The following is a 60,948-nucleotide window of genomic DNA, read 5'->3' on the forward strand; positions in this document are numbered from 1 at the left end:
AATGAACCTGGTTTGGTAACAAGGTCCAGTTAAGAAGAGGTCATACTGGAATAGGGTGGATTCCTAATCTAACTGGTGTCCTTATAAAAACAAAAACAAAACTTTACCTGAAGAGACAGATATGCCAGGGGGTGAACATCATGTCAAGATTGGAGATATGCTACCACAAACCAAGAAACTACCAGAAGCTAGGAGAAAGGCCTGCAACAGATCCTTCCCTGGTCTTTAAAGGAAATAAGACCAAATCAACACCTTGATTTTGGAGTTCCAGCCTCCAGAACCATAAAGCATGAAATGTCCATTATTTAGAGCAACCCAGTTCGTGGTACTTTGTTACAGCAGCCCTAGCAAACCAATATACCAAATTCACTTATTTGCGAATGACATAAACTGAATGTTTGGAGGAGGAAATGTGATTTATAATAAATGTGTATTTGGTCTTTGTCCCCATTCCTGGCACAGAGCTCTTAAATCCTTGTGAATTCCTAAGTGATATGAGCAACTAAGATGATCTTTTGCTCTAGGTGGGCTCCTTGATGGTTCCTGCATAGGGCTGGTCACCAGAAAGACTAAGCCATGATTAGAAGCTTGAAATTTTCAGTCCCCCACCCCCAATCTCCAGAGAGGGGAGAGGGGCTAAAAATGGAGTTAATAGTTGATCATACCTATGTGAGGAAACCACCATCAAATCCCAGAAGTACAGGGTTTGGAGGGCTTCTGGGTTGGTGAACACTTAGAGGTGCTGGGAGAGTAATGTACCCAAAGAGGGCGTGGAAGTTCCATGCCCCTTCCCACATACCTGGCCTGTCCATCTCTTCCATCTGGATGTTCATCTGTATCCCTTATCATATTCTTTTATAATAAACTGCTAAACAGTAAGTAAACTGTTTTCCTGAGTACTATGAGCCATTCTATCAAATTAATCAAACACAAGGAAAGGGTTGTGGGAACCTCCAATTTGCAGCAGATTGGCCAGAAGCATAAGTAACAAACTGGGCTTGTGATTGGCATCTGGGGGTGCGGGGGTGGAGGGACAGACTTGTGGAACTGAGCCCTTACCTATGGGATCTGATGTTATCTCCAGGTAAATAGTATCAGAATTGAGTTAAATTGTAGGGCACACAGCTGGCGTCACAGAATTGCTTGGTGTGGGGAAATCCCACACACGTTCGGTGGCCAGATGTGTCAGAAGTAAAATGTTCTGTGTAAAAGCAAAGGGGACACATAGGAAGATTTTGGATTTTTCTAATACAAAATGGAATTTAACTTCCCATCCGTGTGTTTTTAAATGCAAGTGACTTATTAGATAATGAGTCTCTAGTCTTCTTTCAAAACACCCCAAGTATATTACTAATTCTTCTGAAAGATTTACAAAATAAACATTGGTCTCACTGAAATTAAATACATGATTGGAGGTGAATTATTCTATTCACCAAATTATAAAACCACCAAAAACTATGCAGTGTGGCAGCTAAGAACCTTTTCTCCAGAGTCTGATAACCTGGGACCACTCTCCTCTAATGCTACAGGAAATATCACATCCAGGAGCCTGGCAGCAAACCCTACAGCTAAGACTGCCACTGACCAAGAGTGAGCAAGCAGTCTTGATCACTAATCAGAGCAGAGCCGGAATAATCAAACTGAATTTAGCAAGAAAAATCCTAAATTCTGCTTAAACATAGAGGAGTAGAAACTATTTTATCTCCACTCTGTCCCAAAATTCCATTAAAATGGTAAAGAATTTAAAAAGGTAAAAATCCACAAAGACAAAGGAAAGAGAAAAGGAGATGACAGTGAAAGATGAAAAGCAGGTTAGGAGAGGGTAACTGACTCAGCAGGGCAGGGAGAATGTAACCCCCAGGCCTTCAGAGAGGGGAAGCCGGGGAGAAGCAGCCTTTTGTGCTTGAAGCCACAAAAACATCAGGATTTTGAGGAACGTGGTACTCAGAAGGTGTGTGTGTGGAGTAATTAGGCTAAAACGAAAATAATTATACCAGATAACTCTAAATACAGAAACACTAGGCACAGCTGAGAATTGGGAGATTAATTCATTGTCTACTTCGAATAGTTGAAACCTCCAGCCTTCCTCCATTTGGTTCAAAAATGCCAGCAGAGGCTAATACCACCACCCTCCCTCCACCTCTGCCCCTCCACCCACCCCACCTGCCCCACCCTGCACAATATTGGAAGATTCTCTGGAGAAACCAACCAGCCCAAGAGAAAATGACCATTGCAACTGAATTTGGGGGTTTCTGCCAATGAAATGGATGGGTCCCTGCCTGAATAAACAAAACAAAGAGATAGCCTGCAGTGAAGCTTGTCAAGACAATTGACAAGCACCAAAAATATGCAGTCAGATCGCTGTTGGGTGCTTCAGCCTTAAGTATGAACACACATACAAGGACCGCTAGACATTTGAGGAAAGCCTCTAAAATCAGACCAGACACCAAAATAAACAAACAGGAAGAAGGAACTTGGGGAAAACAGACACAATGCAGGGATAAAAGAAAACTCTACAAACAATTCTTTTTTTTTTTTTTCCCCCGGTATGCGGGCCTCACACTGTTGTGGCCTCTCCCATTGAGGAGCGCAGGCTCTGGAAGCACAGGCTCAGTGGCCATGGCTCACAGGCCCAGCCGCTCTGTGGCATGTGGGATCTTCCCGGACCGGGGCACGAACCCGTGTCTCCTGCATTGGCAGGCAGATTCTCAATCACTGCGCCACCAGGGAAGCCCTACAAACAATTCTTTTAAAAAAAGAATTAATATCTTTGGAAACATAAAGAGATACTGCAGCTATGAATCAAGAAAGTATCATATATTTTATAAGGAGGATTTTGAATACAAAAAGTTCTTGTAAAGTACTATATCTATCTATCTATATAAAGTTATGGAAAAATCTCCTTCTTTGTTTTTGACCCTCCTGCTTCCCTCTTGCATCATATAAGGACACTTGTGATTAAATTGGGACAACCAGATAATCCAGGATAATTTCTCCAGGTCAAGATCCTTAATTTAGGGCTTCCCTGGTGGCACAGTGGTTGAGAATCTGCCTGCTAATGCAGGGGACACGGGTTCGAGCCTTGGTCTGGGAGGATCCCATATGCCACGGAGCAGCTAGGCCCGTGAGCCACAACCACTGAGCCTGTGGGTCTGGAGCCTGTGCTCTGCAACAAGAGAGGCCGCGATAGTGAGAGACCCGTGAACTGCAATGAAGAGTGGCCCCCACTTGCCACAACTAGAGAAAGCCCTCACACAGAAACGAAGACCTAACACAGCAAAAATAAATTAATTAATTAATAAACTCCTACCCTCAACATCTTAAAAAAAAAAATCCTTAATTTAATCCCATTTGCAAAGTCCCTTTTGCCAGGTAAGAGTAGCATAGTCACAGATTCCAAGGATTAGGATGTGAACATCTTTGGGGGGATCATTATTTTGCCTCCTATGGGGGACTTTTTGGGTGGGATTTCAAATGGATACTGCCCATTTTTCCTTCCTGATGGGCCACCTCTAGCTCTGATCCACAGGAAACTCATTCTTTGCCTGGATAGAAGCTGAGCAACTCTCCTTGGCTTGCTCCACTCCCAAAGCAGCTAGCCAACCTGCCTTGCCTCTCCCCTGGATTCCACGGGCAGGAGTCAGCCTTTGCCCTAGCTGCAGAGGGTCCCACACTCTAGGTAGTCAAATGATGCCCGTGTCATTAGACTTGAGGCACAGGGAAGCACCACCACGGTCCTTTGTTGAACAAGGGAGCTCAGTTTCAGCACACCTCCCTGCAAATAAATCTGCTTCACCACCTCCCCAATCTCTATTCCCAACTCTCTCACATGCTCAGTATGGGGAGTCACCTTACTGGTTCTCTTGGTGGAATTTTCTGCAGATCCGCCTCTCATCTCATTCTGTCATTTATTTATTTCATATCTTGGTGATTCTGTCAAACTATCTAAGTTAATCTGCTGTAATAAGAACAATAAGGAGAAAAATGAGCAGAGGACACAAAAAGACAATTCACAAAATAAATACAAGTAATTAATACTCATTTAAAATTCATTTTCCATGTGATGAAATGTATTCAAATTAAAACAAGATGCCGTCTTCACTGATGAGATGAGGAAGGTCCTAAAGTTTGATAACACCCTACAAGGGACTGCATAGGCCTTTTATACACTGCTGACGGGAAAGAGAATATTTTGGATGGCAATTTTTCAATAAGCATCAAAGTCTTTAAAATGTATATTTGAGGAAATCTTTGGCAGATGTACAAAGATGAATGAATATGCATATTCACTGAATCAACATTTATATTAACAAAAATGATTGATTACTAACTAATAAAGGATTGGTTAAATAACTTATAGTCTCTGTATATGATGTAATGCTTTGTAACCTTCCGAAGTGATGTTATAGAAGATTAAATGACATCAGTAAATAAGCCTGGGTATATCGACAAATGAAAAAACATGACTTGAAAAACAGTATTTGCAGCATAATTTTGTGGGAAAATACATATGAGAGAGAAACATTCAGATGTTAAAATTGGATATTTGTATGTGGTAGGGTTATGGGTAAATTCTAATTTTCCTTGGCTTTTCTGTATTTTTTAATATAAAACTATGAAATTGTATCAAACTTTTATAATAAAATCCACTTTAAAAATAGTAAATAGTTTTTTCCTATCTCTTCAGCACAGTTGTCTTTGGGAATTGGTTTTGATGTAAGTGGAGCCTGTTGGGAGTAGTACTGGGAGGTGCTCTCATTGTAAAAGGGGAGCAGGAACGTGGAAAATGCCCAGCAGGGACAGGGCGAGACAAATTCCACATCAGGACTAGTAAGGGTGGGGAAGGAGGCTTGATCAGACAGGTTTCTATAGTCAGTGCTCTATTAATAGATGGTACGCTCGCCCCTCAGGAGGCCCCAATCAGCAAACATTGGTTCTGTACCCATGAAGGAGAAGAAAGAGCATATTCTGTTTGAGCTTTAAAGGGCTGGTTAAGGAGAGAAAAAAATGTATGAAACAATTACAAAGGTATGCAGTAATATATTTAAAATAATATAAACTACTTTGATATATTGGCTGGATTATACAATGGTAGTGGTGGTGCAGAGTAAATGACTAGAGTTTTGAGAATTTGTTGAGAAAGGGTAGGTGAAACACATGGATGAATGGATTGGTTCCAGCCCCAAAACTCCTTAAAGAGTACCTCATACTTAGTATGCAATTAAGTTCCCATTAAGTGTTTTGGAAGGAAGAAAGGAAAGAAGGAAAGAAGATGAGAAAGAAAGAAAGAAAAGAAAAGAAAAGAAAGAAAGAAAGAAAGAAAGAAAGAAAGAAAGAAAGAAAGAAAGAAAGAAAGGAAGGAAGGAAGGAAGGAAGGAAGGAAGAAAGAATAGAGAGAGGGAAGGGAAGAAGGAAAAGAGAAAGAGAAGGGAAGAGAAAAGAGAGAGGGAAGGGAAGGAGGGAGGAAAAAAGAAGAAACATTTCAAGTGGGAGGTATGGCTAAGCCAGTGGTTCTCAAAGTGTGGTCCCTAGACCAGCAACATCAACATCACCTGGAACTTCTAAGAAATGCAGATTCCCAGGCCCCACCCAGATGTGCTGAATCATCACCTCTGGTGGGGTGGGGCCCAGCAATCTGTTATTTAACAAGCCTTCCAGGGGATTCTGATATAGCAAAAGTTTGAGAACAACTGGGCTAAGCAAAAACATAGAAGCTGGCATGAGCAGGTTGTAGGTGCAGAGACTGGCTTTACTGAAGTGAAGAAGCTATATTAGGGATTGATGGGAGACCAAGTGGGAAATATAGAAACTAGTAAGGCTTTGTATTATTGGAGGTAAAATTAATTAATTTTTTTTCATAAACAACATGACTGGTATTTACAAATTGCTAACATGAAGGAAATGTGTTAAAGAAAAAAAATCACCCATACTTTCTCCTCACCAACACATCAATTAGCTTAATATTTTCCCTGTTCCATTACAGTGTTTGTATATATGCATAGATGATATTCATACAATTATAATGAAGCCATGCATGCAATTTTGGGGGTTTGTTTACTTGTTTTGGTATTTTGTAGTGGGCTAGCATTTTGATACATTAATCAATGAGCTTAAAATTTATTGTAGTTTTCTTATTCAACATAGTATTAGAAGTCCTAGCCAGATCAATTAGTCAAGAAAAATAAATAAAAGGCATCTAAATTGGAAAGGAAGAAGTAAAATGATCACTATTTGTGGATGACATGATTTTATATATAGAAAACCCTAAAGGCTCAGAAATTATTAGAAATAATAACAAATACAATAAATTTGCAGGGTACAAAATCAAAAAACAAAAGTCTTTTGCATTTCTATATGCTAACAATGAGCTAGCAGAAAGAGAAATTAAGAAAGCAATCCCATTTATAATTACAACAAAAGAATAAAATACCTAGGAATAAATTTAACCAAGGAAATGAAAGACCTCACACTGAATACTATAAAACATTGATGAAAGAAATTGAAGAAGACACAAATAAATGAAAAGATATCCTGTACTCATGGACTGGAAGAATTAACATTGTCAAAATGTCCATATAACCTGAAACAATCTACAGATTCAATGCAATTCCTATTAAAATCCCAAGGACATTTTTCACAGAAATAGAAAAAAAATTATAAAATTTATATGGAACCACAAAAGACCTTGAATAGCTAGAGCAATCTTGAGGGAAAACAAACAAACAAACAAACAAACAAACAAAAAACACAAAACAAAGCTAGAGGTATCAGACACCATGATTTGAAACTATATTACAAAAGCATAGTAACCAAAACAGCATGGTATTGGCAGAAAAACAGATACATGGATCAACGGAACAGAACTGAGAGCTCAAAAATAAACCCAAACATATAGGGACAATTAATTTACAACAAAAGAGCAAAGAACATACAATGGAGAAGGTATAGTCTGTTCATTAAATGGTGTTGGGAAAAATGGACAGCCACATGCAAAAAAATGAAACTAGACCCCTATCATACTACACACAAAAATCAACTTCAAATGGATTAAAGACTTGAATGTAAGCCCTGAAACCATAAAATTCCTAGCAGAAAACATAGGCAGTATGCTCTTTAACATGAGTCTTGGCAGTATCCTCAGGCAAGGGAAACAAAAGCAAAAATAAACAAATGGGATTACATCAAACTAAAAAGCTTCTGTAGCACAAGTGAAACCATCAACAAAACAAAAAGACAATGTACCAAATGCGAGAAGATGTTCATAAGTTATATATCCAGTAAGAGACTAATATCCATAATATTAAAGAACTCATACAACTCAACAGCAATAACAAAATAAACAAACAAACAAAAATACAACCAGATTAAAAAATGAGCAAAGGACTTGAATAGGCATTTTTTCAAAGAAGACACACAGCCATACAGGCACTGGAAAAGACTTCAATATCACTCATTATCAGGGAAATGCAAATCAAAACTCCATGAGATATCACCTAACCTGTTAGAATGACTACTATCAAAAAGGTAAGAAATGACAAGTATTGGCTAGGATGTGAAGAAAAGGGAACCCTTATACACTGTTGATGGGAATGTAAATTGGTGCAGCTACTATGGAAAACTGTATGGAGATTGCTCAAAAAAATTAAGACTAGAACCAGCCTTCTTGACCATATTTCCACATGTCATTCTCTCCTGAAACGTAATGAAAACGTTCTGTTTTTAAAACAGTTGTGGTATATAATACAATGGAATACTATTCAGCCATAAAAAGATGAAATTTTGCCATTTGTGCAAACATGGGTGGACCTTGAGGGTATTTTACTAAGTGAAATAAGTCAGAGAAAGACAAATACCATATGATTTGACTCAAATGTGGGATCTAAAAAACAAACAAACAAACAAACAAACAAAATAAATAAATGAACAAATCACACCAAACAGAAGCAAACAAGCAGATACATAGAACAGAGTAGTGGCTACCAGAGAGGAAGGAGGAAGGGTGGTTGAAATGCACAAAGGGGATCAACTGTATAGTGGCAGATGGAAACTAAATTTTTGGTGGTGAGCATGCTGTAGGGTATAGATAAATAGAAATATGAGGTTGTACACATGAAGCATATAATGTTATAAACTGATGTTACCTCAATAAAAAATAAATTTAAAAAATGTATTCTGCAACATTTATTTGCCACCTACAATATGCCGGACTCTGGACTAAGCATCAGGAATTTGGGGGTGAAAAGAACACAGTCTCCCATTGTCTGATGGGAGAGTCCAGTGTGTAAAATGGTCATCACAGTGTAATATGAAAGGGATTATAAAAAGTGTGTATAACTTGAGTCTTCTTTTAAATTATTTCCATAGGATAAATTCCAACTAGTGAGATTTCTAGGTTACATTGACAAATTGCTTTCTGAGAGGTATCACACAGGACAAGAATATCTCAGTGGAGAATGGGGGGGACCAGGTGATATCTGAGCAATGTCACTGTACCCAGACACCATCCTGAGAAGGGGTAGAGGGACCCCTTCAAGCTGTTAGGAGTTTGGGCTTTGAATTGACTGCTTTACCTAAAAGAGGTCTGAAAATGAAAGAGGTTGAGTTACTGTTAAATCATCAGGTTTAAGTATCTTGCCAATGCCACTTCATCTTTGCTATCAGCAGAAGTTAACATCCAGAATAAAATGCAATTATAAAAAAAATTTTACTTTTATATTTCTGAGTAATATGTAAATATTGAAACTACCACCACCAAACACACACACACACACTCACACACACACTCACTTGAGGCCTTTTCTGGGCTTTTTGTTCCTTTATTGATTTAAAATGTATCTTTTTGGGTGGGGGGGGCCACACCCTGCTGTATGCAGGATCCTAGTTGCCCAGCCAGGGATCGAACCTGTACCCCCTGCAGTGGAAGAGCAGAGTCTTAACCACTGGACCACCAGGGAAGCCCCCCTAAAATGGTACCTTTAAAGTCAGAACTAAACTTTAAATGTGCTTGGGGCACTTGTATCCACAGGCAATGTAGAAAAACATAATTCTTTCTTTTCCCCTCTATTAATAGGCGTAGTTGGCATTTCCTTATACTTTGCGTCAGAGGAACTCAAAACTCTTCCTTGTATCGTTAACATTGAATGAGATGGGTGATGGCCAGCGTGGAAGGAAGCTTCTTGCTGAGAGTAAACAGAGGAGAGTGGGACAATTTGGAAAACGCTGCCAGAATTGTCTCTAGAGAATCCCAGCACGTCCTTTTGTTCCCTCACATTCCCTGTCCCCTTTTGCACATCCTGGCCCCGCACCATGATTAAAAGCCCCCTTTCACTTTAAAAAGAGTCCTGAGTAATGAAGGACATGGTCACCCTAGCTATGAAGCCCTTTTGCCACAAGGTGGCAGCATCTGCCCCATGGTTGAAAAAGCACCGTAGCTTGCGGGTGGTTCCAGCATCTGTGGCAAGAAACTACCCCCTTTCTTAACCCAGGAGAGAGCTGGAAATACAGCACCAGACCAACGAAATGAGGGTACCTTAGAAAGCAAGGAGGTCATCTTGTCTATCCCCCAGACCTGACAACTATGAGAGAAGCTCATAGGATTCTCTTAGCGTGTGAAGTCAGACCTCGGTTCAAGCATTCCTGTGTGATACCCAGGGAAGGGTCCTCTCCACCAGCAGTTTCTGAGATCCTGACCTACAAAGACACTAGTCCTTGCACTGAAGGTGCACACTACTTAGATATGTTCAACTGGCCCATGAAGAAGGTTTTCCCAATGATCCTTTAATTGTTAGCTCTCTTCTTTTTTCTTCCTGTTTTGGGGCTGAATTCTTTCCTCCAAAAGGATAGGCAGAAGTCCTAACCCCCGGGACCTCTTGAAAATAAGGTCGTTGAAGATTTAATTTGTTGAAATGAGGCCATACAGAGTAGAGTGGACCCATAATCCAATATGACTTGTGTCCATTTAAGACGAGAAAGAGGTATGGATTGGAGTGATGCTACCTTGGGTCAGGGAATGCCTGGGGTGAAAGAGGTAATCATTTCCTAGAGGCTTCAGAGGGATCGTGGCCCTGACAGAAGTCTTTGAAACTGAACAGACATTTTTTCAGAGGAAATGTAGATGGCCAACAGGCATATGAAAAGATGTTCAACATCACTAATCATCAGGGAAACGTAAGTGAAAACCACAATGAGTTATCACCTCATACCTGTCAAAGTGGCTATCATCAAAAAGAGCACAAATAACAAATGTCTGGCAAGGATGTGGAAAAAAAGGGAACACTTGTACTCTTTGGTGGGGTTGTAAATTTGTGCAGCCACTATGGAAAACAGTATGGAGGATTCTCAAAAATCTCAAACTAGAGTACAATGTGACCCAGCAATTCCACCCCTGGGTATATATCTGAAAAAAACAAAAACACTAATTCAAAAAGATACATGCACTCCAATGTTCATAGCAGCACTATTTACTATTGCCAAGATATGGAAACAACCTGTGTCTATCAACAGATGAATGGATAAAGAAGATGTGGTACATATATATACAATGGAATACTACTCATCCATTAAAAAGAATGAAATAATGTCATTTGCAGCAACATGGATGGACCTAGAGATTAACATACTAAGTGAAGTAAGTCAGAAAAAAAAGACAAATCCCATATGATATCATTTATATGTGGGATCTGAAAAATACAACAAACGAGTGAATATAACAAAAAGGAAGCAGACTCACAGATATAGAGAACAAACTAGTGGTTACCAGTGGGGAGAGAATGGGGGAGGGGCAGGATAGGTAGGGTAGGGGAGTGGGAGGCACAAACTATTGGGTATAAGACAGGCTACAAGGATGTATTGCACAATGCGGGGAATATAACCAATATTTTATAATAACTATAAATGGAAAGTAACCTGTAAAAAGTGCGTACAATTTTTTAAAAGGATATAAAGATCAAAAATAAATAAATAAAGAAGTCTTTGAAGGTATTGTGCGTTAAGTAGAAGTTTGATTAGGTCACTTCTAAGGTCCCTCACATTTTATGATTCTATGATAATTGATGATTCTAAGAGAATCCTTTCCTAACTTCTTTAGCTTATTGAATTCTTTCACTCTTTTGAGGTCTTATTGTTTTGAATATGTAAGTTTGTATTGATACTTGAGTTTTGATGTTCCTTCCACAATTAGGTCGTAAATTTTTTGAGGACCATACCTTATATTTATGCTTTACTACCCCCTCCCTAAGGCACCCAGCATCGCTGCAGATAGTCACTGTGTTCTCAATAAAAAGTGGTCAGGGAGAGTTGGACTGGGAGTTTGGGGTTAGCAGATGCAAACTATTATATATAGAATGGATAAACAACAAGGTCCTATTTTATAGCACAGGGAACTATATTCAATATCCTGTAACGGAAAAAAAAATAAATAAAAAGAGTGGTCAGGGAGGAAGGGAGGATTCAGCCCAGTCTTGCTTTTAGAGAGCAAATCTCCCAGGCCCAAGTAGGTGCAGCTGCAGGATTCCAGCCCCTTCTCTCCTTCAAGATAAACCTCAGCTTCAAAAATTGAACAGTTAGGAAGGAACCCCAGGAACTTTGAGGATCCTAGGCATCGGCTTTTAAAATGCAGAATGAGGCTTCAGCATTTCCTTAGGCATCTTTGTAGAAGCCATAAAAAATTAAAAGATTTGGGCTTCCCTGGTGGCGCAGTGGTTGAGAGTCCGCCTGCCGATGCAGGGGACACGGGTTCATGTCCCGGTCTGGGAAGATCCCACATGCCGCAGAGCGGCTAGGCCCGTGAGCCGTGGCCGCTGAGCCTGCGCGACCGTAGCCTGTGCTCCGCAGCCTGTGCTCCGCAACGGGAGAGGCCACAGCAGTGAGAGGCCGGAGTACGGCAAAAAGAAAAAAAAAAAAAAAAAAAAAAAAGGGTGATAATGTGAACAAATAGGCTTTATGTAGAACTTACAACTCAATGAAATGCCCTATCATTGTGGACACTGTCCCATTGTAGCAAATCTGGAGACTAAATGCATCCATCTGCTTGTTTCAATATTTGGTTGGGAAATGGCCCTTGGGAGCCTCCTGTTATCAGCTTCTGCGGGATTTTGGGCAAGTTGGGCAAATAACACAACATTCTTTCTGTAAAGGAAAGCCGAACCTGCCCTTTCTGTTTCCTACACGTATACAAGGTTAAGTCCAAAGAGCATGGAGACATTTGTGGGGGAGATGGGACCCGGGAGCTTGAGATGGGACATGTGGTGGATGTCCCCTTCAAAATTTTAAGTCTCAGCTTCTTCTAAACTCTCAGAGGCTGCAGAATTGACCCACCTCTCCCTATTAAGAATTAGCTCCGGGCTTCCCTGGTGGCGCAGTGGTTGAGAGTCTGCCTGCCGAGGCAGGGGACATGGGTTCGTGCCCCGGTCTGGGAAGATCCCACATGCCACGGAGTGGCTGGGCCAGTGAGCCATGGCCTCTGAGCCTGTGCGTCCGGAGCCTGTGCCCCGCAACGGGAGAGGCCACAACAGTGAGAGGCCCGCGTACCGCAAAAAAAAAAAAAAAAAAAAAAAAAAGAATTAGCACCACTCTCTCTACCCCCCAAACCCCACCACCCCCTCCTTGCTTGAAGACACTATAGAGACCTCTCCCCACCATCTATTTTTCTAGTAACTAGGCTTATAATGAGAGGTAAGTCCCAGCATCACCCAGCTGGGATATTACTGAGCCTGATCATGGAAGAAAGGGAATAGACCTCAAATGAGCTGCAGGTCCCAGCCAGCATGAACCAGCAAAAGTCAGAGGATTTCACATGGGACTGGATTCAGAAGCTGCTGAACCAAGGAGGCTGAAACATAAGAAAAGGTATAGCAGAGTTTCTTGTTTGGGGAGCGCTCTCCAAGGATACAAGATTTAACACCCTGGCAAGGACTTAAGGAAGTGCTCACTGTTCCAACGGCTCCTAGAAGCATGGAAAAATTGATGGCCCAAGCCAGATGCAGCTGAAATGCCAGAGCTGCCCCAGCAGGCAGTGGAGGAAGAGATGAAAAGGTTCAGGAAGGGATCATGCTAGAGTGGATGTTCTATAAGGCTGGAAGACTTACCAGATGATTCTGTTTCATGAGAAGGTCCGGCAAATACACCATTCACAAAAGCTAAAAGAAATGAGCTAGTGAGAAAGACACCAGCATCACCAAAAAGATCGATAGGGGCTCTCCTCTGTAAGCCAGGCTGCTGGTAGGAGAGGTAGGTGAAGAAATTGGCTAAGTGATACCAATGGTGTTGAGAGGCCCAGACCAAAGAGGCCAGGTGGATGCAGTTATTATGATGAGCAGCAAGGTTAGAGTGGCAGCCAAGGGGCCTGACCCCAGAGAGTTATGGAGATGATTAAAAGAATATGGTGTCTTTAGAGGCAAAATAAACACTCAACCAACAAGGGTGTTTCTTAGCTTGTATCATTAGAAGAAGTCAAGTATGGATGACAAGGAGTCTAAGGGCAGCAACCCCAATACAATGTCAGACTCAGATTCAGCCAGGTCCCAAAGAGAAAAAAAAAGAGAAAAGCCTACAACACCAAGCATACAGAGTCATGATTCCGTAAGTCCCTCCCAAAGGGACCCACAGTTGTTTGATTGGGTAACTGGGGGAAGGGGACCCCCAAATGTTCTAAGGACTATTGGACACAGACTCTGAGCTGACATGATACCCAGAGAACCAAAGCATCATCACAGCACCCTGTTCTAACTAGTGGGGTATATGGGTAATGACTAAAGTCCCTGCCAAGGTCTGGTATACAGTGTGCCCACTGGGTCTGCAGATATACCCAGTGATAATTTCTCCAGTCCCTGAATGTGTAACTGGGGTTGACATGCTTTTTAGCTGAATCATTGGATCTTAGGCTTGTGGGTAAGAGCTATCATAGTAGGGAAAGCCACATGGAAGCTTGTGAAACTGACACATCCCCAGCCAAGATAATAAATACAAAATATTATTGCATGGTAAGGAGGAACTGTTGATATTTGTACCACCCTTAAGGATCTAAAGGATGCAGAGTGGCAGTTCCCATAATGTCACTATTCAATTCAATAGTTGGCCCCTTCAGAAACCTAGTGGAGCCTGGAGGATGACAATAAACTACTACAAACTCAACCAAATATTAGCCCCAATTCCAGCTACGGTATCTATTTATCTACCACAGCAGATCTGACCTGGCCTCTGGCACATAGTATGAAGCCTTGGTCTGGTGAATGCATTCTTTGCTATTCCCTTCAGAGGAAAGGATTAGAGACCATTTGCATTTATACGGGTGGATAACAACATAGATTTACAATTTTGTCCCCAATTCTATGTTAACCCCCCTGCCTTATGTCATAATATAGTCCAAAGGGATCTGGACCATCTGGACATCCTGAAGAATGTCACATCGATCCATTATTTATTGTTGGTATTATGCTAATCAGGCCAGGTGAGCAAGATGCACCTAGTATGTTGGAGGCCCCAGTAAGACACACATGCCTCAGAGGATGGGAGGAAAACCTCATGGAAATTCCAGGGGATAGCCACATCAGCGATGTTTTTAGGGGTCCAATGATCAGGGGCCAGCCAGGAACTCCCATCCCAGTACCTTCCACCAAAATGAAGGAAGCAGCGTATTTGACAAGCTTCTTTGGTTCTAGAGGCAGCCTACTCTCCACATAAAAATACTGCTCTAGCCCATACCCCAGGCAGCATGAAATGCTTCTACATTTGAGTGGGGCCCAGATCAGGGTCCACATCCAGGACCTCGGCAGCAGGTCCAGGCTGAGATGGAAGCAGTCCTGCCACTTAATATTAGAGGTAGAGGTGTTGGGAAAAGATACTATGTGGAGCTTATGACAAGCCCCAGTGGGAGAATCACAACCTGGTCACATAGTCCCCTGTGGTTGTTTGGCAAGGCCATGCCACCTACAAGGGAGAATCATGTGTCTTTTGAAAAACAACTGCTAGAGTGATACTGGGCCCTGGGAGAGACGTAACACCTGAACACAGGACCCCAGATGAATATGCATGTGGAACTGCCCATCGTGAACCTACAGCTAGTACACCTACTCGGTCATAAGGTCAAGTATGCCAGCAGCAACTCAGAACAAATGGGAAGTGGTACAGCTGTGACCAACACAATAAGGGCTTGAGGGCACAAGCAGGCTGCATGATCAAGTAGCCTGTCCCCCATCTCCACGACCACTGCTGCACCAGTGCCCCTCCATGAGGGGCCACACAAGAGCACACGTTAAACCACATGGAAGAGGAACAAAACCCAGGCTTTGTTTATAGATGAGTCGGTTTGATATGCGGGTTCAAGTTGAAAGTAACCAGTAGCTGTGTTACAAGGAGTGGCCTTGCAAAGCAGAGAGAGCAAGAGAAAGTCCTTCCAGGAAGTAGAACTTTAGGCAGTGTACCTGGTCATCTACTTTGTGTTAAAGGAAAAGTGGCCTGATGTTAGAATATAAATGGAGGCCTGGATAGAGAAAGATTGAAAGATTGGTTAAAGACACGTGGATGGACAACGGAGCTGTATGAAGTGTGAAGCTCTTTGTATCATAGGCTAATGCCCACCAGAAAGTATCCACCATGGAAGAGGCACTAAATTACCAAGCAGACAGAATGATTTGGCCATCTGACATCAGCCAATTCCAGGCATTGGCCACCGTGGTGCTGCCACAATGGGCAAAAGAGAGAAGTAGTCACTGTCAGAGGGACGGACTATGGGCTCCCAAGAACAGCCTGGGCTCCCACTAACCAAGGCTGAGTTTAGCACCATTGCTAACGAGCGTCCAACCTGCCAGCAACAGAGCTGAACGCCAAGTCCCCCGTGCAGCACCATTCCTCGGGGAGACCAATTGCTCCTCCACGGCAAGTTAGTTATTTGGAGCCCCTTCCATCCTGCAAGGGCCAGTGATTCGTCATCACAGGATAATGTCTATTACAAATAGCATCATAAGCAAATAATCCCAACCAGTAAGAAATATATTTGTTTTAATCCCCAGACTCAAGTCACTTCAGAAAGGTTATGCTAAGAGCTGTGGAGCATGTTTTCCCACAGTGATCTACACCAACATCCTGAGATGAGTTTCAGCTAAGATCTTAGGCTATATGTATACTCCTATGATCTACGAAATAATCTCCTGGGATTCTTTACTCTGTGCTTTTACCAGAAGGAACTTAAACATCTCAGCGCTCTCCTGGCTGCCTTCAGAACAAACGTCTTCTGTGTTTGGAATGTGTGAATGTTGTTGGATCGTAATCTTTGCTATCAGCCAAATGATGGTTGGAGTTGTAAAAGCCTGCTAATGGCATTATAAAACGATTATTTGTTCTATACATTTACTTTCTTCTGTTATCATTTGGAGGAGTGACAAGTTGCATAGTTCACCTTCCTCTATGAGTTTCTTTTTTAAAAATTTTTATTTATTTTTGGCTACTTTGGGTCTTCGTTGCTGTGCGTGGGCTTTCTCCAGTTGTGGCGAGCAAGGGCTACTCTTCATTGTGGTGTGTGGGCTTCTCATTGCGGTGGCTTCTCTTGTGGAGTGCAGGTTCTAGGTGCGCGGGCTTCAGTAGTTGTGGCACGTGGGCTCAGTAGTTGTGGCACATGAGCTCTAGAGTGCAGACTCAGTATATGTAGCTCACAGGCTTGGTTGCTCAGTGGCATGTGGGATCGTCCCGGGCCAGGGCTTGAACCCGTGTCCTCTGCATTGGCAGGCAGATTCTTAACCACTGCACCACCAGGGTAGCCCCCCCTCTATGAGTTTCTAAGGAAGTGATAAAGGACTTGTAGGAATCCAAGTGTTTTTAAACAATGTTTTCTTCAGCCTTCAGTATTCTGACCAGAGCTTGGCTGAGGGAGGGGGAGGAAGACTGTGTCTCTCCCGCAAATAACAAGGATAGAAAAAGCTTACATGTGTGGGTAGAAGAAGCAGAAAAATTTGCAATGATGTGGAAGGAGGAATGTAAGTCTTGACCACCAGTGACATGGAAGCATAAAACATCTCTATACATTGCTCTTATTCATTAGAAAACACGTTTTGGAGAGGAAAGAGGTCAATACAGATTGTTTCAGTACAAACGGTTTTTCTTGCATTGGTTAGCAAATTTTCCCTCTGCTGTGTCTATTGAGCAAATAAAATCCTTTGCTACAGCTGGGATTGGGGGTTGGAGGTGGGGGGTCAGGGAGTGGATAAAGCTCTTCCCAGATGTGACATTTGGTCTAAGTATTATTTTGCCTTGTTCTGGAGTCTGGGCCCTGTAATCAGAAGGTCACAGTGTCATAAACCTGTGTAATGAGGCCACCTGTGGCTTTGTGCCGGGCAAGAGGATTCAGTTACGTTCCCAAGAGAAGTAGCCAGTACCGTTTTCACCCCCATAAATCTTCAGAGAGGCGACCAGCTTGGCTCTGGACCAGTGCTCTGAAAACTGGCCCATGCTTTCCAAACTAATTGGACTTTATAACTTATATCTTTACTAATCAAATAGTCTTTAAGACACTTTCTCCCTGTTGCTATAAGCTAAGCTATTAATAGTATCAGATAATATTTATTGAGAATTTACTGCAGGTTATGCACTTTGAGTTACATGGATTATCACACTTAATTTGCGTAAGAACTTTATAAGGTAGGTGCTATTATTCTCCTGTTTTACAGATCAGGAAAATGAAGTTTAAAGAAGATAAGTAATCTGACCCATATCACTTTCCCAGTAAAAAGTACAACTGGGATATTAATTTGGAGGGAGCCTGACTCCAAAGTCTGTGTGATCAACCATGAGGCTATACCACTCTTTGGGGAGCTGCGAGGGGAGAATCTAGCCAGGCATCAACCCTCTCTACCACCTGCACAGAGATCATTCAAACCTGAGGATAAGCCTCTGAAGGCAGGACCACCACGTACAGTTCTTCAGGTTGTACACTGCTCCAGCGTGCCACGCCTAAGGGGATGCCATCCACACTGTAGATGTGTTCAAACTTACATAGGAGGCCCTAGGTATTTGTGAAGATCTGGAGCTCATGACCAAGTCCTGGGACAGCAGTACACACAGCTGGCATCCCATGGAGGTGTTTCTTTTCCTCTCCTATTGCTTTCAGTGGCTCAATTCCTACCCTTACCCTGTCTGCAAACCTGGAAGGGGGAAAGCATAGGTAATACATGCTGCCCCAATGGTTATCCAAGTTATGCAACAATATACCAACTAAATTTATTTTTCTTAAGGAAGAAGTGCCATTTCTAATGGGCTTAAGGAGGCTACATACTCTGTCAGGGGTCCTGGTGAGAGTCTTTAGCTGTAGTCTGCAGCACATGTATCCTCTGGAGCCCTTTCCTTGTTGAGTGCTTGGGGTATGCCTGCCATTTTTTTTGTTTGTTTGTTTTTATATAAATTTTTAAATTTTATTTTATTTTCGGCTGCATTGGGTCTTTGTTGCTGCACGTGGGCTTTCTCTAGTTGCGGCAAGTGGGGGCTACTCTTCATTGAGGCATGCAGACTTCTCATTGCAGTGGCTTCTCTTGTTGTGGAGCACTGGGTTCTAGGCATGTGGGCTTCAGTAGCTGTGGCTCACGGGCTCTAGAGTGCAGGCTCAGTCGTTGTGGCGCATGGGCTCAGTTGCCCCGTGGCATGTGTAATCTTCCCGGGCCAGGGCTCAAACCCGTGTCCCCTGCATTGGCAGGAGGCTTCATAACCACTGCACCACCAGGGAAGCCCCTATGCCTTCCGTTCTGATGTCAGTTTAAAACCAACAGAGGCAGGCAAATGACATCTTCTACAAGGAAAAAAACCCATCCGTGAAATATCTTCCAAAGGGAAATATTGGGATATTTTTGAAGTGTGTCATCCATCTTGATAAGCCACACTTGTCAGTGTTCTTTCTCCATGGAGGTCATCTCATTTGCTCTATTGTGCTTTGTCCAGGGCATGAGCTGGTAACTAGCAGGCATGCAGTTGAACTGGAGTCAGAGACTCAAACTGCCTCCCCATGGAAATTGCAGGGGCCCGGCCAGCTAGGAGGAACCAGATGCCAGCCAGACAGCAGGGGAATTCCTCTCTTGAATTTCTCTGCTGCCATGTTGTTGCATCACTTACCCGGGAGAGGTCTGAATGGGCTGGTCTGGGGCACCCTAAAAAGTCTGGGACCCTGGACTGGAAGGGAAATGAGAGGTGGAAGGATGTGGGTCAGTGTGTTTCCCTTGAAGCCACTGTCATCACCCCTGGAAAAGTTCTGCAGGGATAAGTGACAGTAAGGACAATAAGGGACCTGGACTGGCTCCCTCCTTATATGAAACAAAAGCCAAGATCCAGCGTGAAGTGACTTGATGGGAGTGTGGAGAGGTGAGTGGCAGGGCTATATCTCATCCGTCCGTCTTCCAGTGCTAACTCCCGCTGCCTTCTGTCACATCAGCCTCAAGGTTTAAAAAAAGAAACTAGAAGGCGTCCAATCACCAGCATACCAAAAACAGAAGAAGTCCAAGTGGATTTTATTTCTGGACAGAGATGGATGGAGAATCCCCAGCTAAGCCCGGAGGACAAAAGGTGTGGTGAGGCTTTCCCCCGAGAGGTTGGGGGCTTGTCTCCAGCTGTGGGTGGTGAGTTGCAGCAGCGGCCATGCCAGAGCAGCCTGGCCTCGCTCCCGGGGGGCCAAGGAAGGATGCTGGACTTCAGGCCAGCATCTCCCTCCTACCTTCCTACTCTTCTACCCACCCCCACTCTCTCTCCCACCAGAGCGCATGACTCCTTACAGCCCCCCGAGGGATTTAGAACCAGTTAACATTAAGAAGGAGAAGGAAGCATGGCACTCTTGCAGTCAAAGCTCTTGTGTTGCAGTGGAGACGAAAGAGGCATTGCTCAAGGTCATTGCCATGGGCAATGCGGAACCTTCTGAATCCTGGTTCTGTGCTCTTCCCTCTACATCTGCCTCCTTCCTTTCTCGTCTGCTGCCACAGGGATGGGGGCATAGGAGAGAAGTGGGGCTCAGGGGGTCAGTAGGGATTTGGGGAGTTATACACCAGCCTGTGCTGAAGATGGGGTAGATCCCTTTCCAGCAGGACTGAAGGACAAGAGAATTCCCCAATGTGCCCTTGTCCCCTGAAATGCTGTGCACAATCACAGAGGCCTGTGGCCCCAAGCTACTGAGTTGGGGCTCCCTGTCTCCTGGAGAGAGGTTTTCTAAAGGTTATCGGCAGGTGGATGATTTGGAGACTTTCCGTTGAATGTTACCCTTGCAGCCTCTAGTCAAGGCCGATAACTCTTTAGAGGCATTTTATCTTACACCTTGTGCTTCCTCATTGCCCCTCAGAGGCGGCTTTTGCTCCTGAAGCCGAGAGACAGCTGCACCCACTGGTTCACACTTCAGAGAACCCCAGCAGGGCAGTGCAGACTTTGGCCCCAGCATGTGCTGTGTCAGCCCTTAGCACTTTTGAAAAACTCACCTGGGGGAACCTGGGCACGAGCCTCAGAAATAAGCCTGGACATGGTGAATATTAATCAAACAAGAGATTAGCTGCAGCCACACCTGGGAAAGTCTCAAGGTGCAGGCAGGAAGCCAGCAGCTCTGGAGGGCAGGGAGGGCCTGAGGCTGCCATGATGGTGCCCAAGACCCGGGAGATTCTAAGGGGAGGGCACAGGAAGCAGAAGAGCCCGTGGACTTTTCCAGATCTGGCCACTCTGGGGACCCTACCTGGATAAAGCAGGCAGAGGCTTTAGTGGAGATGGCTAGGCAGAGCCACACTGAGGCGACAGCTTGCATTACAGGGCCAACCATGGACACTATCTCCTTCTCTCCTCTCTCCTTTCTTTCAACTCCCACCTTACCTTTCCTTTCCCCTTCTCCTACTTCCTCTGCCTTCCCCCTCTCCTCCTCACCTTGTTCCCTTTTCTCCCCCTTTAGCCCACAGCCCAGACTGGCCAGTGGCCTGTGTGGCTTTGTCTAGTTGTACAGGGGGTGGGGCGAGGGGACCAGACCATTGACTGTCAGAGCCCGTTCTTAACATTAGCGAGACATGTATTAGCATTGGAAGGAGAAAACTATGGCTAACTTAATTTTGCTTTCTTTAGAAAAAAAAAAGTCCACAGGTCCCAGGAACTGCAGGCAGTAGATAGAGTCAAAGAAGAGATTTTTAGTCACTCAAAAAGCATCCATGAAAACACTGTGGGAACTACAAATGAAGTATAATGTACCATCCCTGCCTTTTTAATCAGCAAGCAACAGGAGATCATTGAGTAGTGGTCAGCAAGGTGTCTGTCAAAAGAGTGGAAGGTTCTTGTTCACAATAGCTGTGCCTTGGGCACCTACACTGGGCTAGATCCTGGTTCACAGCCTGGACGCTCAAAGTCCTCCCCTCAAGGAGCTCCCCGAGCCAGGGAGAGAGACCAGAGCAGGGGAAGATCTGTGTGGACTGGGGGCCAGGGAGGGCTTTCTAGAAATTGCGGAGAAGAAACAGAATAGGACCCTTGGGCAGAAAACTACTTGGCCTGAGAGTTAATTAACACCTATTATTGACTGGAGGCACACTACCAGTGAGATAGAAAGCTTCCCTTGAAGGAAGCGCTTCTCCTTCTGCAAAAGAGAAGGGGAAGCGAGCGACTCAGTACCAGGCCTGCTGTTGACTCTTCTAACACAGTCTCATTTAACTGGTACAACAGCCCTGTACAGATTCTCATTTTCCCTGGAGAGGAAGCTGATCCCCAAGACTGAGTAACCTTTCCAGGGTCCCACAATTCCAGCTAAGTTTTAAACTTCTAGCTTGGGGTCTTTCCACTACACAATGCTCCCCCAAATCCAGAGCTCCATGCTGGCAGGTGGGTGCCGAGGCTGGAATCCCCCAGAGGGAGTTTTTTAGTCTTGGTGGCACTGACCCAGGCCAAATGTGCGTGTTTAGGGCCGTGAGGATGGAGCTGTGCTTCTCTCAGAGGGCAGGTACATCCTGCTCTTAGGTGGAGCTGATCCAGCCCCAGCGCTGAGCAAACCAAGATCCCAGCGTGAGAAGGTGCTTGCCCAGGTCCCAGGGCTTCTCGCCCAGCTTCTCACTCCTCTCCTCTCAGGCCTCTTCATCTTCAGTGGTTTTTTTTTTTGCAGGTCACCAACCAGAGGGCAGGATGGAAAATGCCCATCCTCTTCATACTGTGCCTCCTGCAGGGTGAGTCCCAAACAGCCCAGCTTCAGAGCCTGTACACCCAGACCCGAGCCTTCCAGGCTGCAGACATGCGGGCACCTCAGCAGCATTCAGCACCCGCTCCGTAGTTGGGGCATCCGCATGGCTTTGGATCGAGGGAGTGATCAGATCTGGGTCAGAGGGAAAGAGGGAGGTGAAAGCTCACATGAGAGGGCATATGTCTGACTTGATGATTGCTGGAATAGTCACAGTTTTGATCTGTCTCTGCTCTCTTCCATTCAAGTTGATGACTGAAAGTCAGCTGCATTTGCAAGATATGCGTTCCAGGGTGTGCAAAAGCCAGGGGTAGCACCGTTCTATTTCCACACATTCTAAAAATGCTCAAGTGCCAGAACCAGTACTAGGAACATAAAAACCCTGACCTACTTCAAAGAGTGCAGAGTCTGCAAAGCAACCAGATGGGTAAATACTACATCTCCGCATTTGCTTATTTAGTCAATGCATACTTATGGAGGGCCTACCATGTGCCAGGCACTAGGGACACACGGATGAAAGACAGAATGCTTGCTCTCTAGGTCCTGACAGGCTGGTGTGCTGATCAGACTCAGATGACCAACGGTCCTGTCTCCATGCTGTGGTATCTGGTTTTATGTTGATGGTAAATGGGGAGCCATTGAGGAATATAGTGAGTATATGCTTAGAGTGTCTGGTACCCAAGTAGATGCTTAACAAATAATTGTTGAAAGAATAAATGAATAAATAAATGCTATGATAATACAAAAAAAAAAGGATTACCAATTGTGTTTGTCTTACAAACAAATCAGAATTTTAATGAATCAAAGGTCACTTATATCTGGGTGAGAACCCTCTGTGATATAATCACACCACCTCTTTATTTTCATCTCCCAATGCCCCCTTTAAAATTTTTCAGTAGGAGCAAGCTTCCCTGGCCCCCAGATGAAAACTCAGGCAGGCCCATGATTTTTCTCTGAACATATAAGAGTCTTAACCTAATTCCTTTAAGTCTCAGATGTTCTACTTTGATCATTGTTAAGTGGCCGGTTAAATATTTTGGTCAACAATTTAATCTTCATGCAGAGACTTGCCCCCTTGTCCCCCAAGGCCTGCAGTCAGGAAGGCAGGGAGGGGTCTGGGGGCTGCCTTCTCCCTTCCCCTGCTCTTTCTTCTCCCCGCCAAGACAGCTGGCACTTGGGACGCCAGTAAAGTCACAGCAGTGGGTGGGAGAAGAGCAGGAGCCAGGCAGCTCTTACTTGATGGGATGGCTTGGAACTCTCTGGCCTGGCAGGGCTCTAGAGATGGCTCCTCCTCTTGTGGATGCCTTTGTGGATCCCTTGAGGGACCATCTCCTCCCTGTGCCCCAGGTTCTGCTTTGGCCCCTCCACACGGAAGACCCCATCTCAGGTGGCTGTGGGATGGCTCTCTGCCCTCTGGGCCAAGGAAACACTCACGGTTTTCTCACCCCTTTGCTGGAGGGAGGAGTGATCCATCCCAGTCACCAGCCCTGCTTTCCCTGCTCCTGTCACAGGCCTTTTGCACTTCCTCAGACCAGGTCAAGCTCCAGTCCATGACCTCCAGTCAAGCTCCAGTGCAGGCCTCCCTCTCCCATCCCTGACTGAAGCCGTACAGTGAACAAGTGCTGGGAGATGACGGGTGAATGAGAGCGGGGGTGCCACCTCTACCGAAGGGACCCCTGGCAGGTACCACATGGATCCTAAAATGCCAGCCCTTTTTTTAATTCTCACAGGCAACCAGTACTCAATTCCCCAAACCTTTATTATATATAACTAAGAGCTACTAGTCATCCACCGAATAAGTTCTTAAGGGTAAGTGAAATTTGGTAATTATAAAAGAAAAAAATGTTTATTGCAAAAGTTGATTAAGGATTCCTAATCAGCTCTCAACTGCGAAGTCAGAACAGCCCATCCTGCTGATTAATGGGGCTCCTTAATCCTTTTGCCCGCGCGGCATGTAGATCACATGCAGATTCCTGAAATATGAGGTGTGAACACTTTATCAGACCACCATCACTGTCATCCTGAGGTGGTCTTTATTTGCAATTAGGAAGATTCTTGCTTTTTAATGATAAGTTGCTATTTAACTTTATCAGTAGTGGCATAGTTGTGGTGTGTCTCTTAATTAAACCTACAATGAGTATTGACTTATCCCGAACATTTATGGCCTTGACTTCCTATAATGAGACCTCAAGACATATGCAACAGGAAGGGTCAGCTTTACGGGCAAGTGCCCTGTGCAGTCACACAGGACCCCATTCAGAAGGTGCTTGGTTTAATGCTCTACTGTTGCTATAGTGAAAACCTCAGTAACTTTGGAATAAGGGATCCTGCATTTTTATTTTGCACTGGACCCTGCAAATTATGTAGCCAGTCTTGGCAACAGGATGAAACTTTCTTGGATTCAGAGGTGCTAAAGACATAGAACAAATTTATAGATGCCAGACACCCACATCCTAAAGCAACATGTTGAACCACCTGGGCAGGACTATGGAGAGAGATGGCAAAGCTGGTTGTTCCAGAAATAGACCACCGTGTAGTCTCTTAAAGAATCATCAGAGGTAGAAGAGAAGAGCTTTTTGGAGAGAGACAGTGTGCTGTGCTCTCCACCACCTGCCCCTGGGGGACAAGACGGATCACCTCCTCCTCACTTTAAGTCAAGTAAGAGAAGGAACTTCTAGGATGCCACCCACAGAAAGTAGCTGCCCCAGGGCCTCTACGAAGAGGTCTACTCAGAAGGGATTGTAACCACGAGAGGGGCACATGGCCAGAAGTCCTAGGCTTGGTGGTGGAGGAGTCGTAAAAGGCCAACAGGAGGAGAGACAGTTCCTACCAAGAAGGAACTGCAGCCAGAGGCCACGGACAAGCGATCTGGGAGGCAAAAGGGAAGGACGCAGCTCTGGACGTCTGCCATGCCCAGAGGGCGCCACCAGCAGGTCACGACTTTCCATTCACCTCTCGTCGCTCCCCTCCACAGCCAATCCCAGAGGGGCCCCAAGAGCAGTTCTGAGTAGGGGAAGGGGTCGAGCAAAGCAAGAGACCCCGACCTGTCCCCCTCCCCCACATCAGGCCTCCAAGTGTAGCTGGGAAATAGGAAAAGGCTTCAGTTGGATAAGAGGCTGGAGTTGCAGCAGTCACCGGGCTGGACATTTTCTTATCTGAGCGAGACTATGAAAGCTACTATACTTGAAATTATGTCTGAGATTTCATCAAGGAGGAGAGACATCCCAGAGCTAGTATGAAGAGGCAGTGAGAGAAAGAGTAGACTTTTTTTCTGCTTGCATTGGAGTCAGTAAAAGGGCCATAGACTGTGCTTCAACTATGATTCATGCCTACCGCCAAAGCAGACATATTCACGATTCTGCTGTGCTTTGACAGCGGCACTTGGTTATTTCCGTTTCTAGAGAAGTGAACGTTTTTGAAAACGATGGTCTGGGGAGTTACCCACTGAGCAGAGCAGGATTCCTGTGCTTCCAGCACCCTCTCCTTTCAGCAGAAGTCACACTCATCTGTTTTAACTATTTAACATCCCTCTTTAAAAAAAAAAAAATTATTGAAGTATAGTTGATTTTCAATGTTGTGTTAATTTCTGCTGTACAGCAAAATGATTCCATTATGGTTTATCACAGGATAAATATACAGGATATTGAATATAGTTCCCTGTGCTATACAGTAGGACCTTGTTGTTTTAACATCTCTCTTTTACATTCCATGCAATTAAACCACAGCCCTTCTGTGAGATGTCGCCTTGGCCTTCTTACAGGTGCTTAGATGGCAGCTTCTTAAACATTTGCATTTTTTTAAAAACATCTGCACTGGAGCACAGTGGCATGAATCCAGGATTTTGACGGACATGTACAAGATCACCTGCACATGATAAGCTCAAGAGTGGTTAGCTAAATAGTGGTAAGATTATTCTTGCATTTTCATCTCTCCATGGGGCCTTGGACACAGCTCCATTTCATACCTTGGAGATACTCCTGACCTAGTGGCTAAGCTCTGACATTTCTATATTGATTCTTTGCAGCTTCACTTTCACAGAGGCATTTTCTGACCTGTTCCCTAATTCTGGCAGAGTTTGGAGCTCATAGATCCCCAAACAGTGACAAATTCAACACTCTTGCTCCAGACTTTTTTTTTTTTTCTCTGCCTGCAGCTGCAAATGCGTTGAAGGGCCTGAGGCTGGTGTCTGGGGAGCCTGGGGGAGCTGTCACCATCCACTGCCATTACCCACGCTTGCCCGTCAACAGCCACCAGAGGAAGTACTGGTGCCGCCTAAGCCCCCTGACGTGGGTCTGCCACACCATCGTGTCCACCAACCACTACACTCACCTTCGCTACCGTGGCCGTGTGGCCCTAACAGACTTCCCACAAAGAGGCTTGTTTGTGGTGAGGCTGTCCCAGCTGTCCCCGGAGGACGTGGGGCGCTACCGCTGTGGCATTGGAAACACAAACAACATGCTGTTCTTCAGCATGAACCTGACCATCTCTGCAGGTAAGGGCTGATGGCTGGCAGGTCAAGTTTGGTGACATGAATGCTAGGAAGGGCAAGGGGCAACAGAAGACCCAGAGGTCCAAGAGGGCTTTAAACACAAGGGGAGTGATGATGAAAAGCTGGGGTCAGGCAAGGACTTTAAGACATAGACTTTCATTTCAGATGGAGACCACCTTCATAGGGAAGGTAGTTACTAGGGAAAATGTCCCAACTGAATCCCCGTAATCTATCTCACCCAATTCCCCCTGAAAGTTGTGGCACATATATTTGAAGAGAGCTCGATGAAGCTGGTGAATTGGAGGATATGGCTTCTTACGGTCATGATACCTCTTTGTTCAGACATGCAGAGCACATAAGACAGGCAAAGCAGAAGACTGGGGACTGAGCTCTTCCTAAGGCTGAGCCTCTCAGCAGACATCTGACAGCTACCAGGCCAGTGCCGTGCATGGCTCGTTCTGGAGAGTTGATCTAGAGTCAGGTACCCAGAGTCCAAGGAAGGGAATCCAGACTATGAAAGGCACGTCTACCGGAGAGATGGCACAGGCAGGCAGGAGTCCAAAGAGTGGACTTGTTTGATTAGATGTTGCTATCTAACCATCTGCCGACATTGGCTGCTCTGCTGTGACTGGAGTTTTCTTTTTTTTCTTATTTGAAAAGCAGTACGTGAAGGGATGTGGGCCCTGGGAAAGGGGACAGCATGGAATGTCTACCTGGGGCAGCTGGATAGAGAATTTGTGAGGGTAAAAGGAGATAGGGGCATAAAATGTCAATATTGGCAACAGACTAGAGAACACATCTGGTTTTCCCAATTTTTTATTTTATCCAACATATTGGCCAAAGACGGCACTGCTTAGTGAGGTTGCATTCCATGGAGCAAACACGTCAAGCCTAGTGTCCTTTGCAGCCTGGTGTCCTGTAGGCAGCCCAGATGGCCTTTTCATTCGGTCTCCTTCTCTGCTGTTCACACAGGTCTTTCCAGAGCCATCCCCGCAGCCACTGTGGCTTCTGGCGAGCTCATCACGGGATCCTTTGTGACAGTATCGCCAGCGACCAACAGACAGACACCAGGAACTATCCAGACTATAGAGAGACAAGGGACAGGATGGGACAGAGTTGCTCTGACTCTAGGAACCAGCAAAACCACAGCTTCAGCTAAGGGAAGACAGACGCCAGGAGCAACTGGGGTCGTAGCTCCAGGGACAGGCAGCCAGCTAGCGGGTTCCATTTGGGCAACCATCCCCACTCCGCAGAGTCCAGCTTCAGCCATCAGAGGCGTGTCCAATACAACAGAAGGTGATCGAGTGTGGAGCACCAGAAGTTTGGAAGCAAACAGGGCTAGGGCCAGCGGAAGAGAGAAGGAAACAACTACTGGGACTGATAGGCAAAGAGAGGAAACAGAGAGGGTCAGAATAGCCCCAGACACAGCTGAGAAGGTCATGGCGACCATTAGGCCATCAACCCTGGTCTCAGAAAAGTGGATGTGGGAAACCCTCCAAGAAGAAATGTCGGTTTCTAAGCCACAAGCCCTGGGCTCTGTGGAAGGAACCACCCCAGTTGCAGTTGTGTGGACCTTGGAGCCAACCAGCATAGAGATGGCATCTGCGGAAGGAAGCAGTGAAGGAGACCTAGACACCCCTGCTGGAGACAGTGGTCCCCAAGTGATGCCAAGCCAGGCCCTGGCAGCAAGGCCCCTCAGGCCCCTGGGCAAGGACTCCCATGTGAAGAGGTAAAGCCCCAGGCCGCCCTCTCCGTTGGGACTGCACATCTGCTCCATCCCTTTGCACGGCCCTCAGTGAGCTGAGGGCCCTCTGTCTGCTCTCTCCTCTCCCTTTGTAACCTCAGGAGAGTAAAGCGCAAGGGACATGAAAGTCACAATCCTCCCTCATTCAAGGGTCCTTGCTGGGAGAACGCTATCTTGAGTATCTTCATGTGACTTTCAAGCAAAAATATAAGCACTAGAATAATGGAATATTTAGGTGGGACTGTTGGGACTTTTTTTTTTTAAAGATGAGGAAACAAAGCTCCGACGAGGTCGGGGGGTGACTCACTGAAGCTGCAAAGACAGACTGTGGCAAAGCCAAATGCCAAGCGTAGATGCCCTGACCCTCACTCACTTCTCTTGCCCACTGTGGCCCATTGGTGGAGGAGGGAAAGGATCAGGGCTCGGGAACTGGAAGGCAGGGGACCTAGACCCAGCTCGGCAACTAACCCTCCGTGGGAAATCGGGCAGCCAGCTTGCCTTGGCCTCAGCTTCTCATCTGTAAAATGAGGAGCAAGGGCCAAAGGGTCTTCAGTCTCCTACCCAGCTCCAGCCTCCACTCTTCTGTGCTTTTACCATCCCCTCCCCTGCTGCTTCCACTCCAGTGCTTCTCTGAAAGAGAAAAACATCTCTCGGATGCTGACTCCAGTCTCTTCGGTGCTGTGTCCACTTATGCTGACGGCTCTTGTTCTGCTGCAAAGGAAGCTCCGGAGAAAGAGGAGATGTAAGTGGAGTTTAAGTCACCCCAAGGCCGGGGAGGGGAGAGCTTGTTCCCGTCTGACACCCTCAGGACTGGGTCGGGGTCAGAGTTGGTACCAGGACTTCTGGATGTAGAAGTGCTAAATTCTAGTCTGAGCCATTTAACCAAGCTTGGCCTTGGTTCCTTTATCAATCAAATGGGAAAGTAGTCTATGTATTTATGTCTCAATGGCATCCCAGAGCTTAAGGAGAAGCTCTTCAGAAGATGGCAAGACAGCTGGTAGTCATATGAACCACGTAAACAATCCCGACAGCAGGCCGGAGTACAGAGCCCAAATGTGGAACCAGACTGCATTTGCACCCTCTGCACGGCCCAGCTGGAAGTCTCTTAAAGCACCAGGCCCAGGTTTAAACATTCCTAAAGGGACTGCTCTACGGTGTTTAGATCTAGCAAAGAAAGGGTGAGATGCTCTGGGAGCAAGTCAAAGGGGCTAAGATTCTCACACCCAGTGCCCCAAAGGCCTGGCCCAATCCCTGCCGATCTAAGGGCTCAGTTGCAAATCCTCTGTGTCAGGAAGTCCTTGAGGCTTGCGGTGGGTGAAGGTGGTTCTTAAGGAATCAAATTCAGTGCCCAGGATTCTCACAGTGTGCTCTGTGTCCCTGCAGCTCAGGAGACGGAAAGGTCTTCAGGGGTCACCTTGATTCAGATGACACAGTTCCCGGAGCTGAGCCTCCAGCCAGACCAGCTTCCCCAGGTGGAAAGGAAGATGCTCCAGGATGGCTCTCCTCCTCCCCATGCCAGCCTGAGTATCCCGGAGAGGGACCCTGGACCCCGAGGAACGGAAGGATAAGCCGCTCAGTCACCATGGAGAAAAGAACCAGGACCGAATATCATAGCCCCAGCCTCTTCTCTTCCTTCCTCCACCTGTATGAAGGGAAGCTTGGGGAGCTGGGACTCCATCTGGGGAAGCAAAGGCTGACCATCACTGGACCAAGGAAGGTCCGGAATTTTTCATGGCCAAAGGTGACACTATGACTCAAAGAAGGCTGCAAGGAAGGATCTATTAGTTACTGGAGGAGGTCAGTGGACCTGGAGAAAGTGGAATTTCCATTCCTGGAGGTTTGAAAATATGAGAGGCTTCCAATCAGAGTGGAGAATTACCAAAATTTCAACCATCACTCCCAGCCCTTGGTAGGTGCCCCCTTTTTCTGACATCTCTCAACACTCAGCCTGCTGCGCACATTAAACTATATCCTTTTCAAGTACATTCTAAGCTCTTAGGGCAGTAATTTTGTTTTCTCTATCTCACTATGTCTCCAAAGAACTTCAGCTCAGTAGGGCCCCCAATAAATACTTGTGACTGAATGGCTGACTGAAGGGGCATGGGCTCCGTGACTTCTGGGGACACTGCCAACACAGATGTTCTGAATCCCCCTTCATTTGGGAGTCCCCTAGATGATCCCATAGGTCCTTACACAGGGACCAAAAGGAAGAACCCTCATTTCCAATTCACTCCTGCCCATTTGGCCCCGTACTTATTATGCTGTAGACCTTTTGACCCAGTCAAGATTTTCTGGGATTTTCCTAAGTTCATCAAGGAAGAGGGTATTTTTCAGTAGATTCTCATCTTCTTCATAAAGCTCCTCTTATTCAACTGCTTGTAAATCCTTGATATCAAGGACTGGTGATGAAGCTGGAAAGTGGTTACGGTAAGAGGGACAGATAAGAGAGAAGGTGGCCAGGAGGAATTTTATGTGGATTCTGCTTTACAATCACTTTATTTCATGCCTATTGGGGGACTTTTGCTCCACTCTTGGGCCCACTGTCTTTTCAGGAATTACATCTGCTCCTTTACTTTGCCAGATCTGTCAGCAAGCTGTCTGAACTTCATGTTTGGACACAGCACCCTTGAGCAGTGGAAAAGAAGGGAAAGAAAGGCTCCAGTATCAAGTCAAGAATTGTCAGGTAGACATTCCCAGAAGGCTCGGCCCTCTCTCCTAAGCTGTCAGCAGCACCAGAAATCCTTCCTTCCTTACTACCTCCTCATAGCTGGAGTTGAACCCAGACACTGTCCAGGGAAAATCAATACGATTCCAATTTCATGGTTTGGGAGAGAAAGACTCACTGCTTCGGATAAGCGGGGAAGTTGCCTGCACCTAACCAAACGGAATCACCGAATTTCAGAGCTAATAGATCCTCAGAGATTAACCAGTCTAAAATCCATTGCCCAGGGTGAGATCACTGAGACCCCATGGCGGGAAGGAACTTGTTGAAAGTCACTCAGTTAACCCAGTTAGGAATAACAGAGTGAGGACTAGAAAAGGGAACTCACGACCTTGACCTGGTGGCTTCCCCACTTCACCTTTGCTAAACAATGTATCAGAGCAAAACTCATCGTCAAAAACCGACGACACCACAGCCCTAGCTCCAGAACATTTTCATGCACATGATCTCAGGGACCTGCCTGAAACATCTGTAAAAGAGATAGGAGAGCCACTGTTATCCCATCCAACCAATGAGGAAGCAGGCCCTGAAGGGTATGTAATTCAACCATGGTCACTTAGCTCATTAGAGGCAGGGACAGGAGAGAACCCAGGCTGTATAGGATCATTCCACCTGATAGAGTTTTCCAGAGGCATCCACAGAATGCTAGCTTCTGAGGACTGTTAAGACGTATGCTGAGAAAAAGGTTTGGTAGACCAAAGAAGTTTGAGAAATGTGGGTGAAACAGAAAACAGGTTTTGTGCAGGATTTCTGGAAGACTTTAATTCACTAAGGTGCATTGTGAATAGCTCTGGGGAGTGGGGACATTGTGTGTGTTTCCCCGGGTTTTGGACTGTCGTGTTTTGGTGAAGCAACCTCACAGGACTGGGTTCCTCAAATCACTTCTTGTTTGGGGAAGATTGATGCACTAAACCAGGGGTCAGCAAACCTTTTTGGGAAAGGACCCGAGAGTAAGTACTTCAGACTTTGTAGGCCGTACAGCCTCTGTCACAACGACTCAGTTCTGCCCTGGCAGCACAGAAGCAGCCAGAGACAATCCATAAGTGAATGACTTTGGCTATGTTCCAACAAAACTATTTACAGAAGCAGGCTGGATCTGGATCTGGCTCGAGAGCCATAATTTGCCAATCCCTGCATTAAGTCATAAAACCAACTGAGACGCTCCTGTTCCCACTCTGAGATGAAGGATCACTCCTTCTCAACAGCTTCCCTGGACCACCCCTTTCCTTACCCCCTCCTCCTTCTGAGCTCTTGTAATCCAGATGTCTGGGATTCAGCCGTTGGGGCTTTCTGCCTGACCACCTGCCTGGAGGAAGGAGGGGACCAGCCAGCAAGGGTGTTGGCCAAGGGGCTGGAGTCAGGGGCAGCTTCCAGAAGTAGGAGAGACTGCCAAATCAAAGTTCCAGGGAAAGCTGAAATCCACGAGCAGGAAGAGCCAGTAAAAGTTCAAATGGATGGGGCAGAGCCAAGATCAAAGTGTTTGGAGCTGAACAGAGATAAGATCTGAGGGAAATCTTGGCCAGGAAGGAAGTGGGGCAGCCCCGAAGGCTCACAGCTCTCCTTTATGGGCTAAAGGATGCCTGCAGTGGGGCAGAAGCCTGGACTTAAGGGGCCAGAGGCAAAGCAGGCTAAGCAGGCTCAGCAGGCCACGTCCACTGCTGGGTATTGTCAGTGCTTTGGTTTTTTAAATCTCATATCCCCAGCTAGCATGATATCCACACCTCTGGGATGAGGGGCAGGGAGACACTCCATCTCTGAAGCTGGAATCAGAGAAGTGTCCGTGGAGATTTCTAATCCAAGATACAGGGCAGGGAAGCACTGACTTTCCTAGGATCAAGCAAGTTCTCCGGGTTAGGGCTCAACCCTCCCGTTCTCACCCTGCTACTTATTAATGCTGCTGCTGTTTGTTAAGTATCTCTACACAGCTGGCACACAGCCCCTAGGTGTTTTCGCATTCCGTATTCGTTTGTTGCAACATTTCTGTAAGGTAGGCAGGATAATCCCCATTTTACAGATGAGAAGACTGAAGCCGGAGACAGGAAGTAGCTACACACCTGGACACTGAACGCACAGCAGCTACAGCCTAGATCCTTGATCACGGCGCTGCACCTCCGTACTTGGACTTATGGCCTGCATATCTGGTCAGGCCTTCCCTGTTTAAGGTTCTAGAGAATTCCTTGTTTTCCTCTTTTAGGCCTGGGTGTAAAAATTTCATAACCATTTCCAGTAATTTGTTCTCTTCAGTCACGGAGCTGACTTATTCTTGTTCTGGCTAAGTGAAGTGGAAAAATTCAGGGAGCTGGAACTAACAGCTAAAAATTCACTCACCAGCCCCGAGGTCTTTATTGGCATGTGTACAAATTGAGCTCAGATCTTAATCGCCTGCAGCGGTGTCCGTCTGTCACAGGTAACTCAGGGCAAACGCTTAACTCCACAGACGACTTCTCATGCTCTCCACTAAGACATTGAAGATTTCTTCCTCTTCTCCAGGAGCCAGTGGGGTCTGGGAAATACAGAATCAGTTAAATAACAGCTCCAGTTAGATATAAAGAGGAAGATACTGCCACAGAAAGACTTATACTTCACTTCACCCAAGTAGACATGGATTATGTGATTATTTTCCATTGGTGTAGAAAATCCAGGGCTAACAGCTTGCCAAACGTTCAATGGAGAATGGAGATTCTACACGAAAGGAAACACACTCTCTGTGGGTGGCCTTGTATGCAGGGTCCAGGGCCACAAAGCCCTCCATTTTTATTGAAGTGACACAGCTTGGCTTGCAGGCACTGGCCCTCCCAGGCCAACCTGCTCCCTTCACTATCAGCAAGGGGCTGAGCTGTCACCCCATGGCCTGCTCTCCAGTGGGTCAGCTGAAACCCAGACAGGCAGCAGAGAGGTGCCAGCTGCAGGAAAGGACCCTATGTCATACTCCTAGAGGCTCGTAGAAATCACGAGCACTGAGGCACTGGGTCAGGAGGCCACCATGTGCCTCCTGGTCCCGTTTTGTTGAAGACATGTGTTCCCTGATTAGTATCTGGCATCCTTTGTGTTCTGCCTCTTCCAACCTCTGGCCGAGTTCCCAACCTTGGCCTGTTTGCTGCCTTGATCTAGATCTACCAGTGTTGCTCTGAGTGTAGAGGGTCAATCAACAAGGGCCACTTCTTCTCCTAATGTTACAGAATCCTGGCTCCCCAGCCCTGAGTATCTTAGACAAGAGGAAGAGAGCCAGGAAGACCATGACCAAAGGCGTTTTCCAAATTGTCCCATAATTTGAAGATGTTGCACCTCACTTCAGACACGAATTCAGAAAAAGGGCATCAGGGAGTTCACTTCTTTAGAGCCTGGCATGGGAAGGGCAGACTGGTTACGAAATGCAACTTGTCTAAACTTTTCATTTTGCCAGCACTCTCCTCCACCCGTGTAGCACAGAAAACTGAAAATTAGTTACAGTATACGTCACCGGAAAGATGCAGATTGTACACCACTATACAGGTGGGACTGTTGAGGCTCGGATGGCACAGGCTGCAGGGGATCACAGGGGATATTTTTCCAATGGCTGCCTGCTAAGCAAACCTTGGGCTAAAGGCCAGGCTCAGACCAGGAACAAGGAAACAAAAAGCTTCAGGAGGACACCAGTAGCTTATGAGAGGGGCTGGGCCCTGTCACCTGACAGTCTGTTGACTTTGGAGGTCTACTCTGAAAATCTTCCTTCTTCCGCCCCTTCCTGGCCAAGGGATGGAGGTAGTAGAGGGCAAGAGAATGGTTTGGTAACTTCAGAAATGGTTTGTTCATTTGTTCCTGCCTCTCAGAACCAGAGAATAAAAGCTCTTTGGAGTCCCGGGACTGGCTTATGGGAAATAGAGGGAGCCTTGGGACCAAGGCCACCTTTCCATTTCCAGGCTCTTTCATGTTCAGCTTCATCACTCCTAGCCTCTTCGGGGCAAGACATAGGCTCAGGGGGCACCCACCACATTCTCTGCCTTCACTCCCTCACCAGCCACAATGATAGAGTACAGACAATGCCCCTCACCACCACCCCGGAAGGCCTAGAAGAAATGTTGTTTTCACTCCCTGATTGGGAATCAACAGAGATAGGAAAACAGAGGAGGCATTGGACATCTGGGCAGTGACAAAGGGAGGCAGGTAGCCAGGGAGAAGGAGGTGGCTCCGTGAGTACATGTAGAAAAAAGAAAAGATTTGAGGCTCAGGTGCATACACTTGGCCAGTAAGTCACCCTCTCCAACACATCCAGTAACCTGAACCTCTAATCTGGTCTCAGCCCTCTCCCCCTCTTTCACACTCCCCACAAGTCCACCACCCAGCTTGCCACTCTGACTTTTCCTTCATTGAGCTTGTTCTTGTCACGGACACAATGCTGCCAGATCATAGATGCTATGCTCCAAGCTCCTTAAGAAGGGCCCAGGGGAGCCCCTATGAAATCACCCAGTAGCCAGGCAAACACAGAGCATTTATAATGAAGTTTCCTTCTACCTACTTCCTAATGGGGAGATTCACCAGGGAGCCTCTGAACATAAGTCTGTGCTCAGAAACTCCCCCAAAACTTGCCTGAGCAAGCCCAGCCAACTGGACGGTTCTAGTCTGGGATTCCAGGCAGTGACCACACTAGGTTCCACGTTGCCAGACAGCAGCGCTCAGATGAGCAAAAGGGCAGTCGTCCCTATCCCATGCCCTCTCCCAAGCCTCAATGGTGAAATCAGAACAGGAAGAGCCAATGCTGTGCTCCTGCCAGTAGACGACAGCTGGGGCCAGGAAATGCTAGATCATTATTTGCTGATGGAGAGGGCAGGATATTTGCATAAATAATCCCAAACAGTCAACATCCTTAAAAAAAAAAAGATGGGGGCGGGAATGGGGCTTATTATTTAGCTTTGGTAGATCCACTGTCATGATTCTATTTTCCAGTGACTGATACTAAAATACTACATATTATTGGCTTACCAAGGAATGCTACATTTCAGGGCTGGCTGACCTGGGATTAAACATTGACTCCAGACAAGGGTTAAACATTGACTCAGCTAAAGATCCACACATGGGAGCAGAGAGCAGGCAGTAAACAGCAGTTATAGGCATTTCATCCGTCCCATCTTATCCCACTTGTCCAGCTACAGTCATGGAGACCGTCCACAGTGAGCAATGCAGAAGGGCAGTGGAGTTCTGGGGAAGGACTGGATGGCATTGACGTCCCCTTCTCCATTGGTGGCTGGGTCAGCCCCGGGTCTGGGAGCAACACGCTAGTGATGCCAATCTGAAGGGCTGGACCTGCGGAGGCGTGTGGACCTGGCCCTCTCCAGTCTTCCCTGGATCAGTTGAGGGTGCAAATGGGAGCCCTTTGCTGCCTGGGGAAACACAATTCAGAAGATTCATCTGGGGGAGTAAAGGCTTTGGGAAGTGGAGGAAAGTGCCCAATGCTGGGAGACCTTGGTTCTCAACCCATCCATGCCATCAACTCACCAGGCAAACCTGGGCAAGTCATTCCACTTCCCTGCCCTTGGTTCCTCATGGATCAGTGGGACTCTGTTCCAAAAGCCTATACTGTCCCTTTCATTTGAAGCTGGACAATAAGCACCTTTTAGATGCCAGCCACTGTCCATATTACAGTTAATCTTCATACCATAATTATGGGGTAAGTGTAATTAGCCCCATTTTATAAATGAGAATACCAAGGTCCAGAGACATTAAAAAACTTGTCAAGGGTCCCCCCGCTAGTAGGTGGCAGGACTCCTACGTAAACCCAGGGCATTCTGGGTCTGGAGCTTGGGGGCTTTCCACAAGGCTACACTGCCTGGCTGGTGTTGCTCTTTGGCAGTGGTGTGTTGGGGTGATGACTCTTCAGTTAAACCATAATAAGCTCTTGGGGAACAGGGATGCCTACCCCTGCATGTCTCAAATCTCCCTGGACCTCAAACTTGTTGTGGGCGTAATTTTGTGGTAAATTGATTGAACTGGTCATGGGCATAGTAGATGCTTGTGGTAGGCTGAAAAATGACCTCCCAAAGAATGTGCACCTCCTGATCCTTAGAATCTGTAAATGTTATCTTATTTGAGAAAAGGGTCTTTGTAGATGTAATTCAGTTCAGGTTCTTGAGATGAGGAGATCATCCTGGATTATCTGGGTGGACCCCAAATGCCATCACAAGTGTCCTTATAAGACAGGCAGAGAAACATTTGAGATACACTTTCAGAAGACAACGTGAGCATAAGGACAGAGATCGGAGTGATGCGTCTACAAGCCAAAGAATGCCAAGGAAAGCCAGCGGCCACCAGGAGCTAGAAGAGGCAAGGATCAGGTTCTTCCCCAGAGCTTCCAGAGTAAACACAGCACCCACTCCTTGATTTCAGACTTTTGGCCTCTAGAACCAAGAGATAATACATTTCAGCTGTTTTAAGCCACACATGTTGTAGTAATTTGTTACAGCAGCCACAGGCATCTAATGTGGTGCTCGATCAAAACACAGAATCCAAGAACTGGAAAAGCCTTGGAGACCATTTGGTCCAGGCCCCCCATTCAAGAGATGAAATGACTGCAGCCCTAAAGGAGGAAGTGATTTGGCAAAGGTCGCTCAGCAAGTTAGAGGCAGAGCCAGAGCCACGATACAGGCGTTCTGTCCCCAGACCAGGGCTCTGCACTTCCCCACACTGACTCATGCCGAGTCCCAGAGTCGTGAAAGCCAAATGAGAAGCCGTTCTCATTATTATATTCTTCTCATAGGATTAGTTTGAGAGGGAGGGGGAGCTTTTATGCTGATGAAGTGATGGCAGTTGGGGAGGTATAATTCTTGTTGCTATCATCACTATTGAGTTGGGTAGTTGGGCCCTCTGGCCAGTCTCTCCTGTCTCAGGACTGGGATGCAGGGGCTATGTCTTAGGGCCAGTGGGTTCCAGGTGGGGAAACCACAGTGAAAGAGGGGAAGCTGGGGGACTCTAATCACACCACTGGCGTGTGGCTGAGCCCAAAATAGGACGCAGGGTCTTGACTTTGTGGCTCTTCCCTGTGTTCTACTTCTCATTTTCTTCTTTCCCTAAACTGGATCACTAATCCAGGTGGGTCTTGGATATGTAGGGCAGGGCGGGGGTGAGTGGGGGAACGGTATGCTAAGATAGTCTTGGGGACTCCTGGGAATACAGCAGGACACGATCGAGGAACCCTCCTACCATCGCAGACTACAGGAATAGGAGGGGACATCTGAGGCCCCCAAGGCAGCATGAGAAGCAAATGTTTCATGGATGTGTTTCCCTCCCTCCCCACAGGCTTACACTCACCAAGGTTCTGTCTTAGTGCTCAGTGGGCCTCTCTTAACGCCAACTCCAGCCCAGACAACACAAGGTATCCCTGCTTTGGAGGAAATCGGTTAATGAGACTAAGAAAACAAAACCTACAAATATCTTGACAATTGAGTTCCAAAGGAGAGAGAGATAAGAAGGAAAACCTTTGAAAGGAGCTATAATCTGGCAGAACCAGGATGTTCCCCTAACTGTCCCCAAACCATCTCCATCTCCCCTCACATCCTCCCAATTCACATTGACCCTGGAACTGGGAGGAAGAACAGTTGCTGAAGGGGAAGAAAGATGGCTTAGCTATCGATGAGTCTTTGTGACTTCACACCCACCACCATTGGGCTTGGATCAGGGCTGCAGTCGGGAGAGGAGGTTGACAGTGATGGAGAGATCCAGAAGGGTTTGGAGATGCCAGAGCCAAGGGGGCCTGTGCCTTGCTTGTCCTGTATGCAACTTTGGTGGTCAGCATCTTGCCAATGTCCTTTGCAGCCCCAGTTACATGGGGACAATTGAGCACAGAAGGCTACAAGGGGTGTTGAGGAGAACGTGCCTCTGAGGCACACGATCTCCGGAAGGCATCAGAAAGATGCAGGTGAGCCACATTTGCCCTGCATACACAAGAAGGGGGAGGAGGGGCTGAGGGGGCCCGGAGGTCCTCCCCGAAGGAGCCCACATGAAGGGACAAGTAGCACACAGAGTGGACAACAGACCTCTCAGGATGGGCCAGTATAAAGACCACCAACCAGCAGGTCACATGACACCTCACTGGATGGGACTATTTCCTTCTGGTTCATAAGGCCAACATAGAACCAGGACAAAGCAAGGCCAGCGTGATGGGGCCCTCCTTCCCACTGCTTCGACAGTTACACTGGCACAAGCCGTCCCCTCACCCATGCCCACTTCCTCAGGGTTCACATCATCACCAGAGGAGAGAGGGGAGACAAAAAGGAAAGAAAATCCAGAATGAGACTGAGTTTTCAATCGGGAGTCAAGTGACTGAGATATCGTTGAATTGGACCAACTCTGCCCAGGAGTGACTAGGTAACTTTTTTCTTACATCAGTCAGATTGTGGGTTTAGGGTATAAAATTAAGCTCCATAATAGAAAACCTGGTTTCTTTTCTTGCCATCCAAACCTGTGATCGCGAGTTGATAGCCTGCTGTGACTGAGTGGTTAGCTAAAATAAGACCTGGGCTCTGACTGCCTTGTGTTTTTTCAGGACTCTATTTCCCCTTTCCTCCTTCCCCTTTTGGGGTTCAGTCTGTAGGATGCTGTAGGGAGAGCCTGGACCAGCCCTGCGCAGGTATGATGGGGCAGGATTCTGTGGGGGGGAGCATGGTGAGGGGTGGAGGAGGCACATGTGTGTTGGGGAGTGGGGTTCACTTGTGTGACTCAGGACTAAGATCATTTGGGGAACTCCTGGGAGTCGTAACTGGGTCAGGTCAGGGAGGTGCCAAGGACTAACTGAGTCAGGGACAGAAGTTTCTACCCCAGCTCTGCCTGTCAGCGTCCTCTTTGCCGAGGCGCCAAGCCCAGGTTCCAACAAGACTCCAAGGTCTGCCATTCCCGGGGGAGCTCAGAGGCAGCCAGAACCTCCAATTCCTCTAGTGATTGAGAAGGGAAGAGCACGGTCCCCGGGGTCCCGGGAGCTCTGGAGCTGGCAAAAGGGGCTCTGCAGGAGATGCGTAACAAGTGGGCTTAATCCAGGCTGAATAGCCCAGGGAGTGGGGGACATGTCGCCAGGTGAGTGGAGATATGAGTCCAAGGATGTGAGGCTATTCCTGCCACCTATACCCCTTCCAATGCATATCGATTCCACACCGTGCCCTGGGCTAGGTGTTTCACATCTAATATCTGGTTATATCCTCAACCTGTAGGTTTGGTATTAGTCTCCCTATTTTTCAGCTGCAAAGAAATGTGAAGGTGACTAGCCTAAGATCTTGCAGCTAGAAAGCAACAGAACAGGCTCTTCATGCTTGATACCCTGTCTCACCTCCTGCAGCTGTAAAGATGGAGTATTCCCAAGTAACAGAGTCTCCCAAGGTCAAGGAGAAGCAAGTGGTGCCAGCCAGGAAAGTCAAAAGGAAAGGAAAGCAAGGGATCTGTGGGAGTCACGTGCCACTGGCCAGCCGCCATGCCCATGGGAGAGTGTTCCTTTAAGAGCCCAGGTGTGGGGTCAAGCACCACACACAGTTTCAGTTTTGGCAGCAGTATCCAGTGTCCTGCCAAAGGCTTCTAGAAAGGCAAGGGTTGCGGACTGGTCAGCAGGCTGTGCCCAAGAAGCTGACAGGATAGAAGGAAGTGGCTAAAAGTAAGTGTGGCTGCTCCGGGATCCCCAAAGGGATGCCATCTGGGAAGGACCCGGGATGGTGACTCAGGCAGTGCCCTCTGTGTGCATGACGCCCAGCTTACAGAGAGTGGGGTGAGGAGAACGTGGTCGCTGCTTATGTGCCCGAGCATGTTGTGGGAGAGTAGACAGCACATCCCGGAGAGCTGAGTAAGGGCTCATGGGTGAAAGCTCAGCAGGTGGGAAGAAGGGATGTCTTGGGTCAGCACACGTAGTTCTGCTCTAAGTTTGGTCTCTGAATTTCCTACTAACTCCTTTATAATTTAACTGTGACCTCAGGCAAGTCACCTAATCGCTCCCTCAGTCTCGGTTTCCTAATGTGTAAAATGGGGATACAAATAAGGCCAATCATTTTGGGTGGATGTGAGATTCAAATGAGAAAACGTGTGTAATTGCTTTGAAAACTCTAGAACAAAATAACAGTTGTTTGGTGTTTTGCAGTTCTGTTCAGTTATTCCAGGGCTATTGAGCAGTAGAGAGACCTGGATAGAATAAGGCACTTGCAGTGCCTGGCGTGAGGCACAAACTCTTCTAGTCCTTGAAGCTTTCCACCTCCAGCTTTCTGGTGAGGGCACAGGCAGCCCCTTTTTCCCGGCTTCGAAGAGGTTCTGAGATCTTTCCAATTCCAACCCAGCTTTGCTCTCGCAGATTCCTGCCACTTTGAGGTATAAGTGTGTATCACTGTATCATCCGCACCTGCTAAAGTGGGAAAAATGAGGTCCTTCCTGGGAAAGTGAGTAAGGCGGGCAGAGCCCCCTCCCAGGCATAGGCAGCATTCCCCAGTCCTGATGTTCCTCCCAGCTCTGCAGCCCGGAGGCCTCAGACATAGGCTTTCCCCTGGCCCATCCTGACAGCATCCCCAGGCCAGCCAGGGGACCCTCCGGCACAAGCACAGCTGCTGCGCAAGCTCCATCTCTCACCGCCCCCACTTCCCTTTTTGCAACTGCCCCAGGCCACCTAAGCTGCTGGCGCTGTTTTGCACCACAGCCTTCGCCATCACTCTCCCCCTTCACTAGGGGAATTACGGGTCCCTGAACACCTGGAGATGAGATATGCCAATTCATGGGTTAGGGTAGAAGGCAACTCTCTGGTCTGCCCAGAGCCAGCTCTGAAACTCTCCATCCATCTCTCTCCTTGGCCTTGGGTGTGGTGATGTAGCAGAAAGAGCAATGAACCAGGAGCCAGGAGAGCAGCTAGTTGTCTCTTAGCCTGTCTCTTAGCACCTCTAGATGCTGTGGCTTTATTTTACAAATAGTGTGATAGCAGCAGCTTCCAAGTAGTAAACACACTTACCCTTGGCTTTCACAGCTTCATTCCCTTCCCACCTGAAACAAACCTGGGAGGTAGGCAGGGTAGGTATCACAACCCCATTTTACAGTTGAGGAAACTAAGACTGTGAGTTAATGTGAGTGGTGTAAGTTCACCCAGCAAGTACAAATGACAGCATTTTGGGGCGGTCATTTTGATATGGTCATGGGGACATTCTGACATCACCTACAAAACACAATACCCAACTTTAAAAACAATAACATTATTCAGGCATGTGCTCAGCAGAGATCCCCTCATCTATGTCTTGCCCCTTCTTTGGATGGGCTGAAGCTGGGAGCCCAAAGTCCCTGGCATTGACACAGTGTGATGGAGTAGAAAGAAGCTTTGAAGGCAATGTGTCTGGTTTTAGGAAAGGAATGTAGCATGCCGTACACGTGGTAAGTGCTAAATAAATAGCAGCCAGAATTATTTTTCAGGAAGAAATTTCTCTGTTGGCACCTACCTCTGGGTTCAAATAGAGTCTCTTCACAGGAACTACCTTTCCTGTGAAAAGCAGAGAGGCAAGAACTGGACTAACTTCTCCTCTAAGATTGGATTTCCTGCTCCCTCCCCTCCTGACTGCTTCCTCTCAAGTCTAAGACCCTCTGCAGTACAGCATAGTGACTAAAATCTTGTACTCTTGACCCAGAATGCCTGTATTTGAATCCCATCCCAGTCACTTACCTACTGTGTAACTTTGGACAAATGTCTTACTTCTCTGGCCCTCAACTGTCTCATCTGTGAAATGCATTTGGCCATTTTATCCTACCTTCTAGGGTGGTTGTGAAGATTAAATGAGTTAACGCATGTAAAGCACTTGAAAATGACTCACTACGTGCTAGCTAGAATCATGATCCCTCACTTCTAACCTAGTCCTCTTTCAGGCCATGCTGGTCTAATCTGAGCAGCTCCCCCCAGCCTTCAAAGGACGCTCGGCAAACAGACTTCTGTTTTCTCACTCTAAGAGAGGAAAAAGAGAAGACTGTGTTGATTTTAGACAGGATATGGGCAAGGAACTATTTTTTTTTAAGCCCAGTGCCCTGCTTAGAACTTTACATATGTTGCTTCATTTAATCCTTACAGTGACTCACTATACTAGGTACAATTGTCTCCAGTTTACAGATGAGGACTTGGGGCTCAATGAGTTTAAACAGCCTGCCCCAAATCACACAACCCCCAAGTAAGAGAGACGAGAGCCAAGCTGAGGAGTCCGTGCTCTGTGCTACTCTCCAAGTGCACAGCAACCGTAAAAGTTAAGTGCGCAGACCCTCACCCTCCTGTGCTAATGAGTAATTGCAACCTCTTACAGTGGAAGAGCACTTTACACTATTCAGCATGCTTCCATATATATTAACCTGTTATTCCACTCCATAGTCCCCCATCCCACAGTAGCCCTTCAACTAGAAGAGTCAGGGACCATGATGCCCATTTTACAGATGGGAAAGTTGAGCCAGCATATTTTGCCCAAGTGGTAGAGCTCTTCTGGTAGCCTGTGACAGAGCAGGACTCTGGACCTCTGGGTTCTCTTCCATCCTCCATGCTCCTCTTCATGCTACTTTCCCTTGAGTTCCCAGAACCAAGAAGCTATTGGGCAAAGTGAGAGAAATCAGCCCTAACTTTGCCCTTCTCAGAGAGGGAATGAGGATGTAACCATTCCCAATCCAATCAGTCTTTGCTGAGCAGCTGGTCTTTGCCAGGCACTCTCTGGAGAGCAAGACCTTCTGGAGATGGGGAGATTGATCTCAGTAGGCTCTAACTTCCAGGAGCTTGCCATCTGGTAGAGTGGTGAGGTAAACACTTACACATCAGGGTGGAATGGGATGGAGTCAATAACGGGGATTCTCAGTCTTTGTCGAAAGGCCATCTGAAAATCCACAAGTCTTATTCCCAGAGCTTCATGGAGCTTGTATCCCAAATGCTTAATTTCTGCTGAAGTCTTGCATTCCGACTTTTGACAGGAGTGGAACCAGAAAGTCTTGGGTCTTTCTAGTTCATATATCCTTTGGACCCTGTGGCTGCTCTCTCTCCATCTCCCTGCCCTCTGGAGTTCCAATTCCTTTTCTCCAACACTGCCTTTACTTGGAGATTCTCCCACAATCCAGGGCTTACATAAACTTCATAACCTCTCCTGTGTTCCTTCCTGTCACTACAAGTCTGAGGCCCTTCCAGACTACACCGACTGCCCTCCCTCCCCTAGCGAGGCTGTGGTTTCCAGGCTCACTCTAGTCTGTGCTCGGCCTCTGCACCCATGGGAGAGGAGAGTGATAGTCCCACATGGACCCAGTCAGTGCCTCTCCTGGCCATCCAGTCCAGGCCAAGGAAAGCTCCTTCCCCAGCCAGACCAGCCACTCCCTGTTCCTCTGAGCCCCAAGCTTCCTGTTCCCCCAAGTTCACACTCACAGGAAGTCAGAAACTGCCAACTTGGCTTCAAGTCCCCTCAGTGCCTGCTTCTGTTCCCTCTCAAGCCCCGGGGACTGTGAGAGCTTCAGCTGACCCTCTGCTGTGTACCAAACAGGTGAAGAACCCAGAGTGGCTGAGGGCCTGTGTTCACCAGCAGCCAAGCCAGGACCTGGTCCAGGCGAAACTTCTCCCTCTGAAAAAGGAGAAAAACCTAAGATTAGATGGACAAAGATTTGACTCCAAGCCATGAGAGCTGAAGACCAACCACTCTAACTTCAGGGGAGCTAGCTAGATTAATTCTATGAGGAGATAGACTCTATTATTCAGCAGGGCCTACACCCTGCCCCAACCCACAATTGTGTAGATGTACATTATGAATATATCAGGGTCAGTAACTTGGTAAGATGAGAATGATTTAGAATATCCCAGCCTGACTAGTGAAAATACGGCTCCTTTTTTAAGAGCCAGAAAATGTGCCCTCATGCATGATATACTAGCCCATGTAGATCCCGAAAAAACAGGCTCCTCTGAGCATCCAAGTAGTGATAATAGGGTAGCGATTCGATCCCACTCTGCTGTGGAGTCTTGGGGCCAAGAATCTCTCTAACCCTTAGATTTCCCATCTGCACATGAAGATATTATTTACCCCTTGGGTGGCTGAGATGATGGATGAAGTCATATAAGAAAAGAAGGTAGCAAAGCATGTGGTGCATACTAGGTGCCCAATAAATATTATGCTCTTTCTTTCCTTCCTAAAGCAAATCCTTTGACTCCAGCCCCAGCTACCATGGAACTGGGGCCTCCCTGAGACCTGAATCTCCCAGGTTTGGGAGAAAGTCTGGTTTTGAGAGGAAGGGATTTCTAATGATTCGCAAAGCCCAGGGTCCTTTCAGCTGCGAACAGAGAAATTGTGTTTCACGTTTAGCTTTGAGCAAAGATTTCCTGCTCTTGAGAGCATGGGGGTGCCGGAAGAGTCCAGTATCTCTGGGGACTGGACTGTGTGTTTCCTCACCAAGGTCAACTTCTACCAGATTTGCCCTCCCCCTGCGCATACATGGTGATCTCATCCTTGGTGTGAGGTTATGCAAAGGGTAATGGGTACGTGTGTGCATCCTCCCCCCACATGGACCTTCACAGCCATCCAAGCATGTCACAGATGAGAGAAGCCTGGGCTGGCAGTCGGGACCCCCGCTTTGGAAAATCTGGTATCTGACTCTATGTAACCCAAGGCAAATTGCTTTTACCAATCCAGAGGAGGGGCTGCATCCCCCAGCTCAGCCTATGGGAAGACCAACTCCAGTCTCACAGAAATATTAGGAAGCTTGCTGATGTCAGGTGAGAACAGAGACCAGAACCAGAGAGCTGCTATTGGCTTGGGCTCCTCAAAGCATGTGGCATTGTGTTCTCCCACTGGCCACTGCATCCAAGGCCAGCGCAAATGGCAGGTGGTAGAGTTCTTGGGACTCTGCAGTGAGCCCATCCCAAGTGTTCCAGGGGAGAGAGACTTCCCAGCCCTCTGACCCCTGCTCCCACCTGGGAGTCAATCCCATGGTCACCACCGTGCCCACTCAGGTGGTCCTGCAGCCAGCGTTGCCTGAGCACATCCAGGTTGGGGTGGGCGCTGGCATTTGGCTAAGGCCCCACTCCAGAAGTTAATCATTGGCCTGGTATGAAAAGTCCAGGGCCGTTAACCAGAATCAAGAGAGCCTCGAGCTGCCACCTGACACCCATATCTGTCCCCACCTCCCCTAACCCACTCCTCTTACTCTTCTGAAGAACTGGAGAAACAGAATACCTTTATCTCCACAAGGAAATAAAAAGGTGCCTTGCTGGGAAATTCCCTCGTGGCAAAGAAATAACCAAGATAAACAGCTCTATTTCCTTTGGCTCAAGCTAGCGAAGGGCGTCTCTGGGAGCAGGAACAGGGCCAAGGCAGTAAGGGAGGCTGGGAGATGCCTCTCCAAGCTCCCTGCTGCTTAGAGCTTCCTTATCTTTATGGGTGCTGGTTACTGCCCAGCACTTGTTAACACAGTTTTCTCCTTTCACACTCTCAACGTCAAGTCCATTCCAAAGCTGAAAGCCTGTCACAGTCCGTGGGAAAGCGGGGACTCCCCTCTTCACCTCTCTCCTCCTTTAGGCTGCAGTCTGGGTCCAGAGGACAGCTGTGGTCAGGCTGGGCCCTGGGGCCCTCAACCCTCCCCAGCCCTGGGCTATGTCCACACATGTTACAAGGTCCACACGTGCTGCACCCTCTGAGTGGCCTTACCTTGGATTCTCCATCTTCGTCTGACCGACCTCAGCAACCAGGATAACAGAGGCCACCATACCTACATTTTTAACCCCAACCCCATAACTGAGTCTCTGGGAAATCGTGGGCAGATCACTCAGTATCTCAAGATCTTGATTTTCTTAACTATGAAATGGTTGTAATTATATCTGTTCTGTCTTATTTAAAGGGAATTTATAGAGCTCCAGTGAAATAGTGTAAATGACAATGCTTTGATAAGCAAAGGGGGCTCTACAAATAACAGGAATAAGCATGAGGGATAAGCATGCCACTCTATTTGAGGTGCAATACAGTGCAGTAAGAGAGGCTCAGAGCTTAGACCCTGGGGGTCAGACAAAGCAGGATTCAGGTCTTGCCCATCTCCTCCACTCCCACCCTACCTATCCCCACACTTAACCCTTGTGTGAACGCGAGGAAAGCACTTAACGTTTAAGCTTTCATTTCCTCCTACGTAAAATGTGGATAAGAATGCCCGTCTCCTCAGCAACAACAACAAAAATAGAATACCCACCTCCTAGGGGTGATATCAAGTTTAAATGAGATAATACAGGTACATTATTTAACACAGTGCCTGGAACATGGTACAAGGACCATTCATGGTGGTTATGACTGTCATCATTGCTTTAATCCTTGCTAGGCTGCCTCTATGCATCTCTACTTACTCATATGACACGCCATAAAATATGCCAGCCCCCCTCCACCTCCCAGGGATGTAGGGAGAGCAGCTGGAACAGAGAGATGGAGCCACTTCTTGGTAGTAACCAAGTATCCGGTGAGCTGGTCCTGAGCTGTAATGGATCTTGCCCAGGACCGTGACCCCCGGACAGGGATACAGAGGAAATGACACATGTGCATGTCCCTACCCTAAAGGAATTTTGCAGCTTAGTTTAGAAGATGAAAATCTACTTATACCTATTAAGGAACAAAAAAACATTGTGGATGATGGGACTTTGAACTGTAATGGGAAAGGCGGAGCCATTCATTCTTCCACAGGTTTTATGTAGGTTACTGGAGACACAAAACCAAACAGGTGTTGCAGGAACTCGGTCAACTAGTCTTCGAAGGCAAAGGCACTTCATCACCTCCTGCTATTGTCTTTCAGCAACCACGCAAGAAGGCAGCCTGGGTGGCACAGACCCACGGGAGCCACCAGCGATGTCACGCCTCTTCTTCGCCTGCCTGCTGGCCGTCTTCCCAGGTGCGTCGGCCAGGTCCCAGCCCACCCCCATCCCAGACCCAGTTCCCTGGGGGCTCTGAAATCAGGCCCATCCCCAAGGATGTCCCTTGCAAAGCTTGCACTCCCTTGAGGAGTAACCACACAGACAATGCAGAGAGGCCACACTTGAAAATGGATTGGTGAGCCAGCACTGGGAAGACTTCATAGGGGAGGCAGCAGTAAAGTTGGGCCTTGGTAGACATTCTGACAGTGTCCCTCTGGAAAAGAGGGCACTCCAGGTGACAGAAATGGCACTTCCTCGTTTGGAGGTCAGGGGTCTGGTGAAGGGTCTTCACTGGGAATAAAGGAAACAAGACCTTGACCTTGAAAGAAGCATCACTATGAGTTGCTTTGGGGTTTTGGGGAAATGACTTATCCTTGTGGCTCTTAATATTTTTATCTGGAAAAAAAAGAAAGTAATCTGTAAAGCTTTTCTGGAAATATAAGGAAATAACAGATAACAAATGAAATAATGTAGCACCCCACGAGGGTGGTTTAAAAAAATATATATATATATACACACACAAGGGATATCACTAAATAAGTTTGCGATTCCATTTTCCTTAAAATGGTTATCATTAATGAATTACGATTAAAATTTAAGGATTGTTTAATAGTTTTGCAATTTAGCAATTGCCTACCTGTAGTACATGGTAGTTAATCCACAGAAGGCACGTGTCTTGGGAGGAAACGTTCATGTCCTCGGCATGGGCTGTCTGGATCCTCTCAGCAGGCGTGACCCCCCTGCAGCCTTGGAAAGCCTCTGTCTCTGTCCCCACAGTGGTCTCCATGAAGAGTCCCATATTCGGTCCTCAGGATGTGAGCAGTGTGGAAGGCAGCTCAGTGTCCATCAAGTGCTACTATCCGGCCACCTCTGTCAACCGGCATACCCGGAAGTACTGGTGCCGGCAGGGATCCAGGGGCCGCTGCACTACCCTCATCTCCTCAGAGGGCTACGTCTCCAAGGACTATGAGGGCAGAGCCAACCTCACCAACTTCCCAGAGAGCGGCACATTTGTGATGAGCATCAGCCATCTCACTCGGAATGACTCGGGGCTCTACAAGTGTGGTCTGGGCATTAGCAGCAGAGGCCTGTCCTTTGATGTGAGCCTGGAAGTCAGTCAAGGTAAGGATCCAGGTGCCTTAGACTTCTGGGGAAAAGTGAGAGGGAATCATCCCAGGAGCAACAGGAAGGCTCTCCTGAGAGGGCAGGGGGAAGGCTATGGGTCCATCTGGAGGAAAGGACTTTGCATAATAGAACATGGAAACGAGACAGATGGGACCTACTTGGTGGTGGGGTGCTGGGGCACTTTCTCGGTCTTCAGGGCCCGGAACATTTCAGGTTTTACTAAGGCTGTAGCTTAGAGGAGCATGAGGAGGACAGCTTCTCTCATTATATTTGTTGCAGGAGGGACAAGAGGTCCATGAGCAGGGAGAGATTCATAGGGATCTTTAAATTCCTGCTATTAGAGCACCCTTCAGATCAAGACCTTGGGTTACCAGAAGGTTTCTTTTAAAATATATTTTCTAAACTGAGATCCATTAGTCCATCAAAACTCTCAGTGTAAATTAAATGATCGGTTCTTGCCCAAAGTCCACAAGATTGGATGTAATAAGTGATACAGGTGTAAGTATCAAGGCAGAATAGAGGAGGGAGAGATTAGTGCCAGCTTGGGAAGACTTCATAGGGGAGGCAGCAGTAAAGTTGGGCCTTGGTAGACATTCTGACAGTGTCCCTCTGGAAAAAAGGGCACTCCAGGTGACAGGCACACCCAGCCCTCAAGGGGAACATTGAGTAGTCCTATGTTGCAAGAAAGCAAAATCACAACTTGCCCCCCGCCCCTCATCCTGCAGTTTCTGGGCAGATAAATGGCGTCCACGTCTACACAGCAGACCTGGGCAGAACGGTGACCATCAACTGCCCTTTCAGGGCTGAGAATTCTCAGAAGAGGAAATCTTTGTGCAAGAAGACAGGCCAGAGCTGCGTGCTAGTCATCGACTCCACTGAGTATGTGAGCCCCAGCTACAGCAACAGAGTACGTCTCAGTATTCAGGGTACCAACCAATTAGTGTTTAGCGTTATCATCAACCGAATCCAGCTTAGCGATGCTGGGATGTATGTCTGCCAGGCTGGGGACGATGCCAGCGCCGACAAGAGCAACGCCGACCTCCAAGTGCTGAAGCCCGAGCCTGAGCTGATTTACGGAGACCTCAGGGGCTCGGTGACCTTTGACTGTGCCCTGGGCCCCGAGATGGCAAATGTGGCCAAATTTCTGTGCCGGCTAAAAAATGCGGAAGCTTGCAGTGTGATCATCAACACGCTGGGGAAGAAGGCTCAGGACTTTGAGGGCAGGATCCTGTTCACTCCCAAGGATAAGGGTTTCTTCAGTGTGCATATCACCGGCCTGAGGAAAGAGGATGCAGGGCTCTACCTGTGCGGAGCCCACCCTAATGGTGAGCCTCAGGAAGGCTGGCCCACCCAGGCTTGGCAACTCTTCGTCAATGAAGGTGAGACCTGAGAGGGGGAGAGGGAAGAGGTGGGCAGTCTGGCAGGGGAGAGCCTCACTCGCTCCCTGTGAATCTATTTAACCTCCATCAGTCAGCTGACAATATCCGCTCACTGACGAGCCCTGGATCAGATGTTCTGTGGGCAGCCGTACACGAGAGCCTTAAGACATAGCCTCTGCCTTGTGTGATCTCCTAACTCTTCTTCTCTGTTATCAAAGGCCTTTGACGGCCGTCCCTGGCCAATAGGAATGAGGGGAGTGAAGCTCCTGATTGAGACCAGACCTTGTAGATTGTCTGGGTTTCAGAGAACCGTTGTGAGGACATAACACAGAGTCTCCCTGACCCTCGAGCACTATGGCACCTCATCCTTCACACTCAGATGGAAGAAGTCTTGACTTACGTTGGTCGCAGAGCTTTCCCAGGAAGGCAATGCCCCGGCTTCTAAAATCTCCCCTCCAACATCTCTTAGGGTTACTTCTTATTTAGCAGGTTAAATCCCGGCTCCTTCTCACCCTGGAGCACTCCATACAGAGTTACCCTCATGAGAAACAGTGACCCAGTACTTGAAGTTCATGGTCACTGCCCTCGTGACTTTCCTGTAAGGGGCTCACATTCCCTGCACGTCATTTCTCCATCTAGCTTGGTCCTCACCACATCCCTCAACATCTTCAGTCATCCAGGGTTCTCACAGAACCTCAACTTTAGCTTCTTGGAGAGAGGCCATGCTTCTCTTGGACATGGCCCTCAGACGGGGTGCTCAACAATTAAACTTATCTGTGCTACATAGTGTATACTTTATTTATTTATTTATTTATTTATTTATTTATTTATTTATTTTGCGGTAGGCGGGCCTCTCTCTGCTGTGGCCTCTCCCGTTGTGGAGCACAGGCTCCAGACGCGCAGGCTCAGCGGCCATGGCTCACGGGCCCAGCCGCTCCGCGGCATGTGGGATCTTCCTGGACTGGGGCACGAACCCGCGTCCCCTGCATCGGCAGGCGGACTCTCAACCACTGCGCCACCAGGGAAGCCCCATAGTGTATATTTTAAATCATACTGTTCTAATACATTTTCTTAATTTGGAGACAAAACATCTGGCCATTTTGTGGGACAAGTTAATAAACAGACAAAAACTTACCTAGGGGGAGATTTTGTAAGAAGCCCAAGGAGAAAGGCTAATAGTGTCTCTGTAAACTCCTTCCATTCTCTGCTCAGAATAAGGTGGGGAAGGGAGCAAGGTTGCCAGACCAGTGGGGAAGTCTGCTGGAGGCTGAGTGAAGACTCCAGTGCTGGGCTCTGTGACATTAGGAGAATCTTTTTCACTTTCTCATGGGGGGTGAGGTGATTGGTCTAAACGTCACTCTCTATGCTGGCTAAGCCCACGGGGAAGAGGCTGCCCAGACCACACTGCATTCTTCCTTCCCATCCCTGTCTGTGCTTCTAGAGACCATGATTCCCCCAAGTCGGCCTGTGGTGAAAGGAGTGGTGGGAAGCTCCGTGACCGTGTCCTGCGCCTACAACCCGAAGGAAACAGACAGCCTGAAGTACTGGTGTCGCTGGGAAGACACTCAAGACGGCCGCTGCCCGCAGCTGGTGCAGAGCGGGGGGCTGGTCAAGGAGCAGTACGAGGGCAGGCTTGCACTGTACGAGGAGCCAGGCAATGGCACCTACACCGTCATCCTCAACCAGCTCACCACCCAGGACGCCGGCTTCTATTGGTGTTTGACCAACGGCGATACTCGCTGGAGGTCCATGGTGGAGCTCAAGATTGTGGAAGGTAATTGCTGAGCTGGGGCAAGAGGGAAGGCAGGCAGCCCCAGGTACCCCTCCAGTCAGCAGCAGCAACACCCCCCAACCACTCTGCCTCCCACCTTCCCCCACCTCCATGCTGACGGAGAGAGCCCACCTGCTCATACCCGTGTCAAGCATCCATCCCCCACCTGTTCACACCTGTAACAAACCTTTCCTGACCCACACTCTTCAAACTACCACACGTAGCACCTCCTGTGATCAAGAGCATCGGCTTCTTTTACAGTATATACGGTGTCAGCTGAGTAGAGTATGGCTGTCTTGAGTCTAGGAGAGCAGATAACAACAAGGAAAGCAAACTGAAGTCATTAGCAAGGTCTATGGTCTGCGAAAGACTAGAGGGACTCACGGTGGTCACCAATAATCTGTTACATAGGCACATAATTACAAGTGCTTTTGTGTTCAGTATAGTGTGTTTATTTACCATGCTGTCCAAAGAGGAAATAGGCTGTGGACAAAGCAACCCCTAGTCCCCCCCGTCACTTTTCTGCAGCATCACCAGCGCTGACTTCTTTGCCTATTTCTCCCTCCCTGCTCCAGGAGAACCAAGCCTCAAGGTACCCAAGAACGTCAGGGCTTGGCTGGGAGAGACCCTCAAGATTTCCTGCCACTTCCCCTGCAAATTCTACTCCTATGAGAAGTACTGGTGTAAGTGGAGCAACAGAGGCTGCAGGGCCCTGCCCAGCCGGGACGAAGGCCCCAGCCAGGCCTTTGTGAACTGCGACCAGAAGAGCCAGATCATCTCCCTGATCCTGGACTCTGTCACCAGCGAGGACGAAGGCTGGTACTGGTGCGGAGTGAAGGAGGGCCACCAATACGGAGAGACCGTGGCTGTCTATGTGGCGGTAGAGCAGAGGGTGAAGGGTGAGTCTCCGAGGGCCATGCCCACGTACCCTGGAACCTCACAGAAAGCTGCCTAAGAACATCTCCATCAGGGGTGGCCCCTAGGTTTGGCTATAAGAGGCAGGGGTGGGGGTAGATTATGCCCCCACCTGGTCAAATTTAGCCTTCCAGAAAGGGCATCCTAATAAATATACAAACTAATTAAAAATAGTGGATTTGCCTTTTAACCTCAGTTTCAAGACAAGTCCCATAGTTGCTCCTTCAGGCCACTTTGAAGCCCTTTCTATACAGAGAGATCTTCTTCTATACGTAGAAATGTCAGAATCACTGTTATATGCATCATACTCTGCCAAAGTCTGCTCAAAAGAGGGCCAGATAACCTTCATGTACAAGGTCTGATAAAGGAAATCAGGGCAATATCTTCTAATAAGTTTGCATTTCAAGCCTCTTTTTAAAATATCACATGAAATCTTGTATCCCTAATGAAGGTATTTTTAGTCCCTCCAGAAATCCGATTATGTCAGCATCCAGTTGGTCAGGCTCCCTGAGGGAACCCTAACCAAGCTATCACCAGGGGGCAGAACTATGGCTCCCAGTCCTGTAGTCAAGAGGCCCTCGGCAGGGTTTCAAAGCTGTGAAAAATCTCCCTGTCCACAAATGATGGGTCAGGCCTTATGCATAGCTGGATCTAATGACACAGAACCTTGTAGATGGAAGTGAATTTGGTATGAGTGGGACAGAGATCATCTGTGACAAGCTAGTGAAGACCATCACTCCTGTTTCTAGTGTCCTTCAAGGCCCTATCCTAACAGTCTTGAAATCTCACCCTGACCCTGGGATTCCTAATGAAGTCCTACTCCTCAGCCTCCCTAAACTCAAGGACAGAAAGAACCATAATCCAGCCCCCTCTGCTCTCTCCAGGGTCCCAAGATGCCAGTGGAGTGAATGCTGCTCCTGGTGAGGAGGCGATGGAGCCGAGGGCCAGAGAGACTGAGAACAAAGTCATTCTGGGTCCCAGCCTTTTTGCAGAGGAAAGAGCAGTGAAGGATATTGTAGTTCCAGCTGGTGGGAGTGGAGTACCCGCAGATCCCAGCAGGTGAGGAGGGATTTGAGGCTCCCCACCTGGAGAACATCCTGGAGACCAAGGACCTGAGGTTGGGCCACGAGGCCCAAGGAGGAGAGCCTGCCCCGCTTCTTGACAGTGGAGGTAGCCCTCACTGTCTCGGTTTGTGCTCTCTGCCCTTCTCCCGCGACCAGTGCGGGGTTCACCATTCAGTTCAATTTCCCGGTCCGGGGATGCAGGCATGGTCCAGTCCTCAGCTTTGTCCTGTCTAGGAGGGCTTCTTAGAAGAACAGAGCTCCGGGGGCTGTATTAGGAGGATGCAGTGGATTAACCAGGAAGGAAGAACTGGCTGGAGACAACCGGCCAGCACCTCCTGGGATCCCCAGTGCCCCTGGCAGGGACTAACCAAATGAATGCTTCCTCCAGCTCTGCAGGACAAGGTGGGAGCTCCAAAGCACTGGTCTCCATCCTGGTGCCCCTGGCCCTGGTGCTGGCTGCAGGGGCCATAGTGATTGGGGTGGTCAGAGCCCGACACAGGAAGAATGTCGGTGAGTCCTGGGGTGCTCCCTGCCCCCCACCTCCAACCCTGAGCCTCAGTCCTGGCTCAGAGGCGTTGAGGGGAGTTGCCATGATCTGTTCTCTTTTATCAGCTCAAAGGAAGGGTCCAGGAAAGTGAGATGGGGAATGATAAACCCACACATGCTCAAAACTTACAGAAAGTGCTGTGGTCCAAATGCCGTCATCTCTGCTGGAAGTCCATCTTCAATTGCTGGGGGTCTAAGTTCATAGGCGTAGCTGCTGAGAAGAGGAGGGCAGGGTGCTGTGAAACCTGGGCTTCCAGTCTGGTGTGAGGACCAGGCAGCTGTGTGAGTCGGGGTGTGCCAGTTTCATATCTCTGGTTTCCTCACGGCTCAAGACAGGGATAAGAATAACCATCTCTGAGGACAAAACAAGGTCCTGGGCATTGCAAGTCTGCAGAGTGATGAAGAAAGGTCAGCAACTGTTGAGTGTAGATTGTCTGAGAAAAGGGGCTGGGGAGGAGACTCGGGTCATTTCTATTCTGCCTTGGGTCCTAGTCAGAGACGAGCAGCAAAGAACTTGCCCCCCTTCAGCTCTCCTGTGGAGCTCCCTCGGGGATGCCCCGGCCCTCATCTCTACACCAACTCCTCTTTGCCCCCTGACAGACCGGATTTCAATCAGAAGCTACAGGACGGACATTAGCATGTCAGACTTTGAGAACTCCAGGGATTTTGGAGCCCATGACAACATGGGAGCCTCTCCAGACACTCAGGAGACAACTCTCGGAGGAAAAGACGGTACAGCCCTCACTCAAGGGAATGCCCAGTCCCTGGAGAACAAGAATTAGCCCTGACTCTGCATCTGGGATGGGAATAGGAGGCCAGGGAGGACTGATCCACCCTCCCCTCCTCTTCACACAGAGTTCGCCACCACTACCAAGGATGCTGTGGAGAAGGAAGAACCCAAGAAGGCGAAAAGGGTGAGGGCAAGGAGGGAGAAGGAGGCCTCACGTGGGTGACGAGGAAATGCAGCATGAGGGACTGCAGTTAGACATCAGGAAAAACCACCTCAGAGTGGGGCTGGTGCCAGAGTAGGGAAGGGGGTGTAAACAATATTTGGAAAGTGCATCTTTCTGGTTGTGGTGTTGACATGGCTGAGGCCCAGGCAGGAGGTAAGCTGCGTTTATAGGCTGTAAACTGGCAGGAGGGAGGGAGATGGTGATGGTGGGGGAGCAGGGGGAGTGGTTGGCAGGGGATGAGGAAGTCAAATGCATTAGAGATTCAGCCACAGGGTGGGCAGGTCAAATGTCAAACGCTGGCAACTAGGCGGGTGCTCTTCCCGGGCCATGGGACCCATAGACTCAGGTCACCACCCTCACTTGAGGGTTTGAGGGGACCAGCATTTTCCCTGGGTCTGGAAGACATTTGCTCATGGGAGGCACTGATAATCACTAGAGGTCCCTTCCCACCCCAACCAAGTGCCACATTACTTGAAATCCTGCCTGCCTTTGGGTCACATGTTACCTTCTCCTCGTACTTCCCTGATCCCAAGGCACTAACGCTTGTTACCACATCTACTCTCCCTGGAGGCAGCAGAGATCCCAGCACTGGGAACAATTAGGGGAATGAGTCAGTCCTGGAGACAGCCTTCCCCTCCAGCCTGGTGTTGTGTCTCTGAACTGGTAGAGAAAGAAAAATGTAAACCTTGTAGCTGACGCCAGCCTAGGCCACCTTGGCTGTAACCGGCGGCAGGGCTTCCGGGGACGGGCCCAGGCAACAGAGATGGTTCCACTCCATGTGTTGGAAGGAGGTAGTGAGACAGAGGGAGATATTTTTAGAAGCTGCAACTTTCCATTTCTCAAAATTAGTCCCTCTTGGTGAGCACGGTGGCTGCAATGAGAACAATGGGTCAACACAGTCTTGGGTTGTTTAGGCCAAGAAGATGGATTTAGTATACTTAGTGCATCCCCTCCCTCCAACCCCCACTCTATGAGCCAATGCTCCAAACACTGACCCCTCTCCTGTTGTCCCCTAGTCATCCAAGGAGGAAGCCGACATGGCCTTTACCACCTTCCTGCTCCAGACCAACAACATGGCCACCGCCACCCAGGACGGCCCCAGAGAAGCCTAGACAGAGGCCTGGTTGCACCCATCCCTCCGCACGTGGCAATCACGTTCCGAATCACGTTGATCCTCGGGGCCCTGAGCTCCAGGCTCCACTCCCTGCACTCACACCCCACCTAGGCTTTTCCTACCTGTCCTCAGAGGGTATGTTGGTCCCTTCTCGGTGGCATCCAAGCCTGGCTTACTTGTTCCTGTTGGGGGTGAGGTGACATGAGGCGTTCCCACCTACAGCTTATTCCTAATGAAAGAACTAAGGTGTGGAAGGAGAATTAAGATCTAAGGGGACCTTTCAGAAAGAAAAGGGACCACAGTGGGTGGGGAGACGATTTCAGAAAGCCATTCAGGGCTTCTCTGCACCCTTGTTTGGAGATGTCAGTGGGATTCTCCCTTCCACTCCATCTCCGAATCTCCCAATCCCCCACTCCCTTCCATCTTCTCTTCTTCTTTCCCTCATTAAAAATACACATTTGGATACTCACTAGATTCCAGGTGCTCTGCCAGACACCGGGACAGATAGGCCACAAACCCGGCTAGCAACCGTTCTAAAAACATCACTGAATCCCTGGAAGCCACAGCATCTCTGTGTATTTACACTCACTAAAATCCTTATCAGGTATTCTCACCTCTGCCTATATTGGGAGAAATCATAGAAGGTCTGGAGTCCTGAGGCCTTAGGGGTTATGTAACATGGGCATACATACAAGGAATCAAAAACACATCCTTACCATTTTACAGGTGAGAAAATTGAGGTCCTAAGAGGTGAAGAAGTTTGTCCAAGGGCAACAAATGAGATACACTAGTGGCAAAGCTAGGTTTCGCGTCTCCTGTCTCCATATAAGAGCCTCTGCTCTCCTGATGGAGACAGAATTCTACAGTAAGGAGGAGAGGAGGAGGAGGAGGAGAAAAATGTAAATAGAGACTGGTCTTTCACAATCCCCACCTAAGGGAAGACACCCCTTTCGCTTTTTGTCACTCACAGAGACCTAATAGTGTAAGAGAATGGTCAAACACCCATAACCCCTGTATTTGAAGAGTTCTGAGTGAAAGGGGAGAAAAGAGGGGGTTTGATGGTGCCCGGGAGGGGCTGATCTCCAAAGAGCTAAGGTTTTAAGGTCTTTTTCCCTCTAAGCTCCGTACTTCAACTAGCACCTATGAGCTGGCACTTGCTAACAAATCAAAAATGTGAGTTAATTAATAATTAAAGACAGTGATTGCCACCAAGGAGGCTCAGACTGCATTTGTCCCCCATACCATTTGTTTCCCGGGCAACCCTTTCAGAGCAGTTTGCTGTGGTCCCACTTTTAGACACTCCAGGACATGTATCTAAACCAGAGTTCCCCCCACCTCCAATGCTGGGTTGAGGGGGGCTAGGAGACAGCTTGCAAGTGGGACCAAGATTCTCTTCAATAAAAGAACACTTTGGGGTCTATACCAGTGGTCAAGATGCCAAAGCTCTGTAGTGAAAGACTATGATGGAATAAACTGAAAGCAGATATAACTAGTGCTCCTCTTAGGCGTTAAAAAAAATCTTGATACAGCATCCATGGAACACCTGACCTTAAATCTCATACCTTCCTGGGGTATCCTCCAAGATCAAGAGGCTATTAATCAAAACTCAAGTAACCAAATGAATAGACTCCCTAAATAGACTAGAGGCTAGTTAGATGATGAGTTAGGTTTTAGAATAGTTGACCCAAAGCCTCTTGAGGGACAGTGATTAGGTAAAGGACCCCCTTGTCTCCTAAGGCCATTCTTATGTTCTGCTAAACATTGCCATATCCTATAAACCCCCGTGCCACCCCTAGACTCTTCTTTAGGTTGTCAGTGTGTAGAGAGTTCTCTCTTGGAGAGAGTTCTTCCTGGCTGTCTAGCCCACCTGATATGGGATAGAACCTCTGCTTCTATCCGGGCCTTGAACATAATGCTTTCCATGCTATGTGCTTCCCCAGTCTGGTTAGCAAAGCATTGCAGGAGAACCAAAGTTACAAGGTATGTTAGAACCCATCACTGTTTTACCCTCAGGAAGCTGCTCTCTGACCCACCAAAGAGTCATGCCTGGGGCAGAAGAATTAAGATACAGCTTCTGTGTTAATGCAACAACCTACAAGCCAGTCCTGAACTTAGGCAATCTATCCCAGTCCCTAGAATCAAAGGCCAAGACATACATACTCTCTCTCTCTCTCTCTCTCTCTCTCTCTCTCTCTCTCTCTCTCTCTCTCTATATATATATATATATATATATATATATATATAATTTGTCCAAGACTTTCCCAAGACTCAGGACAGGTCATCTCTCCTAAGAACAGCAGACAGCAGAGAGGAGCTGACTATGATATGGTCTGTGAAGCTGGTCCCCAAGGTAGAGAAACAAGTAGGGTTCCCCGTCCCCAGACTTCTCTGACATAACTCTACTATGGAGCCTGTACAATAAAAATTATGAGGTCATCTCAGAAAGACTACATATCTAGACAGGGGCACACCAAGGGAGAAGATATAAAACTAAGATCAGCGGCCCCCAGCTGGACAGGAAGTTGAAGCAGGAAGGAAAGGAAGATAGTAGAGCTGTAAAATTCAAGGAGTTCTAGAAGCTTGTAAACCTCTCCTAAGGCTGATAAAGAAATGGGCAGCCAATCCACCCTCACTAGAGCCAAAAGTCTTTGTTTAAGTGTATGAAGCTGAACATTCTAAAAATCTAGGTCTTTGCGGACAAATCACATTAAAATTCATCCCAAATTTCCACATGTTTGGGTTCTAACCTTAGAACAGCAACAGGAACATGACCACATTCAGGAAAGAAATTTTACCCAAACTCCACCATTTCTTGTAGCAGAAAGTCACGACTCTGTTTACCGTAAAGGTTAACCTTCCCAAAGGCCTATTCCTGGGGAGCAGCTCTCTCTGGGGCCTGCAAGCCTTTGGTCGAAGTTCTCAGAAAGAGGGGACTGCAGGATGCCTGAGCCAGGTGCCTCTACCTGGGCGGGCTCCCCAGTGAGTCCAGGGGGCAAGGGACTCTCACGGTCTGTCTTTGGGGAGAGCAGTGCTGGGTCATAGTGAGGGCCACCTGAGGATCTCAGCCCTCTGTCTGGAAAGGTCAGGAGATGGCTTTTCAGAGCCTGGCCAAGGGGAAGGTCAAAGCAGGGTGATGCGATAACCAAGCAGAGCCATAGGACAACGTCCCCCCTGATGACAAGGGCTAGTCTCCCCGGCGCTCACACTATACTCCAGCCCTAGATAATGCCTGCCTTCTGCAACCCTCACAAGAACTTTATGAGAAATGTTCTCACCCCATCTGTAACAGAGGTAGGATAATAAAACCTCAGCTATTATGGAGAGTAGATGAATTTACCTGAAGGACTTAGCACAGTTCCTGATCTATCTGGTATTATTTATTCCCTCCACCCGCCGGTCACTGGGCTCTGAATTTTTTCCATTGGCTTATCCCTTCTGGCCAAACCTTGGCGTGACATGAGGCCACGGAGTCCCCTGCCTGTTGGGGCGCTGCAGCTCCTCGGAACTTCTCCTGGGAGTGGGAGCACCAGAGCCGTCCAGCAGCCCTGTCGGTCAGAAAGGAGAAATAGCGTGTAGATGGGCCAAAAAAAGCGAGAGAGTGGCTTCCCTGGTGGTGCAGTGGTTGAGAGTCCGCCTGCCGATGCAGGGGACGCGGGTTCGTGCCCCCGTCCGGGAAGATCCCACGTGCCGCAGAGGGGCTGGGCCCGTGAGCCATGGCCGCTGAGCCTGCGCGTCCAGAGCCTGTGCTCCGCAACGGGAGAGGCCACAGCAGTGAGGGGCCCGCGTACCGCAAAAAAAAAAAAAAAAAAGCGAGGGAGAAGAGAGTGAGGATGGCTAACTTCCCACTTGGCAATTTAGCCAGGGGTCAGCCTTTCCCTGGGGCCACACCCGCAAGACCCGGGGGCAACATCTGAAGGTAGAGACTAGACGGCCCAGATCTGTGAGCTTCAGTCCCTCAGACACCAAACATTTACTTCCTCCCTGGCCATCCTCAGATCCCTAATATTCTCTCTTAAGAGCCCAATGTGATGTTGTTAAGGGTTTTATTTGGGCCACACATGATGTGAAAATCTCTCCTACGTGCTCTTATCCCACACATCCCTGTACTACCTGGCAGA

At 47.6% G+C, this 60,948-nt stretch overlaps 2 protein-coding genes across 2 annotated transcripts; both read left to right on the forward strand.

Annotated features, from left to right (window-relative positions):
- Window positions 1-22,090: 22,090 nt before the first annotated feature.
- FCAMR (Fc alpha and mu receptor) lies at window positions 22,091-29,951 on the forward strand. Its single transcript, XM_059062949.1, is given in 8 exon segments — window positions 22,091-22,139; window positions 23,498-23,563; window positions 23,566-23,614; window positions 24,360-24,373; window positions 26,304-26,642; window positions 27,612-28,368; window positions 29,007-29,125; window positions 29,767-29,951. Coding segments are annotated over 8 exon segments (1,563 nt in total). The 5' UTR covers window positions 22,091-22,105.
- Window positions 29,952-40,559: 10,608 nt separating this feature from the next.
- Window positions 40,560-58,040, forward strand: PIGR (polymeric immunoglobulin receptor). The gene is made up of 11 exons (XM_067028643.1): window positions 40,560-40,712; window positions 47,846-47,941; window positions 48,741-49,085; window positions 49,814-50,467; window positions 51,909-52,241; window positions 52,814-53,137; window positions 54,038-54,212; window positions 54,606-54,727; window positions 55,364-55,495; window positions 55,619-55,677; window positions 56,733-58,040. The coding sequence occupies exons 2-11, from the start codon at window positions 47,899-47,901 to the stop codon at window positions 56,826-56,828; spliced, it is 2,283 nt and encodes a 760-aa protein (XP_066884744.1). The 5' UTR covers window positions 40,560-40,712; window positions 47,846-47,898; the 3' UTR covers window positions 56,829-58,040.
- The last annotated feature ends 2,908 nt before the right edge of the window (window positions 58,041-60,948 follow it).

Source organism: Kogia breviceps, chromosome 1 (assembly GCF_026419965.1).
Source record: "Kogia breviceps isolate mKogBre1 chromosome 1, mKogBre1 haplotype 1, whole genome shotgun sequence".
NCBI classification, from domain to species: Eukaryota; Metazoa; Chordata; class Mammalia; order Artiodactyla; family Physeteridae; genus Kogia; species Kogia breviceps.

What these genes read in the sequence shown, in the direction of transcription:
- PIGR (XM_067028643.1), top strand. Translation starts at nt 47,899, where the DNA reads ATGTCACGCCTCTTCTTCGCCTGCCTGCTGGCCGTCTTCCCAG. An exon ending in CCTGCTGGCCGTCTTCCCAG is followed by an intron (nt 47,942 to 48,740) that starts GTGCGTCGGCCA and finishes CTGTCCCCACAG; the next exon opens with TGGTCTCCATGAAGAGTCCC. An exon ending in GGAGCTCAAGATTGTGGAAG is followed by an intron (nt 52,242 to 52,813) that starts GTAATTGCTGAG and finishes TCCCTGCTCCAG; the next exon opens with GAGAACCAAGCCTCAAGGTA.